Source organism: Prosopis cineraria, unplaced genomic scaffold, assembly GCF_029017545.1.
Source record: "Prosopis cineraria cultivar Desert tree isolate PC_DT_omini unplaced genomic scaffold, ASM2901754v1 PC14, whole genome shotgun sequence".
In the NCBI taxonomy this organism is placed as follows: domain Eukaryota; kingdom Viridiplantae; phylum Streptophyta; class Magnoliopsida; order Fabales; family Fabaceae; genus Prosopis; species Prosopis cineraria.
In genome coordinates this window covers 26,417,279-26,489,367 of record NW_026555345.1, presented here as the reverse complement: position 1 = coordinate 26,489,367, position 72,089 = coordinate 26,417,279, and the positions used below count along the sequence as shown (strand labels likewise).

Sequence of the window (72,089 nt, the reverse complement as noted above, 5' to 3'; positions counted from 1 at the left end):
ATAAAGACCCCATAGACATATCCACCAAATTCAACTTGGTAAGAGTCAAGCAAGATTTGATTGATGCATATGAGATGCAAGATCAAGAGATTGTTGAAGATGAAGATGGGAGAGGTGTACATAATATACAGTACTGTACTTATTTTGAAATATACTCATCAGAAACTAAATCATGGAAAAAATCAGACAAGACGTGCATTTATAACCATGAGGTATTGGAGAATGTCCCAGGTATTTACATTAAGGGTGTCTTACATTGGCAGGCTGATAATGGTCCCATTCTCACTTTTGACCTTGAGAAGGAGTCATGTTTGGTAATTCCACCACCCACTTCATTCTCAGGATTCAGAGTCACATGTATTGGGGAATGGGAAGGGATTTTTCACTATGTTATGATATCAAAACAGGGCATTTATGTGTGGTATCTTGAAGATTACATTAAAACTAAATGGAAACTGAAGGTTTTGAAATCCTTGGGAGATATTGGAAGCAAGAATCCCAAGTTCAATGGCAAATTGAAGAAACACATTTTGCAAGGAGCAGATTCAGGTGGGAACTTATGGGTGGGTCTTTCAAGCTTCAAGGATGGGGTGCTGTTGGTGAATTTGGATGATGTTTTCTACCTTTACAATATTGAGAAAAACATGGTAATTGAAGTTTGTAGTCATGGAGATCTCAGTCCTAAGCGTTTTCCTTGTTTAGTACTTCCACATTGTATAAGCTTGGTGCCTGTGAGATGATTCATCAGTAGTTTTTTCTTTTATAAATAAATGTATCAAATATTCAAATATATCAGAGTTACCTACCTTATTAGATGTTATCAATAGAATCAAATGTTCCTAGGGAAAAAGAATGTGACTCACCTCACTTATAGCTTTGGTGATATTTTATTTCAAAAGATTCTAAATATATGTCTAAATTTTGCAAAAACCAAATAATAATATTGTAATATTTTCATCCTATGAGTACAGAAAAAATGATTCATGTAAAAATGTATTTGCATCTACTTGTAACCTTTTCCTTACAATGTTTATGAGATCTGCTCATGAAATATAGTAACCATTCTCATCAAGAAAAAACAAGAGAACTTCGTTCCCTGTTTATCAAAGTTGGGAACTCTTGAAGCTTTTTTTTTTTGGGGGTAATAACTCTTGAAGCTTTTAAAAGAACAGCTTAGGTTATTATTTGGGCTGCTTATAGCAATCTCTCTCTCTCTCTCTCTCTCTCTCTCTCTCTCTGAGAAACCAACTATGAACTTATTTTAATTTAATAAATGAAGGTTAAAATCTAAAGTACAGTGTGTTGTGTTATAAGTAAAAAACAATCAGATGGTAAAATCTATAAAGAAGTTAATTAAGTCTTGTGTTGACGTTCCATCCTTGTTCTTACTTTAAATTGCCGATCTCTGCAAATTTAAATTTTTTAGAAAAAATAAAAAATTAACGACAGTAATTATTATCATACAAATATAGGAGTGAGTTAAAATTATATAAAAAACATACCCCATAATCCATCCGTTCAAAAATGTAAGACATTTTTTAAGGAATTGGATGTTAAAAAATATAAGAAACTTTTAGTCTTTCGAAATATAATTATTATTTTTATTTTTAAAAAATATTCATATTGATAATGACATTATATTTATTAAAACGTGTTTACTAGAGATAAATATAAAAAGATAGAATTAGTTGAAAATTAGGTAACTACTTTATTAGAGGGTAAAATTCAATTAAAAATGATTTAAATTTTTGAATGGAGGGAGTATCTACTAAGCTATACCATAAATTAATAGGGGACAAAATCTTCCCATAGAATTTCCTATCGCTCTTAGACAAAAATGATGCATGTGTTTAGTATTTTGTTAAATGACCAAAATAAAGAAAAATCAACTGTGGTTTTGACTAAAACCAACGAATTAACTCCACATGCCATAACGACTTGACAAGGTTCTTTTGATGGTATGGAAAAAGTGAAGACGTGTTTGTTTTGAAATAACACTCCGTCATCCATTCCATTCAAAATATAGAAATTAGTTGAGAGGCTTTTTTTGGTTTCAAAATTTATACTCCTATTGATTGCACATATCAGGGTGTCCTTAAACAAATATTTTCTCTAAATCACAATATAAATCACTTTCTAGAACCACATCTTGTTTTAAAATATAGGATATTTGATAAATTTTATTTTTTTTTCATTTATACCCTTATTTTTTTAATTCCTCATCCATAAATGCTACATATTTAAATATCACATGAATGTGTTACTAGGAAAATTCAAGGGTATAAATGTAAAAATATGAACATTTTTAGTAAAATAAGATTTCAATTAATATTTTTTGTAAAACATAAATTAGTCATCAATGACACTGAGTAACTTCCAATGTAAATAAACAATAAATTCAATGCATTTATTTAGTTTAGCGTTGGAACAGTAAAACAGACTCTACAGAAGGACATGATAAGGAAATAGACTCAACATTAATAGTTTCACTTCACCTAACATAATAATCTCAACATTTTAAGCTTTACCAAATGTAGCAAATTGTAGCCAGGTAAGGTGGTGATATGGATAGAAAAACACGACTTAACAATTCAAATTCTATAAACAAATTTCCTATGTGGCTACTGTGTGGTAGATAAATTACCAACTTCAGCAAATATTTCTGAATTCCTACAAGGATCTATGCAATAATTTTACCTCAATAATACAACTTAGGCAAACTCGTACTAGAATTTTCATAAATAAATAGTGTCAAGACTCTTATAAATGAAGTGAGGTTTATAAATTCAAAAGGCTTTTCCACCCAATAAACTAATCTTTTAGGATGAACTCTATTTTTAGACTTGTACTGGTGACAAGTAGCAAGAGAAAGAGGAGGAGAAGTTCCAGCCATTATTTCAAACTCAAAAAGTTAAAATACTGCTTAATAAGACAACCACCATGATTGACTGAAACATGAATGCAAAAATAAGTATATGTTCCTACCTATATTAATATTTTTCTTCTTTTTTCAATCTACTTATAGACAGCAAAAGCTTCAATCACTATTAAAACTCACTCTAGAGCATAAGAACAGCCAACTGAATTAACAACTAACCACAGATCACACAATCCAAAAAACACAGCTCTGTATTCACCCAATTCCCCCGGTCACATTACCCTCTCAAGTTCTCAGATCCAGTTTCACTATCATTATTCTTTTTCATTCGTTCTTGTGAACCAAATAGGCCCTTACTGATTTGAGATTTAGCAAATGTGAAAAGGGTACGTGATTCTTTATCTCATAATTTTTCTTGTCAGCCAAACAAAAACTTTGCCCTTGTGAGGTTTAAGCAAGTGGGAAAGGAAATGAAAGAAATAATTCACCATTAAGCTGCTCTAATATAATGCTCCTTCACTTTTTCACTCTCTCTTGTGAACCAAACAGACCTTTATATATATATATATATATATATATGTAAATCATGAAAGCTTTGAGGAATGGACACAATTCACAAGACCTCACACAAAAAAGCATTCAAGGGGAGACAAAGAAATGGAAAACCAAAATCAGGGAAGCCAGAAGAAAATGCTATTTAGAAGACCAAGGTCATTGAGGAATATTGACAGAGATAGAAATTTAAAATACACTACAAAAGCTTATGCACATATGTTACATTACAATATCTCAAATATGAAAAAAAAAATGGGAAAGTAAATTAAAACAATGAAAGAATTCACTCTTCATAAGCTCTCCCTTCCCTCAACGCTTTCAAAAAAAATTTGAAAGGGTACTATAGTTCAGCTGAAGGAAAAATTCGGTAGCCTTGGCATTCTTGTTAAGTCAAAATGGTAATACATGATAGATAATCACAACAGCTAAGCTTAAAAGTTGAGTATCTAAAGAAAAATGCAGAGCTGAGCTTTGATTGTTCATTTACCACAAAATCTAGAAGGAAGTTGAGCCAACTTAGACATGATAGTGCAATTCAATGAGCAAACTGAAATCAGACAACACAGCAAAGATTGTAGATGCAAGCATTATCCGAAATGGAAAAAAGAAAGGCGGCTTCTGGTTCAAAAGATAGATTATAATGATGGATTAAATCAAACATAGAGACAATATTCAGACCTAAAACTTTCGTAACAATAAGAACATCGAAGCACATGCCACGAAATCCGTCATATCCTAATCAAAGAAGTCATCGGAAAAGAGAATCAAAAGATTCCAAATTTCAACACTCACCGCGGAAGGTAAGAACTTCATATTGCTTCATTTGGCAGAGGTTTCCTAAGGCGTTTTGGCCACGATAGAGAGAGCATGCAATCCAAATTGAAGCTCATCGGAGGAAGTCGTAGACCATACGGTGCCGTTTCACAAGACTCTGGCCATCGAACTTGCGTGAGACGACCTTCAGGTTGAAATGGGTCTCTTCCCCGCAGGTTCCTTTTATGGCAGCGTGACCCGCATGCTGGTGCGACACTTCTTCTACCTCCAGAACCGTGGTTTCCAGTGCTGATTGTAACTTCGTTTTTATCCTATTGGACCCTTGATAGCACCATGTTCGCTCCCCTAGAAGCCATCACCTTTATGGAGAGAAGTCGAAAAGAGAAGAGAAGAATAAAAAATCATCGCGTATTTCGCACCCATTTTGCAAGGATAAAGAACAAAAACGAAGAGATGGGGAAATAAAGGTTACAGAGAGAGGGTGAGTCGGATTTGTGAAAATTAAAGCGAAAATCGAACGGTTGGGGAATGAAATCTACAAAAGGGGCAATTTAGATTCAGTTAGATCATGAAATTTAGAATAGGAAAAATAAAAATTTAAAATGCAGTGAAATAACTGTTAACATTTGTAGCATAATAAATGTTATTTAAAAATTAGCAAGACACCCTTATATTACAATATGAAAGTGATTTTTATACTGTAACGCGTGGAAGTGGCTTAGAAACTTAGGTTATTATATATACACACACACACACACATACATACACATATATAATCTTATACAAGTAAATGGGCTTGTTGGGTTGTTGACCATAATCTGTTTTTATAATAACTTAAAATAATATTTGATGAAATTCAACTAAACTGATTAATAATTCTGTAGGTTTAGAATTTTATTGCCCTTTAGGGCTATTTGGAAATGACCAAGATTTAAAGCCACATATATTGGAGAATCAGAGGGGATTTTTCACTGTGTTATGATAACAAAAGAAGGCATTCAGGTGTGATATCTTGAAGATTACATTGAAGCTAGATGGAAATAGAAGGTTTTGGAATTTGTGGAAGATATTTGATTTAGGAATTCCAAGTTCAATGGCAAAAAGAAAAGACATGTTTCGTAATAAGTAGATTCACGTGTGGACCTTTTAAGCTTTAAAGATGGGGTGGTGTTAGTGAATCTGGATAATGATGTCCACTTTTACAATTTTGAGAAAAACATGGAGGTTGAAGCTTTCAGTCATCGGGACCTAAGTCCTTAGCGTTTTTCTGGTTTCATTCTTTTACATTCCAAGAGCTAGGTGCCTTTGAGATGATTCATTGGTGGTTCTTTCTTTCTCTTTTTACACACAAATTTTGTGCTTTTAGTTTAGACTATTCTGTTTCAAAAGCCTGTCAATATATGTCAAGATTTTGCAAAATCAAGCAATAATGTTGCTATATTTTCAATGTATGAGAATAGTGCAAAACTAACAAAGGTTGGTTCAATTGATAAGAATGTGATTCGATTCACCTATAGCTTTGGAGACATGGTGTGCTTCTGGTAGGCTATGCAAGTTCGAGTAGACTCAAGAGGATGTAAGAATTTTCACATAAAACAAAATTAGGCCTACTAATTAATACATAATAAATATGGTTGAGGGTCATTGATGGCCGAAAATCGTAACAAATATGGTTGGTAGTTGAGGGTTATTAATGGCTAAAAATAGTAATAAATATGGTTGTTGGATTTGTGTTGAAGTCATTAATGGTAATTTAATGATTCATTTATAATAATGTGAGTTATTGAGACTTAGTAAACCCAATGATTTTGATGAGAAGTGGAGATTGTACTATCGTATGAGTTGAAGGATGAGTGGTGTTGGAAATTATTCAAATTAGAATATTAATTGTTACCTTTATGAATTAATTGTAGATTAATTATTGTGGCACCATTCAAGTTATTCGGAAAGTTTTGGAAGTAGTGTCTTGAGGAAAAACTTTTGACCTCTCAAAGGTTTGAGGTAATTGAAAAAAAATCTAGTTTGTATAGTTGTTTATTAATTAGTTATTTGTAAATTTAATAGTTTGGAACTTGCTTGGTGTTTTGAGTACCTATTGATACAAATTCAGCACTGTTTGAAGATATATTGAATTGTTTATGTGTGATTTATAATGATGATTGAGAATATGTTATTATGTGATATTGGAATGTGGAGTAGAGTGGAGAAAGAGAATAATATGAACAAGTTATAATGTGATTAATGTATATTGCATGGCATTCAACATGTTATAGTCGCATAGCATGATCATTGACGAGAGTTTCGCCTAGAAAAAAAAGTAGATTGGTAAATCTATTTGGTAATGAAGGCTTACTGTTAAAATTGAAAGCTTGCCTAGCACCAACCAATGTAATCGAGAGGTAACCATTACTCCATAATTAATTTGGGACTGTTTTACTTATTTTTCAAAGAACTCAAACCTAACTAGTCTCCACTAGTTTATAAGGCGGCTAGATTAGGGATACGACACCCCATGATTGTTAGTATTGAAAAAAACTACTATACACTAGTGAGTCAGTTAATTTGGGCCTGATAGCTCCTCACAACTGAAAGATTGGGTTGGTTCCAGTTATGAATGTAGCCATTGATAGTCATTGATTTTATGTCAGAGGTAACAAGAGAGTATAAAGTTGGTATTGATCATGTACGTTATTTTCGACCACATGGGTGTTATTCTTGTGGTTCGACATTTTAATCAAGGGGTGCATGGTTATTATTTTTGCTACCCTATGATATGTGTAACTGAGATATGTTTGATGATATACATTGTATGTTCCGTTATATAGTTGTTATTTTTGTGGCCGAGACTATATTTTGATATATGTGTATAGAATGATTTCCATGTGTCATTTGCATCCATAATTAATTGATATACATCTATATAGGCTAGGTTGACTTTAGTTATTGAGTTGTTGTATTTACCCCCTCATTATTCAATATTTCAAGGCTTAGTTTATCGGATTAGGATCGAAAAAAACAACCGGCGACATAAGATCTTAAGTAAATTCTAATTGTAGGCCTCTTAATTTTAATTATGTGTACTTAACATTATTACTTTGCCAACTAGAATTTCATTCCATTTTTTTGACTACTTGCATTATAGTTGAGAAAATCATGTGTATTTTGTCCCCTGAGCTATTGATATATGGTTGTAAAGTTTAAATAGGATCGAAATACTAGTATAAGTAAAGTACATTTAGATTGTTTTGGATGAATATTAATGATTTTATGTAAGTTATCTTCCCCTTCTTTTTTTGTGAATCAAGGGGTTGAGTGATGAGTTTGTGTAATATGTGTGTTGGAATAGCTGTGATGTGCTCCACAAGTCTAAAATAATCCATTAAGTGTGGTTTAAGAGTTAGTGTAGGCTTTTAGCACATGTATTGGAGCTTGAGCACCCTGATTGTGAGATTTTTGTGAAAAGGAGTGAGGATTATAAAGGGTGTCCAACTTTTTGTAGAAAAAAATGATTTGATTGTAAAACTTGTGCCATTAATTAGAGTTAAAAGGAAGCTCTCTGCAAACACTTAGATCACCTTAATTGGACATCTGATAGAGAAATGAGACATGTTGGAAGTTCATCTCAGGTACTATCTTATGATAGCAAAGTTTGCTATCAAAATTCATGCAATGTGCCGTGGCACACCCGTAGCAAGCCGCGACGCATGTGTTGCTTTTTGTATAGTTCACTATATTGAAGTTTATATACAAATGTTTTGATTCTTTCTTGATTCTCATGCTTGTGCATTTGTTTTAAACTTTAATTTGTAAATGTTGAAAGTGTATGTGAGTATTTTAAATATTGAAAACTTGGGATTTCATTTATATAATATGACAAATTTGATAATTACATTAATGTTTGGAGATTAAGGAGGATTAATAAAAGTAACCTTATTTGTCTAACTTGGCGATTTTACAAGTTGCTTCTTGTTCCTAACAAATGGTATTATAGCTAGGTTTTACCCAAAATTTGGAAGCCCGTTATTAACACACATTTGAAGTCCAAAATTAAACTATCCTTAATTGTAACAGGGACTTGTGTACATTATATTGGTGGCCTGATATTCATCCTATCTCACTTTTGATGACATCCTTACTTTTGAACTTGAGAAGGAGTCATCTTTGAAAATTCAACTAACAACTTCATTACTAGGATTCAACATCACATGTATTGGAGCATGGGAATTGATTCATCACTATGTTATTCAACTAACAACTTCATTACTAGGATTCAACATCACATGTATTGGAGTATGGGAATTGATTCATCACTATGTTATGATAACAAAAAGGGGCCGCCAGGTGTGGTATCTTGAAGATTACATTAAAGCTAATTGAAAATGGAAGGTTTTGAAATACTTAGAATATATTGGATTTAGGAATTGGAAGTTCAATGGCAAATTGAAGAGACACATTTTGCAAGGAATAGATTCAAGTGTAAACCTTTTAAGTGTCAAAGATGGGGTACTATTGGTGAATTTAGATGATGATGTCTACTTTTACAATATAGAGAAAAGCATGGAGGTTGATTGGGACCTGAGTCTTGAGTGTTTTCCTTGTTTCATTATTCCACATTCCACAAGCTTGTGTCTTTAAGATGATTTATTAGTGGTTCTTTCTTTCCATTTTTACAAATAGATATATCAAACATTCAAATACATTAGAGTTATGTAACATGTTAGATATTATCAATAGAATTGGAATATCACATGTCTCTAAGAAGAAAAAAATGTGATTCTTTTTATTTACAATGTTGACGACATTTTGTATTTTTCATTTAGACTATTTTATTTCAAAAGCCTCTCAATATATGTCAAGATTTTGAAAAAAAAAACAATAATGTTTAATATTTTCAATATATGAGAATAGTATAAAACCAACAAAGGTTGGTTCAGTTGATAAGAATATGACTCACTTCTCCTATAACTTTGATGACATTATATGCTTCTGTTGGATTGTGCAAGTGTGGGTGGACTTAAGATGATATAGGAAGTTCCATATTGAATAAAGTTAGATTACTAACTAATATATAATTAAAAGAAAGAACTCATAAATTTGAGTCTTGAGTTTTTGAGTTAGATGTGGCATCTTCCCTTGAATTAGATGTGGCGTTTTCCCTACTCTTGCTCGTTTCTCCTCTCCTCCTTTTTCCTAGCAACCACTCACCATTTCTAACAAGCGATATCAAAGTTAGGTGACAGTTGCTACTCATTCTAACAAGTGGTATCAAAGCTATGTTTCTCCTAGGATATAGAAGCCCTTATTACGCCCACATTTAAGGTCTAAAATGGAACTGACTTTGACTACAGCAGGGATTTTTGTGTGTTACATTGGCAGCATGATATTTGCTAGTAATTCCACCAACAATTTCATTACTAAGATTTAGAGTCACATGTATTGAAGAATGTGAGGGGATTCTTCACTATGTTATGATAACAAAAGACAATCTATAAGTGTGATATATTGAAGATTACACTGAAGCTAAATGGAAACGAAAGGTTTTGAAGTCTTCAGAAGATATTGGATGTAGGATTTCCACGTTCAATGCCAAATTAAAGAGACACATTTTGCAAGGTGTACATTCAGGTATGAATCTTTTAAGCTTAAAAGTTGGGATGTTGTTGGTGAATTTCGTTGATGATGTTTACTTTTACAATATTGAAAAAAAAAAACAAAGGTTGAAGCTTGTAGTCATTGAGACTTGAGTCTGGAGCATTTTCCTCATTTTCGTTCTTCCATATTCCACAAGCTTAGTGGCTTTTAGATGATTCATGGGTGGTTCTTTCTTTCTCTTTTTACAAATAGATGTATCAAATATTCAAATTATCCATTGGTGCCTTAGAGCGAATGTAGTGGATAAGAAAGAAAACTTCTATGGTGAACTTTTTCTAAGATGTATGGGAGTGTCTAGAGATATCAAAAAGTGTTGATTGATTGATGCAAGAATGAAGTTGACAAAAAACATGTTGGAGGACAAAAAATTCTACTAGTCCTTGAATATTGATATAGGCCAACTTGAATATTCGTAACAAGTAATATTGGAGTGAGCTTTGCCTGAAGCATGGAAGTTTATTATTCCACACATGTTTGAAGCTCGAAATAAGATAAGTCTTGGCTGTAGCAAGAATTTATATGCGCTATACTATTTCAAGCCATTAAAATTAGGCTAGCCATGATTGGAAGTATTTTACCATTTCTCTTTTTCCCTATTTTCAAGTGGTTGCTCCCCATTCCTAATAGTTTTTGTTTGGGACTATTTTGTTTGAAAAGCCTCTCAAATGTAAGGATTTTACCAAAGTTAGCCAATAATAGTATATTATTTTCATTGTATGATAATAGTACAGAAGAATTGATTCATGCAAATAAAAATGTGTTTGCATCTATCTATTTATGACCCAATCATCTCTATGAGTAAGTGTTAGTTACAGTCAAGAGAAGGATAAAGAAGAAATAATCAGTGTAGGACAAACTCACTTTTTAAAAGTGAAAAAAATAAAATAAAATTATGTGACAAAAAAAATACCTCAAATTATATAGAAGTTAATTGTGGGCAAAAATGTATAAATATGATGTAAAAACTACATGAATAGAATATAAAAAATTGTAAATTAAGTGGCAACTTGATCCTTACAATATCTAAAAGATCAGCTAATGAAATATAATGACAATTTTCATCGTGAACATATAAGAAAACGTGGATGTTCCACTTATAAAGAGTTATGAACTCTTGAAGTTGTTTAGAAAAGAAACTTAGCTTCGATCATGTGCTTATTTGAGCTGTTTATCGGGACCTACTGTTGAAGGGAAACCAACAATCAACTTACTTTCTTTGCCGTTAAAAAAGGGAGGGTGAATTCACCCAAAAAAAATCTAAAATGATTAATTAATTTAAATTAGATTTTAAGTGTTAAATTTTAAAAATTTGTAACTCAATTTTTTAATTTTACAATTACGTTGTGATAAATTTATAATTTATTTTTTAAATTTTAAAATGGTTGAAGAAGAAAAAATTATTTTTTTATTAAAATTTAAAATACAAGTTGCAAATTCACCACAAAAGGATTGCAAAATTAAAAAATTGAGTTATAAATTATTGAAATTTGATACTTTTGACTTAACTTGAATTAAATTGATCTTTTTAAAACCTCTCTATCATTCTCCAAAAAAAAACCCCCCGCCAACTTACTTTAATTAAGTTATTTTAATAAATTAAGGTTAAAATCTAAGCTAAAATTAATTGTGTATTATAATTTATAACACAAAAACAACAATAAGATTGTAAAATATATAAAGAAAGAAATTGATTTACTAATTTATTCTTCTAATAACGTTCATATTTTTTCTTCAAATTGACGATATAACAGCCCTCCTTGTGTATTACTCTTTCTATTAAAAAATATAAGACATTTTTAATAAAATCTCATTATCTAATAAAATAATTATTTATCTTCAAATTAACACTATCTTTTCATATTTACTTCCATTTAATAGGGTGTTTCATTCTAAAATAAATATAAAGTGATTTATTCATTATACACTTAAAAAAAAAACTTATTAAATTTAAGTATGGATATTTAATATGGATAGTTAATAGATTCAAAGCTAAAAATTTATTAAATTTTAAAATAAAATTAATGAGTTTTAAAAATTTTCTTGATACTGGTGAAACATATTTGAAGAAACTTATAAATAGGATCAAAAAAGTAACGATTACATCTTGAAACACTAAAAATACTTTATATTTTTCACAATCAAACTGTTCATTCCTTTTTCTTACTTCAAATTGACAATAATGAGAAATTTAATCTTTTTAGGAAAAATAAATAATTATTGACAATAACTATTACTATATGAGCGTGTGTTCAAATTATATTTAAAAAAAAAACACATATCTACTAAGTTATACCAGAACTTAACGGGGAGAAATTCTTCCTATAGAATTTCGTATTATTCTTAGACAAAAATTATGCATGGGTTTTATATTTTATTTGTTTTGGTCAATTTGACCAAAATAACATGAGACCAATTGTCGTTTGACTTATTTTTGATGGTATAAAAAAAAAAAAACCTAGTTGACATGTTTGTTTTTAAAATAATACTCCATTCAATTCTAAATATAAGAACTAGTTAAGAGATTTGATTTGATTCTAAACATAACACCTCAAAATATTTTTTCTCCAAAAATTATAACTTCTTGTCAAACATCCCCTATAGATTGCACATCAAGGGGATTTAGAATGGAGGAAATATTCATTAATTAATTCCATACAATAAGTTCAATGCATTTATTTCGTTTACAATTGAAAGTTTGGAACAATAGAGTATCCTCTACCAGAAGGAAGAAATCAGCCATAAGCCATTCACCTGAAATTATATAGTAAAGAAATAGATTCAACACTAATAGTTTCACTTTGCATAATCTCAACATTTTAAGCTTTACACATAATTTCATTTATAAAGAAAATGCCCAAGCCAAAAAATCAAATCAAAACAAAACAAAACAGTAGCCAGGGAAAAACAAAACTTAGTAGGATTTGAAACCATTAAGATAATGTTTGGATCAGTAAATTTGGATTTAAATTTAAGAGAACGATAGTTAGATTTCAAAATATTAAATCACTAACACTTAATTCCTTAACAAAATTTTATATAAAATAAATTATAAATGTCAATTCAAATAATTATAAATAAAATTTTTTGTTACAATCTAAAATTATATTTAATACTTAAATATTTATTTGCAATTGAAATTTTTAAATTTGTAATTATTTAAATCAATATCTTCAACTAATTTTTTCAAAAAAAAAATCATCATGAACTTGACTATAATTGATTTAATATTCTGAGACCTAACTGTCATTTTTCCTTTGAATTTTAAATTTAAAATTTTGCATTTCAAATCTAAATTCATGTATTTAAAATATTTTATTTGAATAACTTAAAAAAATTCAAATAAAGAAGAAAGATGAGTTGAGCTTCAAAATGAAAATGAAAAATTAAAAATGATGAGTTTACTTATATTCTCAATCAACGAGATACAATAAAAGATAAGAGAAAAATAGTCAAAACACAAAGGGAATGAATAGCTTGAAGTAACTAAAATTTTAAATGACTACTGACTAGTGTATAAAGAGAATTTAAAGTTATAAATGAAATATAATAAGAGATAATCAAATCCAAAGCCATAAGATTCTGTGTATACGAGCGAGGGATTTCTATCTCCAAACACATCATAAAATATATGGGGCAGCACCTTTTCATTACGATTAGCAAATTCGCTCAACTGAACAAACACAAGCAATCAATTTTGTGTAAATCCACATTCTATAAACAATTTTTGTTACGTGGCAACATTATGGAAGATAAAATACCAACTTCAGCAAACATTCCCTTATTCCAACCAGAATATATACGGAATAATTTCCCGTCAATAATACAACTTTGGTAAACTACACTCTTTGGTGGTGGCTCTTGTTAAGCAACTCGTACAAGTATTCTCAGAAATGAGCAGCAGATGGAGAAGCAGAAGAAGTTCCAGCCATTATTTCAAACTCAACAAGTCAAAATACTGCTTAATCAGTCAACCACCATGACTGACTGAAACATAAATGCAAAATACTGCTAAATAAATCTCTGTTCCTACCTATATTAATATTTTCTTCTTTTCTCAATCTACTTATGGACAGCCAAAGCTTCAATCACTATTAAAACCCACTCCAAAGCATAAGAACAGCCAACTGAACTAAAAACTAACCACAGATCGCACAAACCCAAGACACAGATCCATATTCACCCAATGCCCCCGTCACATTACCCCCTCAATCTTATCAATTTGAGATTCAGCAAATGTGAAAAGGGCAAGTGAATCTTTATCTTATAACTTTTCTTGTCAACCAAACAAAAACTTTTCCCTTTTGAGGTTCAAGCAACTAAGCAAGTGAGAAAGGTAATGAAGGAAATAATTCACTATTAAGCTGCTCTAATACAATGTTCCTTCAATTTTTCACTCTCTCTTGTGAACCAACCAAACCAAACAGACCTTTACATATTTTTAAATCATGAAAGCTTGGAGGAATGATCAAAACTCACAAGAGCTCACATAAAAAGCTTTCAAGGGGAGACAAAGAAATGGAAAACCAAAATCATGGAAGCTGGACGAAAATGCTGTTTAGAAAAACGGGTCATCGAGAAATATTGACAGAGACACAAATTTAAATTTAAAATACAACACAAAAGCTGAAGCACAAATGTTACATTACAATATCTCAGATATAAATAAAAATGGGAAAGTAAATTGTAAAATGAAAGAATTCACCCCTCATAGGTACTCCCTTCCCTCAATTCTTTCAAAAAAGATTTGATAGGGTGCCACACTGCCATATCAAACATCAATTGAAGGAAGAATTCGGTAGTTTGGGCATTCTTGTTTAAGTCAAAATGGTAACTGGATACATGATGGATAACCACAACAGCTAAGTTTAAGAGTTCCGTATAAAGAAAAAAGTAGAGCTGAGCTAACCTTTGATTGCTCATTTACCACAAAATCCAAAAGGAAGTTGAGCCAACTTAGACAAGATAGTCCATTTCAATGAGCAAATTGAAATCAGACAACACGGCAAAACGGCAAAAAGAAAGGCGGCTTCTTGTTCAAAAGACTTCAACATTTCCTTCTACTCTGAACAATGCTTCCCAAAATATTATAATGATACATTAAATCTAACACAGAGACAGTACTTAGGCCTAAAACTTTCGTAACAATAAGAACATCGAAGAAAATGCCACAAGATTGGTCATATCCTAATCAAAGAAGTCATGGAAAAAGAGAATTAGAAGATTCTAAATTTTAACACACACTTTGGAGAGTAAGAACTCATACTCGCTTCATTTGGCAGAGGTTTCCTGAGGTGTCTTGGCCACGATAGAGAGGGCGTGCAATCCAGATTGAAGCTCATCGGCGAGCAAGTCGTAGACCATACGATGCCGTTTCACGAGACTCTGGCCATCGAATTTGGGAGAGACGATCTTCAGGTTGAAATGGGTTTCTTCCCCAGAGGTTCCTTTCATGGCAGCGTGACCCGCGTGCTGGTACGACACGTCTTCTACCTCCAAAACCGTGGCTTCCAGCGCTGACTGTAACTTCGTCTTTATCCTATTGGCCCTCGATAGCACCATGTTCGCACCCCTAGAAGCCATCACCTTTATGGAGAGAAGTCGAAAAGAGAATAGGAGAATAAAAAATCAACGCATATTTCGCACAAATTTGCAAGGACAAAAGTGCAAAATCCAACAGAGATTGGAGAATGAAGATTAGAGAGGGAGGGTGAATCGGAAAAATCGAACAGCTGGGGAATGTAATCTGAGAAAGGGGCAATTTAGATTCGGCTAGATCAAGCAATCTAAAATTGGAGAAACAAAAGCGTGAATCGAACGCGCTACCTTCAGATCCTCATTTTGATACTTTACCAACTAAGACGTCCCCCGACGTCTAAATTTGCACTTCTAAGATTTTTTATCTTAAAGCTTGTTCCGCAAAATGCATTACCATTACTTTTCAAATTTGAATTTGAATATAAATCACATTTATTATTTAGATAATTAAAAATATATAAATTTAATTTTTACCCAAATTTAAATTCAATTATTACTTCAATATTTTTATAATTTTAAATCTTTTTAAACTTTTATTATTTTAAATTTCTATAGAAACCTTTCTTTTTTTTTGTTTGATTGTCAACTTTGCTACCTTCTCAACTTTAACACCCCACCTCCAATAGATTTTCATTGAGATTGAGCTGTCGAAATTGACTAGGATTGGATGGCCAACTTTGATAAGAACAAGATCGTCAATGTTGATCAAGACTTGATTGCCGATGGTGATAGGGATCGAATGGCAGGTGACAACTGGAATTAAAATGCCAGCGTCGACCAGGATGTAACAATTAACGATACCAAGGACCAAACTATGGATACCTATCGAGATTGGACTGCTAAAGTCAACTAGGATTAGATCATCGAAGTCAATTAGCACCGACCCACATGTAATGATTAGGACCAAAATGTTGGCGTCGATCAAACAGGATAGCTAGTGTTGATTAGGACCTAACAGCCAACTTCAACCAGGACTGGACCTCAGCATTGATCTTGGTTTAGGAATTTCAAATATCAATTTACTTTCAACCACCCTCCTTTTGACACCTAACGCCAGTTTGCTGCTATCGCTGCCATTCGATGCTAGTCTAGTGTTGTCATTTAGTGTCGATCCACTACCATTATGTGGTGATAGTTTGTCGCACCTAACCGATGCCGATCCGCCACTGTCGTCATTGTTCAAGACCTATTTGTGATTGTGATCACCATCTTTGATTCATTCGCTTTTTTCATATGATGCTAAATGTTGTGGTTAACAAGGAATGTTTTAATGTCATTATCTAGGTCCAATCTACAGCCTTCAGGCTACTATAATCATCCTGTGCCAATTTGTAGGCTTTGATTAGGATCAGACTACCAGTGCCAACTAGGATCAAACTATCATTGCCTATCGAGACTGGATCACTGTCATCGTTTGGATTTGGATAGCCAAAGTTGACCAAGACTAGGGTGCCATTGGGCCACTGACATCATCTAGGCTTGGACAGTCAGAGTTGACTAAGACTAAGGCATCGTTAGTCTTGATTTGAATTGAACTGCTAACTTTGAATAGGATCAGAACACAAAAGTCATCTAGTTGTCTTTAAATTAAAATATAAAATTTAAATTTTTATTTAAAAGCTAAACACATGATTTTAATATTATAATTTAAAATTTTTATATTATGCAAAAAAAAATTTATAATTTATGAATTTCAAATTCAAATTCTCAATTAAAATTCATTCATTCAAATACAACCTAAATGTAATTTTGTGATAATCAATTTTTTTTTGCCCTCATCCATTATTTAATTAAATATGTAAAAAAAATGGATCGTGATTTAAAGGTAGAGTATAAATTTTACTTTCGTTTGTTTAAAAACACATTTTTTGCCTTTTTTTTTCCAGCACAACTTTTGAACTATTATTTAAGAGAGTATCTTAGTTTTGTACCTAAAATTGCTTTGTCAAATATCAATTCAATATTTATGTAAATTCCCCAAGGAAAGATATTTATAGAAAACGGTTCTTATCAAGCAGTTTGGACATTTTCATTACTCCTATTAGCCTTCACATTTTTACACCTCAGATCAAATTAAGATATTCATAAACACTAGAAAAATTATTTCTACCCTTTCTCTTACTCCTGGAAGAAAATTCTTATTAATAGATTATAAGGGTGGGTTTCCCATACAATACTCTTTTCTTTTTTCTTTTTTTAACCTGAAATGCAATAGTAGTTATTCATAATAAAGGTTAATCATATGGTACTTAGTTTATCTTAAATACAAGTTACATGAGTGAAGGACTAATTTTTATCTTCATGTTTTTTAATAATTTTCAAATATCACGCAAAGCTTGACAGTTTTTTTCGGGACAAAAAGCTTGACCGGTTTTTATTGCAGAGATTATATTCATTACAAACTCTTTTCAATCTCATCATCATTTCTTTCAAGCAATGACTGAAGAAAACATTTTGACATTAAAATAATAAATTGTTTTGATAAAGGCTTAATCATTATTTTAATATTTTTATGAAATAAAAAATTTAATTTTATAATAATGTAAAATAATATTTGAGGAAATTCAACTAAAATGATTAATAAATTCAATCAGGGCATCTTAAATTCTTAATTAACCATATATATATAATCCTAGCCCTAAAATGAAATTAAAATTCTGATATTTTTCCTCACAGTCACGCCACTGCTACAGTCCACTAATACACTGTACGTACTGGCCGAAAACAAAAATTCACAGCACGTCGATCTGGATTCTACAGTCCACGTTGTTATTCCACACTCACTGTCCTCCCACTAACGCTCTGCGATTCGGATCGTAGTGACAGTGTTGTGGCGAGCCGAAGGTAACAAACTATGAAACTAACAACGCCTTTTGGATTTCTCGTTCTTTGCTTTATTTTTTTCACCTTACTTTGAACGCTATCTCTTCCAATGAGCTGATGAGCATTAATTCTTCATCGTTGATTTTATGGTGTTTATATATGCAAAAATCAGTCAGTTTGCTTCGCAGGAAAATGTGAGTAAAAGTGAATTCATGTAATGTAAGTCTCAGTCTGTGTGATTTTTTTTTTTTTAAGTACTTTTGAGCGGAATCTCAGGAAGGCAAGGAGGCAACAAAAACAGCAGGTTCGATCACTCTCTATCCCTTTCACCTTGGTCATCAATATTTTCTGATGTGTCCGAACTTTTGGTGACCCCTGTTTGTGAATATCTCTCATATTGCTGTGTTTTGGTTTTCCGTTTCTTTGCCTTTTCTTCAAATTCTTTTAGCGCAAGCTCTTGTAATTCTTCCTTTAAGTTTTTATGCTCTTCAAATCGATACAGTTCTGTCTGGTTTGTGTGAAGAGTTACAGGTATTAGAGCAGCTAAATGGTGAACTATTTCTTTTATATTTCTTTTCTCATTTGGCTGACGCGAAAGGTTATAAGAGAAAGAATCGCTTGCGTTTTTCTCTTTTAATTTACTAAATCTCTAATCGATATCCGTTTGGTTCGCCAGAAAGAGTGAAAAAAAAAAAGGAATAATAGTAGCATTATTTTGATTCTCTGTTTCCTTGCATCGGGTCTGTACAATGGAGGAATTGGTAAATACGGAGCTGTTTTTCCGGTTTGTGTGATCTGTGATTAGTTGTTCGTAGGCCTATTAAAAACTAAATAGAAGTAAAACCAAAATATAGGTAAGAACAGAGATGTATTTTTGCATTGATGCTTCATAGATCCTTGATGGAATTAGGAAATGTTTGCCGTAACATTACGTAAATAAAAATTGTTCTTACAAATTGAATTTAAGCAAATTTATTGATGCAACTCAGTGGTGAAAGGAAGTTGGATCCTTATATCTTGTTCTTTCTAGTTTTTCCTATTATAAAGTCCTCTCCTTTTTCTGATTTTAGTAATCCTTTTTCTTTGATAATCTAGGCAACGAGATATGTAAAATGAATTTGAATTGAACCAGCTTCAATTTTCTTTGCTGTTGTAGGAAATGAAGAAGCTTCATGGATTATTGGACATTGACAGCCTCTTTGATGTTTTATCTCGTATTCCAGTAAAGAACTTGCTTGGTTTCAAGTGCATTTCGGAGGAATGGCGCAACATTATCTCTAATAATCGTTTCTTCATCAAAGTTCATCTGGAAAAGACTGAGCCAATCTTATCAGGCTTTATTTTTCAAGAGAAGTTCATGTGGAGCAATGAAGACATCAAAAGTATCAGTTATATGAACATTCCGTCTCTTGATGATAATCAGAACACAATATCAAAATCCATAATTCACCGCAAAATCTTCAGTTTCCTTCCTGAAGATGTTGTTGTGTTGTCTTCGTGCAATGGTCTAGTCTGCTGTCGCAGTTGCTGTTTCTTGTCTTCTCTCACAAAGACGACTCTTTATATTTGCAACCCCACAAACAGAGAATGGATTTCTTTGGATTGGCTTGATTATAACAAACATGACAGCATAGTATTGACTTTTGACCCGTATAAAGACCCCATAGACATCTCTACCAAGTTCAACCTTGTAAGGGTGAGGCAGGTTGAGGTTGAGCACAAGAATGAGAACGAAGAAGATGAAGATGATGGAGAAGAATTATCACACTACTTCACATTTGAGCTATACTCATCAGAAACAAAATCATGGAAGAAATCAAATGAGATATGCCATTGCAACGATGGTTCAATCAAGAAACAAGGAATTTATATTGGGAATGTCTTACATTGGCTCACTGATGCGGATCATATTCTCACTTTTGATCCAGAGAAAGAATTATCCCTTGTAATTTCAACGCCAATCCCATCCAGAGAATTCAAAGCCATACCTGAAGCTTGTATTGGAGAATGCAGAGGGATTCTATGTTATGTCATGATAACAGAAAGTGGTCTTTATGTGTGGAATCTTGCAGATTACTATGAGGCTAAATGGGAACTCAAGTTTTGGAAATCATTGGAAGATATTGAAATGGAGAATTCCAAGTTCTTCTGCAATTTGCAGAACCATGTTTTGCGAAGAGCAGATTTGAACCAGAACCCATGGATGGATCCTCTGAGCTTCAAGGACGGAGTTTTGTTGATGAAGGTGTGCGTGAGAGTCTACTTTTATGACATTGAGAAGAATTTGATGGTAGAAGCTTGCAATCTTCAAGACCTGAGTGCTAATTCCTTGCCTTGTCCCACTGTGCTACCTTATTCCATGAGTTTGGTGCCTTTGTAAACCAAGCAAAGGAATGTTTCTTTTGCCTCTTACAGCATTCATTGTCGTTCTTATTATAAATCTGATCGTCTTCTTTTTCATATATAATATCCGTAGAGTATATAATGAAAGTAATATCAAGTTAATTTTTTTTACCATCATATCTAGTTAAATTTAGTCATTTAGATGTATAGATTTAATCATTATTATAAGGTTTTTAATATGATAATGAAATTTTAAATATTTTTTTCCAGAGTTTTGAAATAATACTGAATGAAATTCAACAAAAATTCCGCATAACATGAAATAAGAATTACAACAAATTAATAAATTAAAGAATCAAACTAATAGCTGACGCGTTATAACACAACTATACAAACAAGCAGCTAGGCACAACTATACAAACAAGCAGTTACGTCTGGTTGAAATTCTTTAAATTTAAGGCTTCCATTCATCCAAAACAATGATACACACGCAAATCAATCAAATAAAAATTCCAATTCTTAGTTATTGATATTTGGAAAATTCAAAATTCCAAACTTATGACTTTTTGGCACAAACCTTAATAAACTAATTATTTTAATATATAAAACCATATTTGATTCCTATCATCATTCTTTTTCTCCTTTTTTTTTCCTCCCCATCCCATTCTCATTTTGAATTAAAAATTCGATGATTGAGATTTAATCAAATTCATTTATTTATTTTAATTCGAGTCTATAGTCCGTTTATAGTTGTGAACTACTCCTATTAAGCTTTAACAGTTTAGATCTATTTATTTTTTTATTTTTTTTTATTATAATAATTTTTTAAAACATTAAATCTTAACTCTTCATTTTTTTGTCCAAGGATGAGGAGAAGAAAAGGAGAAAAAAGAAAATGAGAAAAACCAAATCCAAACTTGTTATATATACTTTCATATTTAAATTTAATGAGTGGCCTGTGTCTACTTATTCACTTAATATTTTAATTATAATTATTAGATTTTATTTTATTAATAGTTGAAAATTATCAAGATAATTTTTTTTAAAAAAAATTCAAAACAACCTCACGATCAGAACACTCATAACATATTATCCTTTTTAAAAATTTAATATTTAATGATTTTTAAGTATTATATATTAAAATTTTAAACAATCATTCAAGTAAGTCAAATGGCTGGTATCATATTATATGAAACACTCATTAGATAAGTGAATTTATGCCATTCATTGTATCTAAATCTGACTTATACATAAGTAAAATATTTGTTTCACCCGGCTAAAAAAAAAAAAAAGTTAAGTTATCTCCCTTAGTCTTAGTTATATTTGAGATTGTCTCCCCCCACCCCGACCAAAAATGCTCCTGTCAGTAATAATGGTTATTTATTGTAATAATTTCATTCATCTTTTTTTTTTAATTTTGAATGCTGGCACAATTATTAAAAACTAAGTGCCTAAAAAAAATTCTTGTGCTTAAAAAATATAAACTAAGTTTTTAAAAACTTAAGTGTATGATAAGTTCATTGATATACAATAAGTTTTTCATTGATATATAAAAAATTTATTATTAAAAATTTAAAAAATTATAAGAGATTTATCATTAATACACAACATTATATTGTTGACCAATATAGTAAACCAACTATATTGTAAAATATAATAAATATTAGGTTGTTTATTTTATTTAGTCTTATAATATTGACTATATATGCAAAAGTATCAAAAATTAATTACAACTTGATCACAATTCAACTAGTGAATAATGAACTCAATTTCTTAAGATTATATCCCCTATATTTTTAATTTACTTTTTTTTAATCATTAATCATTATTTGTTACACATGGACCATAATGAGATTATATTTTTTCATATTCTGTCTCTATTAGAATTAATAAATTTTCAAAACATTAAAAAAAAAGAGTATATTGTAAAATGTGAGCCATCGAGAGCCACTGTAAAAGCAGCAGCAGCGAACCATTTCCGATTTTGATACATTCACTATTTCTTACATGTATTACGCCTCTCGTCTGGCTGCGCTCTCCCACTTAAGTCGTTAGGCATTCTCGTCTGCCATTCTGAATGTAGTATTGTGGCCAGCCAAAAAGTAAGGACTTATTTGAAAATTTGTTCTAAAACAGTTTTTTATTTTTTAAAATAAAATAATAAAAAAATTTGTTTGATAATGTGTTTTCAAAAAATATTTTAAAAAACAAAAAAATAAAATATTGTTCTGAAAAATAAAAAAATGAAAACAACTTTTAAATGTTCTGTGATTATTGTTCTGAAGAATAAGTGAAAATAAAAAAAACACATATTTTTATTATTTTTTTTATTTTCAAAACATGTTTTATAAAACACCAATTTTTAAAACAATAAAATAAAAACAGTTTTAAATAGCCCCTAATTAACTAACAATTCATGTTGGATTTCTTTATTTCTTTCCTCCTCTTCTTTTTACCCTTTCAATGCTCTTTTCACGATCTTTATTGGTGATTTTATCACTGTTTTGAAAACCGGACCCGACCGGCCGGTCGGACTGGTCGGACCGTCGACCGGTCTGGTTTTCGGTCTGGTTCAAAGGAAAAAACCGTTTTCAGAGTTGAGCCGGGTTGAGCCGTTTTGAACCGGCGGTCGGACCGGGAACCGGCGGTCAGACCGGGAACGGGATCCGGTTTTCAAAAACCGGACTGTTCAAAAAAAAACTTTTTTTTTATTTTTTATCAAATTTTTTTAAAAAAATGACTAATTTTTTTAATCATTTGATATTATAGTGTATCATATAGCTTGTTAAGTCGTGATAAACTTAAAATATTTAAGTTTTTTAAGTTAAATAGCAATTTTATATGTATTTCTTATATTTAAATTATTATATACATATATAATTTTTTTTAATTTAATTATTACGTCACCGGTTGGACCATGGTCCAACCGGTTGAACCATGCGAACCGTGAACCGCTGACTTTTCCGGTTCAATGTCCGGTCCGGTTCTGAAAACACTGGATTTTATGTTGTTTGTATGCATATAAGTCTGTTTGGTTAGCAAGAAACAGCGAGAAAATAAAAAGGAATGTAAGTCAAGGCCTGATTTGTGGAATTGTGTTCTTTGGAAGGAAAATCAATCTTTGTTTGACTGGCAAGAAATATAAAGAAAATTTGAGGTTGTAGATAGTACTAACACCAGCTGCAGCAGGTTCGTGTCTCTGACTCTTCTAACTTGTTCACCATCATTTTCTCAGGGTTTCGAACTTTTGATGACCTCCGTTTTTTATACTACCTTTTTCATCTTGCGGGAGCTCTTACAATCCTTCGTTTGAGTTTTCATGAGTTTCAAATCTGTAAAGATCTGTTTGGCTGGCAAGAAAGAGTGGAAAAGTATATGAATATTGTATTAGAGCAGCTGAAAATAGTGAACTATTTCTTTCATTTCCTTTCTTGTACGCTAAATCTTAGAAGCGCATAGACTTCGTGTAGTTGACGAGAAAGGTCATGAGAAAAAAAATAAAATAAAATTCTGTTTCTTCTTATTTTAAAAAAGAAAATGTAATCTGGTTTTGGATCTTCAATTAAGAACATTTCACCACGCTCTGCTTTGGTTTGTGGAAGATAATGAAGAAAACCAGTAGCCGAGAAAATTTGCATGGCTTGCTTTTGATATTCAGTTCACAATGACACTAGTTCGGCACATGTATCTTCTTTTCGTTATTTCATTTGTGGAGTGGAGCCATCATGATGAAACTTTGAATCCATGAAACTCTATGTTCTGTTCACATGTTTAATACTTTGAGCCAATAGCACTGATGGAAGTGCTCAATGTTTTTGCGCTGTTATTTGTTCTGGTGCCACTAAACCCTAAAATCCGGATTGCCTAGCATTATACTTTAAAAAGTGACAGTAGTAGTCAATAGTCATTACAAAAAAGGTTGCAATCCCTGATGAGATGATGGCATGATGTTCTATATTTTTCCTTCAAGCTTATGTATTAATACATAACATGTTAATCATCTTCCTCTTTACATTTTTAATTTGATTTATGATCTTTTTTCTTCGCTTCACATTTTGCTGTTATAAAATTGTCTATCCTTTTCCTCACCGTAGTAATCTTCCTTCCATAGAGTTGAAAACTCCCACTTATTTCGTTAATCTAGGCAGTAGCATTATTTTCTTTAAATACCACCACTTGCAACTTTTGTATGCAGTGTAAAATGAATTTGAACTAAATCTGTAACTAATTTCGTTTCTACTTTAGGAAATGGAGAAGCTTAACGAGTTTCTGGACAGGAAGAACCTTTATAGTGTTCTATCACGTATTTCAACAAAGATCCTGCTTGGATTTAAGTGTATTTCTAAGAAATGGCATAGCTTTATCTCCCACGATCGTTCCTTCATCAGAGCTCAGCTGGAGAAGACAGAGGCAATGCTATCAGGCTTCATTGTTCAAGAGTCATTCATGTGGCTCATCGAAAACGTCAGAAGCACCCATTATATAAACATCACTCTTCTTGATACAATGATAATCACAACACAAGATCGAAATCCTTAGTTCATAATGACGTTCGATTTCCTTCCTGAAAATGTTATTGTGCTGTCTTCATGCAATGGTCTGATCTGTTGTCTGAACTACAGTGGGATGTCTTTTTCTTCAACGAAAACAACTCTTTATATCTGTAACCCCACAAACAAACAATGGATTTCTTTGGATTGTCCTCATTATGACAAAACTGACAACATATTATTGGCTTCTCACTTGGTAAAAGTCAAGCAACTTGAGATTGGGAATGAGGCGGAAAGAGATGACGATGAACCATTTCACTACTTCACATTTGGAATATACTCATCATAAACAAAATCATGGAAAATATCAAATGAGATTTGTTGCTGTGATGACGATTTTAATCCAAGGAATTGACATTGGAGATGTCATATACTGGCTAGCTGATTCTAATGACATTCTCACTTTTGATCTTGAGAAGAAGCCATCTTTGGTAATTTCAACACCAGTTCCATCCACAAAATTGAGTGTCATACCTTGCATTGGAGAATGGAAAGGGATGCTTCACTATGTCAGGAAGGTATACTTCGAAAGCCATGGACGGATCCTTTAAGTTTCAAGGATGGAGTATTGTTGATGAAGGCGGGTGATAATGTCTGGTTTTATGACATTGAGAAGAACACCGTGGTTGAATCTTGCAATCTTCATGACCGGACTAATTCCTTACCTTGTCCTAGGCCTAGTGTTTTTCCTTATTTCCATGAGTTTGGTACCTTTAGAATAATCATAGGAGGCGTCTTTTTTTTCCCCCCTCTCCATTAGCTTTCTAAAGAGTCAGATGGTACAAATATATCAAATATGCTCACAATGATGCAACAGATTATCTGTTAGGAACAGTTGCGTGGGCATATTTTTGGCTATCTATGGCGGTTCCAATGTTTTGACTCAATATAATGTTTTCAAGAAGAGTTGTTAATATTTTTCTCAATCCACATTAGTCATTTCAGGTAGTTTCTTTTTGTGGCCTTGTTTTTCTATTGTAGATTAATTTGTTTGGAAAATTCTCAAAGAAGATTGCATATTCTAGAATATTTGGTGGGGTCGAATGGGAGCGAGAATATTGATACTTTTATGTTAGAATCCATTTAAGATTCCAACCATTTAATGTACAACAACCTCATGTTTTAAAAGAAATAGGGATAATAAAGAAAATGATAGTACATTTGTTAAAACGATAATTTTATTTATTAATTTGTTAATATTTACTTGTTAGAATTCTTTATCAACTATTAAATTCTTTTAAAGACTATTCGTTAATATTCTCCCAAAGAAATAATGCTGAGTATGAATGTCAATAAAAAGATGTTTCATTGTATGTATAGAAACTGGATTGTAGAAAGAGTATACAAGTATATATTGTAAAAATAACTCATGAATTAAATATAGCGTTGCACAAAAATATGAATTAAATGTGATTTTTACCTCTTAATTATTCGCTCAAAAACATTTCATAAAAAATATGTACACATGGTGCAATTTTTCCTTTCAATTTTTAAAAATAATACATTAGATACCTTGTCATTGAAAAAGTTAACTTTGACTATTAGTGAATTAAATTATAAAAAAAGAGCTCAAAAATAACAAATAAGTATCAAAATTAAATATTTTTGTGTACTTATATATAATTTTTAGATTATTTTCTGTAATTTTTGATATTTTTTTCTATAATTTTTAAGTCAACTAACTATCAAAATTAATTTTTTTTAATGACACAGTGTCTAATGTACCATTTTAAAAATTTTAAAGGGAGAAATTGCATCATGTATAAGTTTAAGATATTCCTAACATCAATAACAAATATGAAGTTAGTAGCAATTGCAATTGAATTTGTTGATCTAGAACCTGCACTCTCAATGGCAATATAAGCAGAGGTGGTAACAGGAGCAACGTGAAAGGTGGCTAGTTAGCTAAATGCATTTGAACCGAACCTATTTACTCACCAACATTCGTTTAAGCAGCACAATTTGCACCACCATCACCAATAGCGGGATAGGCAATTGAAGAGAAAGTAGCAACATTGTATCACATGCTAAACTCCTACTAAATGAAGAGCAAAAATATTCTTTAACTCTAAAAATATATATAGTGCTATCTTCACTTATATGCTTGAATATAAGAAATACTTAGGTCCCCAAAATAACCCATGGGATTTTTTAATGTTATAGAATAACAGTTATATTGGAGAAACAAAGAGAACCACAAAACTAGTGAAGTTTTGTTAATGTTGTACTTTGTAGGAATGTACCAAAACCGATATTAAATTATTCAAAGTACTAATTTAAAAAAATGGTTAAAATTGTGGGTTGGTTAGATTGATTATGAACAAAATATGTTATTGAACTAGTGATGATATTAATTTAATAAACACCATTCAACTAGTCAGGTTAATCTAGTTTTCAACAGTATTCTTTTTACATTATACTTATTCCATCCTTCTTTTCTTACCCTACTTTTTATCAAAACTTACTCTTTGTTATGTATATTGTTTGTCTCTTAAGGGAAACCTGTGCTTTCTGAATATAATGAAATAATGTAAAACTTTTGATATGCTGTTACTTTAATTAGTTGATGTAATGTTATATAAAAATATTTTACAATTTGATAATAGTAATTCTTATACTTTCACTAACAATAATTTCTTTCCATGCATTTCGAGCTATTATATTTTTTGAATGATTATGATATGAAAATGATTGTGTTTTCTTTATTTATCCTTACAATATTTACACGAATTCCGAGCATATACAAGATTATGCTCTTACGTAATTTAAAGTAAAGGGTTGATATTGATATAAAAATAATATTAATATACCTTCCATATTGAATTAAATGTACTTCTAAATTTAGAGAGAAAGGCAAAATTATTTCTTTTTTATTTTCCATAATATCTTATAGTCGGCAATCTTAAAATTAATCTTTAAAAAATATAAATCATTTAAAAAATTTCTTTTTTTTATACTCTCCATGCATTCTTCAAAATTAAATTCTAAACAATATTTAAGAGATTCAGATAGCTATCTTCCTTGTCAAATGCCTACATGCAACAAAAATATTGTTAGTGAAGTAATTTCAAAACTTGTAAATATTTTATTTTAATAAAATAAAAAATTGGGAGGAAAATAGTCCACACTCATTAAAGGTCAGAGGTCCACCCTCTTTGAATACTTTTTTGTAGCAAATACCTTGCTTAAAAGCACCCCCATTATCTATGATATTTTTCTTAGGGGTAACGCTTGGGCAAATATGTATCCTCTCTTCAATAATAATAATAATAATAATAATAATAGCAGCAGTAACAGGAAAAAAGAAAAAGTAACAAGCATTTCCCTGTACAAGTTGTAAAGTATCATTCACCGATGACTTGAAGCTCGTACTTGTGCATCTTCAAAGCTGTCAACAAATTGTAATATGATGGAAAGCTCTAGAAAAAAAAAAAAAATCTGTGCAACGATAATGATTGACGGGAGATGAAAATGTGAGAAGGTTTGACGAATTTCAAATTATTAACCAATACAAATATAAGGAAAAATTGACAAAATGATAACCGAGGAGTTTTCAAGAATATTAATTATATTTTAAATACTATTTTTCTATTTTTTAGTATTCACCTTTAATTTTTTGAGCCGGTGAGTCTTTAATTTTAAAAACACTACATAAAGTTGGTTATAAAAGACAATTGTTTTCCACCATTTACTGTCCTCTATTGAAAAAATACATATAAGATGATTATGAACAAGCCATTTTATATTAAATTTTAGATTCTACCAAATCTAAAATCTCCGAGGTCGTATAGGACAATAATATCTATAATCGTCCTATATGTTTTATAAAGAACTTCTTTTGCCCTTTTTATTTTTTAAACAAGGGGACTTTTGTTAGCCAAGTTTCTTTTAATAAGGTGTTCCTTCTTCTCTCTCTCTCTCTCCCCCCCCCCATAATTAGAACTATACTACTCATAATTCAAAAATATATTATTCACAATTTAATTATTATTCACAACTTAAAATTAATCATTTTAAACCCTTTACAATTGAACTAAACTGCATTCATAAAACATCTAAACTGTTTACAATTGAATTAAAGTATTCAAAATTAACTTATTATATATTATTGCCCTATATTGCTTGTCACCCCTTGTCATATGTAAATTCACTCCACTTTTAGAGGACTTCATTAATGTGCAGGTACTCAAAATGGAATAGAGCACAATCTAGATAGTACTGTGACATACATGACAACGAAGTTAATTAGTTGATAATTAAATTAAAATTCATTATAATATGAAAATTTATACTGAATGATATATACCTTGGGATATTACAAGTTGCTCGTGAGTAACGATGTCTTTCATATGTCTCATCACACAACAGCCACAATCATGGCTGTTGTCGAGTTGTTGGGTATTGCATAAATAAAACGATATATATATGTCTGTATGTATGTATGTGTTGTTGATGTAAAAAAGTGAAAAATAATTGAATAATTGGTGATAAATATACATATATTATATTTCATTTAATGACATCCTTATATTTCTTGAATAACCTCTTGTAAGGAAATTGACTTTATGCAATGTAGCACTACTGTGCTAACATAAGGAAGACAAAAATGTTAAAGGTGAAATTTTGAAAAAGAAAATCTTAGTTACTAAATATACTTACATATTGAGTAACTCTATCATTTTTGGTCAATTAGTTGGATCCCTATTATGAGGAACCAAATCCAAATAGTACACATTTAAAGTTTTACGAGATTTCATCTTGATCACAATAAGCATCTAGTATTCTTTAGGAGAATTGCATAATGCATATTACAATAAGATGATTATAAGGACAATAAATTGCACAAATTTCATTAAAAAATAAAGTAATTCACCATGTCATATAATGAATAAAAAAATATCCCTTTCAAAGCCAGTCTTTTATGAAAATACATAGGTAGTACCTTAAATTGTTGTTATAGATGCTGATCTTTTTAACTGCCTTTATAACTTGAGAACTCATGAGGGCTAACAAATGCAAACTTTGAACCTAGGTCACCAAAGATGATGAAGGTTTCATACAAGTACCTAAATGAAAAAATTAATAGAAGTAAATATGAATAAAAATAAGAACTAAAATTAATTATTAACTTAATGAATTACTTATGAGCTACTTGTAAAAACATCTAATACCATTCTAAAGGGAGCAATCAAATCAAGGAAACTTGGTGGAGAACTTAGAGAGACCCTTTATTCAAATGTCAAGAAGACATGGTGAGGTGAAATTCATCAAGGTAATAAACATGTCTCACAACCACTAATAAGCCCCAATTTTCATTGAAGAGTACTAACTAGTTGTTAATGTACTTAGACGAAAATTCAATAGCATAATAGCTTAAAGTTGAGATTTTCTTAGGCACTTAGTGCTCTTTTCATACTTAATTTCATCCTATGCAATATAATCAAACATAATTCATCCCAAAACAATCTCAACAACAACAACACCCATAATCAACATGAAAATGGCAAAGTTTGCAAAACTTTGTGGTAGAGAAAGTAGCCATACAGTTGTCTAATATGTGATGATTTTTGTTTAAGAATACTAAATAGTCGTTAATACTTTTAAATGAAAATTTAAAAGCATAATTGCTTAAAGTTGAAACGGTCCTGAGCACTTAGCCCTCCCTTCATACTTAATTTCTTCATGTAAAATACAATCAAGCCTAATCAGCCTAAATCAATCACAACAACAACTATATCCAAATCAAGTGAGTTACAATATCACAACACATCACATAGTGAAAAGGAAAAAATAGTAGCAATGAAGCAAGTCATCTTCCTTGCGGGATTTAATTTGAATATTATGAGTGTTTCAATTTCCTTTGAAAAGATCTATCTATGAATCACAAAGAAGATTACTTAGTAAAGGTATGGCAAGTACAAGTGGAGTGGGGATGAACTTGATGACCATGGTCCTTCAAGTGGTAAAATTAGTTTGACAACTTAGAGACTTTATATTTAATTTGCTCACCACTCAACCCTTGAGGTCCCTATGGATTTTCAAGTTGAAGCATCATAATCATAGGATAATTGGCTATCACTTAAATTCCTGAACTAAGCTCAAGCCCAAAATAGCAAATGAAGGAATTCAATGGAGCCAATCCCACTTGTTATTAATAGAACCACAATTACCTAGAAAACCAATCCTCAAAGCTCACCCCATTAGAACCTAGAATAGTCACTTTACATAATAGAAAGATAGAGACAAGAACAAGAAATTTAGATGCTAATGAGAGGCACAATAATAATCAAGGCAAATTAAAACAAATGCTTAGGTCAAGAGCATGAAGGCAATAAAGAGCATGAACAAGCAAGTGCGTCAATAAAAAATCCAAGAGTTTGAGCTAAGAGTACGAATGAAGAAATCAAACAACACGAACAAAAAAAAAAGTAAAATGTAGAAATTAAACATAAAAAGAGGGAGACAAAGGCACATAAAAAAAAATACCTAAGAGAATGAGAGCGTGGTAAAGGAGAATGAGAGCAATGATGGTGGAAATGGAAGAAGAAAACGACAATGGCGGTTATTGTGAAAAGAAAGTGAAGGGGGCAGATTAAGGATTTAATGGCTATATAGGATGATTCAACGTAAGAATCATCCTATATGCTTCCACATATATGATGATTCAAAAATAAAATTGTCCTGTATAAGTTTAATTTTTATAAAAAAATTTAAAATCCTGAAACACATATAAAACTATTATAATGTGAATTGTCCTATGTTATTATATAGGATGGTTCACCATCTTATATGTGTTCAAATATCATTTTGTGTGTACTTTTGTCTCCTCGTATAGGACAGTTGCGCATTAATAGTTTAGTAGTAGTGAAAAGAAAATGAAAAGAAGTTTTAAAAAAAAAATTGCAGTAAAATGTTAAAAACGTACTTGCACCCATCCAAAACATAAGTCCTGTTTAATTAATTTATAAGATTAAAAAAGGTAGTTTAAAATGTGTTAAAAAATTAAAGATGTAAAAAATTACAGTATTTTTTGCTATTATTCTTATTAAAATTATATTAATTGCATAATTTTCATATTATTAATTCATTTTCCTACATTTAATTACAAATAGAGGTAAATTAAAAATAATAACAATCTAGATATTATATTAAATAAGACTTACATTCTAGATCAGAAAAAAGACTTACATTAAAAACAAGCAACGATTTAGGATAAAATAAAGATGTTTATTATAATTTATGATTTTCTATAATATTTAATTATCTTATATTAAAGATCAAGAGTTATTCTAGAAGACGTAAAATAAGAGACAGGGGGAAATGCATTGATTCCATTCTATTGAAGTCTGATCCTATTTATAAATTATTTCTACCAACCTCATCAATACCAATACAATAAAAGCATAAGGAATAAAAGTAAGTAAAATTTCAAACATACCTCTATATAATAAATTTAAAAAGTAATGTTCTGTTACCTTTATTTCTCATGAAGGTAATTTTAAAAATATCTTTTAAATATTATCTAAAAAGACGCATCATAATTTATAAATGGAACTAAATAAACCTTCTAAAATACGACTTATATATGGGACCGGAGGGAATAGAGTATAAAACTTGCATATTGACTCTTCCTGTTTTCATGATCTCATGAACAATATTGTTAAGGAGATTAGAGATTTGGTCATACGGCACTAATTCATCTTCTTTCACAATTCCTATATGGAAGAAAATACACGCACAAGCCATAGAAGCCAATAACTATGGCGTGTTTGAGCACACCAACCCTTGAGTTTTCATGCCGTCTCTTTGCTTTTGTCCTACACTCATATTGGTTTGTTTGCATTCCTCTCAAGTAGGTGATGTGAGAAAACCCACTTTCATTCCTTAACACTTATTGTTGTAGTTATTATGTGAATGTGTTAAAAGAAGAAGTATCACATTATCCACATGAGGAAAGCTCCAAATATACATATGCTAAGGAGTGAAAGTGAGTGAATAAATGATAGTTAGAAGAGAAGTGGGTTCACGTGTATAAAACTGACAACATGGGGCATTATTATTGAAAATAATTGATTTGTCCCTTGTGTTCTTTTTACTGAAATTATTTTTTGTAAAAAATAAATATTAATTTATTTAATTTTGCTTTTTTGTAAACCTTGGTTCTGGTTATTTGAATTTTGAACTTGAAGGGTTTTAACAATGATGGTTGGTTTAATTATCTTTATATGGGCTTAATTGTTCTTTTGATTCTTAAATGGTCCTTAAAGGTTTTTTCACTACACCAACGTTTAGTGGTTGAGATTTTATGGGCTTTGATTTTTTTTTTTTGAAACCGGTGAGTTAACACGAGTTAATGGTTGCACGATGTTCATCTAGGTCCGTCCCTATATATATGAAGAGTGCTATGAGTCTAATGCCAGGCTATTAAGTTTTTGAGTAACTTTTTTCCACCTCCACTGTTTTGTGTTGTGCCTAAGTATATTTTGTTACTCTTTATTGTTTTGTGCTCCTATTAATTTTGTAAGACAAGTCTATTTGATCATAGAGAGTTGTTGTGCGATCAATGTAGTGTAATAAAATAGTTTTTAAAAACACTGTTCTTGACATAACTCAACTTTAAAATCTATCCATTAATTGCAATGCTTATATTCGTCACTCTTTTGAAGTAGGCAATGTGAGATTTATTCTTTTGACACAAGAATTGTATGATTTTAGACAATCTTCATCAGTATAGCAATTTCTTAATAAATGATTTTATTATTATTTTTTTTTTTGGCATCAAGCCACGAATTACTTTTTTCTTTTCACATGGAGCAATTCCATAGCCTTTTTTTTTTTTGTATTTAAAAGAAAAGGATAATGCTGCAGCCACATCAGAGGAAGGGCTCATGAGTGAGGTGGAAGATGATAAGAGTTGCGATAATGGAAGATTTATTTTTGGGTATAATGATGAATCGATTGATTATATTTTGAATGAGAAGATTTCTTGTCTTACAATTTTGCTAAATTTCATGAAACTTCTCACAATTTTAAGGTCCCCGTTGGAAGAATTTTTTCTCCAACTTTGGAAGATACCACAGACGTGTGTGAAAAGGAATCTATTTCCAATCGTATAACATATATTTTGGAAAAAAATGTTTTGGAATCTTCCATTTAAATAGTTTTAATGGAACATGTGTCTTTATAAAATATGTGCTTCATACAAAAAATTTGATAAACTGTATTATTCATAATACTTTTAAGTTCATCTAAATTATTAATTTAATTTTTTAAATTTTATTTTTATCGATTTGATCTTTTAAATTTATTTCAATTATTAATTTAATTCTTATTATTTGAATAGAAGATAATACAGTTAAAATCTACAAATATGTATAATGGAATATTAAATTGACAGCTATGTGGAGTAATAAAAAGCAGTGTAATTATTTATGTAAAAAAAATAACAAAACACAATATAGAGTAAGTTGACAAAAATTAAATTGACTTTGAGGGTTAAATTATTTTCATTTAACTATATATATACATCAAGTCATCACTAATATATTTTACACACATTAGATTAATTTGAGGTGAATTCATAACTTAAAAGACTAATGTAATAACTTAATATTTTAGTAAAAAATATAATAACTTAATATAATAGAAGTGATTAAATTAATGAAAATTAAATTTTAAAAATTAAGTCAATAATTAAGGTAAATTCAAGGGATTATAACTTTTGTTATTGATTATATATATATATATATATATTATGTTTAGTATGAGGTTCATGTGACACGTCTGAAGATATTAAAATATAAAATAATTTTTCATTATTTCAAAATGTCTGTCTAAATAATGTATTAACAGAAAGCTAATCAAAATTGATTTAGATGGTGGGGAGTTAACTTACATGCCTTAAAAAATGAGTTCAAATCCATATCTGATAAGGATATATATTTTCAGATGATGGCAAAATATCGTTATTGGATATATCTACTCCATATTTTTATACATCCCCAGGTACACATATTGATTTAGTTTTATCGTCATCGTGTGCATCAATTTAACTTTATTATTATTGTTATTATATATATATATATATATATATATGCGTTTGATGTGAATATCTGAAGGTAGCTTATAATTTTTATATTTGTGTATAAAGACCTTTGAAATAGAGAATCAAATAGTTTCTTTAATACTTTGAGTAACATATTTGAAGTACAAAATGGTGACTTAATACTGCTATAGTTCTAGTTAATAACTCAACACCACAAGACATTAATTTCAGAAAATATAATCATATTTATTTAGTATTTACTAATCACTGCAGAGTGTAGCGTGTCGACAGTCGAGACTTTAGATGGAAAAAGTGGAATTGTCAAATGAACAAGTCACCGCCTAGTCGCGCACATAAAAAGTAACAAGTAGCTATAGCGGCGCGTGAAAATCGGCGCGTGCGACCAGTTAACCATCCCTCCACCACCCACCGTTGGTTTTTATGGTCACATTCTACAACCAGGCTACTCCTATCTTACGCTTCGGTCTTCCTCGCTTTCATCTTTCTCCCTCTCTCTCCACGGTTAATATGTCTTCTGCCGGTGGCGACGGCGGCGGCGGCGTCATCTCCAGCGGTTCTTCTCAACTCTATTTCTGCCACCAGTGCAACGCTACCGTGTCCATTACGACCTCTTCTTCTGCGGATCTCGCTTGTCCCGATTGCAACGGTGGCTTCATTGAGGAAGTCGATAATCCAAGCCCTAATTTTACTAATCCCTTCTTTTCGTTTACATCAGAGTTTGGCGGCGGCGGCGGCGGCAGTGCCGGTTTTCCTCTAGTATTCTCTACCACTTCGGCTGGCGGCGGCGGTGCTGGTGGACCGATATTCGACGATCTCTCTACTCTTTTTGGTGGTGGACCTAATCGATCGTCTCCGTTCGGAGAAACTGACGCGTTCAACCCATTTGCGTTTCTTCAGAACTATCTTCAAACCCTGAGAGCTAGCGGTGCTAATGTTCAATTTGTGATTGACAGCTCTGGAGATCCAAGTGGAACCTTCCGTTTGCCCACGAATCTTAATTTTGGTGATTATTTTTTTGGACCTGGCCTCGAGCAATTGATTCAACAGCTTGCGGAGAACGATCCTAACCGACATGGGACGCCCCCAGCTTCGAAATCTGCCATTGAGGTCTCCCTGCTATTAAGATCTCCGAAGAGTTGCTGGCTTCGGATTCATCGCAGTGTGCCGTTTGTAAAGATACATTTGAGCTCGGGGAAGAGGTGAAGCAGATGCCATGTAAACATATCTATCATTCAGATTGCATCGTGCCTTGGTTGGAATTGCATAATTCTTGCCCTGTTTGCCGGTACGAGTTGCCAACGGATGATCCTGACTACGAGCAACGAACTCGTGGGACTTCTACCCAGGTGGATCGAAATCAGTCTGCTGGGGAAGGTGGGTCCACTAATTCTTCTGAAGGCGGTAATGGTGGCAGTGGTGGTGCAGCATCTGGAGATGACACACCGAGAGAACGCAGGTTTAGGGTTTCTTTGCCTTGGCCTCTTAGGCAGTCGCCTTCTATAGCCGAGACTAGCAATACTGGGAATGCCAACGTCAGCGGAAATAATAGGGGGGAATCAAATTCTGGAAGAAGTGGAAACCAGAATTTTGAGTCGGAGACCAGACAAGAAGATCTCGATTAAGACCTGCTAGTGATTTTCTGTGAGTTTGAAACCTACTGTTGTTCTTTTAGTTGAATTCGATTTGTTTTTTCCTCGTTTGATTGGGGTCGAAACTTATGCTTGTATGTTTTGCAATGCACTGCGATCTTTGTTTTGGTGTCACAACTCACAACTGATATGATCAAAGAAGCACTGAGGTGCTCCTGTGAATTTAATTTTGGAATCTGGCAGTTATTATCCTTGCCTTCCATATTGTGCTCTCTGTTTGATTGTTCTTTAGCAACTGGAGCCTCGTGATCAGAATAGCAAGCTGACTAGCTGTGTTTGGTTAGGAACTTATTGGCTGTCGTTGTTTACTTAGCTAGAAGTTATGAGCATCAGGGAACTCACTTTTAAGAGATAATTGATCTTTTTGGTTGGAGACATCTTAATAAGGGAGTAGTCAGTTCCTGAGCATGCCGCCTCCATTGATGATGTGAAAGAGACAGCTGTAGTGTTGAAATGCGTCATTTTGTCTTCTTTGATGCTTTTATTGGCAATAGAGGGTTGATCATGGTGATTATTTTTGGGTGGAGAAACGCATTAATCGAAGTAGAAGGAAAATTTTTGGCATGTGTAATCAGATGTTTGCATGGATAGTGTTTTTCATCCGATGTTAACGAAAAAAATATCAGTTCAACTGGAGCAGCTGCTTGCTTCGTCATTTTTTTGGCTTCTGTTGCATCTAACTAATCAAAGGATGTGTGTTCGGTAGGTTTTACTCAACATGCATAGCCCACAAGAAGATGAAGATGAATGCAAAAGGAGTTTATATTGATGCTATGGGCTTTGAGTTTGATGAATAGCAATATTTTCAGTGGCACATGGTGGCAAGCCCCACAAACTGCCCAACCATCTTACCAGTGACTATATTGACGATGAGTTTACTGCAAATGCAGCAAGCTTGAATTTTTTTTTCCCTTAGTATCTTATCATGTTTAGAACCCCTGTAAAGTTGGGTTGCTAACTTTGCATCTGACTGCAACTTTGATGGGCCCTTAACCAATGGGTCGTGAGATGTGAGAGAGAGTGTGGCATATATTGGTGGCCATAGGGGGTTGAGGGACAGAAGGAAGAGAAGATAGCAGCGAGTGAGTGAATATGTTCAGAGACCCTAGCCTCTCAAATGCTAGGAATATTGTCTTCATCATGTGGGGCTTTCTTACATTTTTATTGCTGTTTGTACCTTAATCCATTGGAGGTAACTCTGGCTAGATTTTACTCTGTTGAATAATTAAATTGGGAAAATTGCATTTAGGTCCCACATAAGGAAATTTATTACCAAGAGGTCTTATGAAATTCACAAAATTTTTTCAAGTTCCAAATCCTGCTCATTTACAACTTGACTAAGAGTATTTTCTGTTGTCAATACTTTTAGTCAAGTTGCAAATGGACAGGATTTGAGATTTGGGAGTATTTTGTAAATTTCATGTGATCTCTTGATAATAAATTGCCTTATGTGAGACCTAGATGTAATTTTCCCTAATAAATTTCTAAAGCTGATCCCATCATTAGGTATCATAGCAGTGAAACAAAATTGGGGGGGTGTTCTGCTTGAAGAACTTGAAAGAAGAATTACAATGTGATTGGAGAGGAAGCTGGAAAACTGTCCAACACATTCAGACAATATAATAGAGAAGATGAAGCATGTGGAAGAAACGATCAAGGAAATGCAAGAACAAATCAAAGATATAAAAAGTTGGGAAGAGAGAAAGCAGAACAGTAAACTGAGGAAGAAAAAGAACAAGAGCTCGATCAAGAATCAGTTGAATTAAAAAACTGGGGAGAACAATTACCTTAGGTGATTTGAGTGTAAGAAAAAGAGGCAAGAAAGACTTGCGAGAAACCTACTGGATCGAAGTCTGAACCTGGTATAAATTCTGAGGAGGTCTTTGAGAGTAATCCTGAGGAGAAGTGCTAGGAGCATGTGTGCTTTGTTTTCTTCTTATTTTCCAGAAACCTGTTGCTAATTCAGCTTAGACTTAATACTCTGGCTGTATTTTACTGTTTTGGATAATTCATTCCTGGAGCTGATCCCGTCAAACTTAATTTGGGGAGTCATAATGTGTGATAGAACATAGAGTTCTACAGTGAACTTTAACAGCTCTCTTTTTTTATCAATCCATGTGCTTTGTGAAACAAAGTTTATGGCATGAGGTGCGTGACTTGGCACAGTCAGAATCAATCAAGAACTGGCTATGTGTGATGTTTGAAGCTGATGAGCTATCAATCATAGGTCCAGCTAAGATTCTTTAAAAGATTTTTAATCTCACTTTATTCTTGAGCCCTATAAAGAGAGGTAGAGAAAGATCAAAGAGAACACTTGTGGAAGTTGTTGAATGAGACCTCTTAACTAACAATATTCCTAAAAGCTTAGTTGATTATAGAATACGATGGTAGCGTTATGTCATCCATATAGCCAACCCCACCTAGTAGGATAAGGCTTATTGTTGTTGTATTACTTATGTTTATTTCAACTCAAAGATGTGCAGAATTAGTTATAGATGCTACTATCTTTTTCCTATTTGCATTTTTTCTTTTAGCTTTTATAGAAGTATTTTCACTCTTATGCTATAAATCTCAAATAAGAAGAGAATTTGATGATTTGGAAGGAACATTAGCTCTGGTATTTTCCTTGACAACCTCAATGTATCCAAATTTTTTATTAACTACTGGCATGTAAATATATTTACTTATATTGATGGTAATTTTGATGGATACACAAGCTGAGCACATAACCTAACCTGCTTCATTGTGCTTGGACGAGTTCTTTATCACCTCCATGCTAGTTCTTGTGAACTATTTTTGCATTTGTTTTTATTCACAGGATGGTAAATTTTATAGATATGTTGTCTTCCACCCAGGATAATATTATAAAACTGCAGTGGGTCCTTGCAACTATACAGAGCAAAGATAAGTTGTATTATTCATGGCTTATGAACAATGTGATTTTTTATGATTCTTATAAATATGTTGGTGATATGTTGTAGGTGGAACTTTTTAGTTTTTACCTATATATTCTATTTCATTATAGAAGCCATCATGGTAATCCCCATGTTTCTAGCCAAGACTTATGTTGCCAAATTATATTTCAAGCATATTATTTGTAAATGCGCTGAAATTTATGGTGGCAGGACTCAGGTGCTGAAGAAGAATGCTCTCCAGCACTTTTTAACTTCCCTTCATTTTTGAACTCCTAGATATAAATTTACATAAGAACATGAAAAGCTCACCTATTGTCTGGATAAATCTAATGATAGTCCTCAGAGATTACTTGGATTTCCAGAATAAATCTGGGGGGGTTAACCTAGCTCTTTGGGTTGTCATGTTTTATCTTATATTAATGTGCTCGCAACCGATAATTTTATCTTGAGTACTGGATTACAAGGCATGAACTTCAAAATAAAGCACCATTTTTTTTTTTTTGGGTTAAATCTGCAATCTGCGATCTGTTTAGGCCTATATCTAACCCTTGCAGGAGGAATGCAATGAGAGGTTTGACTTTGTAACCAAACTGTACACCGCTGGAATCTTTTCAATAGAGGAAGCAATCCCCTTAGGAACCATGAATAGGACTTTTATTCCTTTTGATCATAGCTGAGTCAAATAACTTTGATAAAGTTTCAGACGAAGACGATTGTATTGACATTAAGCTGCACCGTGGCATATAATTGATTTTTTTTTTTTGGGGGGGGGTTTTTTATTTATGCATGTTTGAAAAAGTAAGTTGCTTTGTTAGTTGTGACCCAGGCTGTTATTCTTTATATATTCTTGGTTGGTAAGGTAGCCACTAAACTTAAAGGGAAGTTTTATTGAACTGTTGTAAGGCTAACAATATTATATGATAGTGAATGTTGGGCTTTAAGATGATATCAAGAGCATAAAATTGGAGTAGCAAAGTTGAGAATGTTGAGATGAATGTGCCGACATGCGCATAAAAGATAAAATCTAAAATGAGTGGATACGGGAAAAAGTGGGCGTCATACATATTGAAAGAAAATTAGTAGAAAATCATTTGGAATGGTTTGGATGTATACAAAGAAGACCACGGGAGGTATTTGTAAGGAGACTAGAATAGATAACTTTAAACCTTGTTAAGAGGGGTAGAAGAAGGTAAAAAAAAAAAAAAAAAACTCTAGGAAGTTGTTGAGCGAGACCTTTTAGTGAACAATATTTCTAAAAGTTTGATAAATAATAAAGTATAATGATGTCGTACAATTCATGTAGCCAGCCTCATCTAGCGAAATAAGGCTTGTCATTGTTGTATTGTTGGTTGGTAGATTGTTGCTTCAATTTCCCTCTACGAATTATTTCATTCACAGTGATACCTATGTTTCCCAGTTTTCTGTATTATTAGCCCATTCTAATATTTACATATTTCATCACTGGTGGTATCGCTTCCTAGTGTTTTTCTAACTTCTACGTGAATGATCATGTAAATATCAAATATCAAAGACAAATAATATGACTCATCTTTTCAACATTGAACTCTACAGAAATCACGTGCCCACTATTTTCAGCCTGTTTTCCTCCCTGTTTCTGTGGACCTTTTGATGTATATCAGCTATACAGTGAATATATATTTTATGATATAACTGCTCAGGCCATGATCTCGAGAAGATTTTCACTTGGTTCTTCTCTTGGCAGGTGTGAAGAGTGTTTCAAATCTGCAGCATTGTTTAATAGGAAGGATGTTAAATATCAATTGCTAGTGGTTAGTGAGAGTTGCAAACGTTATATTTATTCATAATAAACATAGGTAGGTTCCCATCATCATTTTGACAGGTAGAATTATTTATAAATTCAACTTTTTTATGTGCAATATTGGATGGAATATTCTGAAACTTTGATTTTCTGGGATTTCTTTCATTTAGTTCATTTGATCTTGTCTTGTCCTTCGTGGCAATATGCTATTTTGCTCATGTTGGTGGTGAAGCGGAAGCCTATGTCTCCACTGGGTCATATTCCAATACAACAAATAGTCTATATGAATATTTATTTGTTTAAATGTTTTCATTAATATTTTTTGTGTGTTAATGATGTTAAAATTTCTACCAGTATTTTTCTTCGCGGTAATATACAGGACCGGGTATGTAATTCTCTTATCAATTAGGTTTCATGCTTTTCGATTAAGTTGTGACTTGGAGAACGGTTGTTTTTACATAATTACATTTTATTCAAAAAACTGGAAACTGTCACGTCCCAATTATTCATATAAATCAGAGCATTACTGAAAATCTAAGTTTCCAGCCATTGTCATGTTAGAATTAATTTTTTTAAAATTAATTGTGTGCGAGTCTCTGTTCTATTATTGTTATTTTTTTAACTCGTTATTCATGCAGCTTGATTTTTTTCGCCCGTGTTATTGCGGATGTTAACTCGGGTCACAAATAGCTTGATTTTTTATCCCACGTGCTATTGAGGATGTTAACTCAGGTCGCAACTTCTTTTTTAGGCAGGATGTGTTGATTTTAAGAATGAAAATGGTGACTTAATAATTATTGTAAAGAAATTTAACTGTTAATTAATGCTGTTGAGTTAAGCTGATATAAGTATATGAATGATCTGACGAGTTTATTTTCCCATTAGGAGTCTCTCTGAAACACAGTAGTTATTTCCCTTGAACGGAATCTTGCGTAAGAGTGTTCAAAATTAATTCAAATCAATGACGCCAAACTGAATTAAGCTGAATGGATCAAAATTGATTGTCGATAAAATTTGATTTAGTTTTTTTTTTTTTTTTTTGACAAAATTAATTGCTTTAATTTGATTTAATTGTTTGTTTCTTAAAACTTGAATCAAATTGAATCGAGTTTTATTATAATGATTTTAAGTTAAATTGTACAGTATCCTTTTAAACTTTGAATCACAAGTATATAATTTTTTTAATCTTTAAAACTTTACAGTGAATTTCTTTCGGCTCTTATATTCATACAAATAATTTTATATGATTAATTTTATATATTAATTATTTATTTGTAATTTAAAATTTATCCATTTAGAAGGTTATCAGTATATCAATTAAAGTTTGAAAGTTTAAATGCACACAAATAATAAATTATGAAGTTGTATATAATTAATAGTTGGGGTTACTTATATAAATATGAAAGTTTAATGGGTTTATTATTAAGTGTTAAATGGTTAAGGTGATTATTTGTATGTTATTCAAAATTTAGGGGGTTTAGTATAATTTAGCCTTTGTTTCATATATTTTTATAAATTTGTCTATTTTTTTCTTTCCTAAATTTAGTTGTCGATAAATTAGTGGTTAAAAATATGTTACAATTAGTTAAATATTGTCTATAATTTTTATGATGTTTTTTAAGGACACTTATCTATAATTAATTAAATACTGTTTATAATTAGAAAAAATGCTGATATATGTATTTATATATTTGATAATAAAATATTATTATTAGTATTTTTCTGCAAATTAGAGTAACTAACTTTGTTTTATATCTTTTTTGTAAAAATTAACGCTCATATGTCATCATAAATTTATAATAAACATACTTTGATCAGTTTCATCAATTTTTAATAATTAATTTTTTAATAATTATATAAAGATGAGTATAGTTTCATCAGTTTTTAATAATTAATAATTTTGAAGATGCATATATGATCACTTTGTTGTTAGTATTTTCAAGCTGTTAAAAAAATTTAGAGGAAAACAAAAAAAAAATTCTATCAACCGGCTGTATAAATATATATTTTTAGTTAACTTGTTATTTAATTTTGATTTTGTCATTAGAAACAAAAACGTATGCCAATATGTTCATTGCTGTACATGTACAAACGAGGAAGTAACAAATTAATCCAGAATAACGAATCATACTTTTGACTGTTTCATGGATGCTTCTAGAATGATGTACGAAGAAAGTGTCACTTCCCATGGAATATTATTATACGGAAGAATCTTGAAACGCGCGAGCTGACCTCACCGGAGGGCAAAGCAAACAAACTTGCCATTTTTGTTTTTTTAAAAAAATCAAACTTGCCTCATTATACACGTTATCTCCAAGGTTTTATATGAATCAACACACGTTAACCTTAATAGTATACTTAAATTTAATTATGCTAATAACAAAATATAATAAAATTTATATGAATATACTAAGCTTTAAAAAAAGTTATTTGCGATAGTTCTTCTAAATGATTTTTCTTAATTAAACTGGGTCATTGCAGTGTGAAATAAAGCGGGAACAGTATAGAGTGTTTTCTAAAATATATTTTATACGTGCATTATCGCAAGATATACATTAAGCACTGTATCTGGCAAAGGATGGTTGAATCTAAAGTCTAAACTATTTAAAGATTTTCTTTTGCTTTTGGTTGTTAAATTTACTTTTGTATTCGTCGAGTTTCTTTGTTTAAAGAAGTCACTGTAGAGAAAAAAAATGAGTGATTTAATTTTAAATAAGAAATCATTTTAGAAGCTTTTATATTTTGATATATATTGCGGATGATCGAATACTCTGGAAATTTGTATTTAGCTGAAATATTCATAATTAAAGATTTACTGAAAATTTCTGCTTAAAAAAAAAAGACTTGCTCAGAAAATGAAAAAGAAAATACAACTATTAGACTTATAGTTTAACGTGTTTTGGTATGGTTCTTGTTTTTTTTTTTTTTGGTTTTGGGTCTCTCTAGTTGATCTTGAATGTAACATTAGCTTCTCTATTTTTTTTTTTAATATGTCTAGAAGAATGAGGAGGTGATGTTAATGATGTTAAATATTATTTTTCAATAGATTGAAACCTAAAACATGAAATAGAACATGGTGGATAATGTTGCTAATATGCTAAATCATAATTTCTATCTGCACAAATTAATAATGTTAGTTACATGTCAATGTATTTAACATTGTTAGTGTTATCTCATTATCATTTTGGGCATATTAAAAAAATAGAGAAGCTAATGTTATACAAAAGATAAACTAAAGAGACTTAAAGTAATGGGAAAAAATACTATAAGAATTATTTGTACCCAAATTATGAATTTGAAAGCTTGGGTTCAATTCAACTTAATCGGCTTTAAAATAATTAAAAAATAAATATTTATAAAATTTTATTTACTAAGTCAAGATTGGGTCTAGGCCATTATCTCCACATTCCACCTATGATAAGTGATCACGATGGAGGAAATGCTTCCTAAATTTAAAAAAAGTGGCAATCATAGAACTTGGGCACTAAGTCAGGATTATCTATAAATAGAGGAGCTCTCTCTCAACAAGAATGATCATCGACATCAATAAATTACCAATCAAATTCTTAGACTTCACGTTGCTACTTTATTTTATTTTTCATTTTATCATGTAGTTTTAGTCTTTATTTTTTTATTGTACGGTCGACGTAGCCTGTCATCTCTTTCTTTAATTAATGTATCTCTATTTTCCTACATCTATATTAATTTTCTTTACTTCGCATTATCGCATCCAGGTGAACTGTGATAAAAGAGCCCAGGTTCCCTGCGTTTGATTAGAAGTTAGGTTTTTTCAATCCTTTTGAGACCCCTTATTTTTAGCATGCCTCCCGACACTCCTTTTATTTTTGTTGAACAATTTTTGGCACACTTGGTGGAACTTGTGTGAACAAAATGCTTGTGACACATAAGGATCAATATGTTGTTGGAAAGAATGGACCCAGGTCTTATGACTTAGAGAATGTGGCTGCACACACAGAACATGAAGTACAAGCTTCTCATACTATAATGATCGTGAGAGACAAGCAATACCTCCTTAAGGAACGCCTTGCCTACTAGCTCGGGATGAGAGTATGAAATCCTCTCGCCCAGGTAAAGATCTTATTAGTGTGTCTAATAATGTTGCAGCTTTGTCTTTAACCATGATACATGATCGTATCAATAAACAAACAATAACCTCACAAGCACTGGTAGAGGAACTTAAGAGACAACATCTAAAAAAGTAGCATAAGCAAGCCAAAGCTTGGGAGAAGTTGGAATGCTAAGCTAACGAGAGGCAAAGATTTCTATTGCAAACCCTGAAGGATGAGCTAAGGAACATCTCTGTCATTCTGTTTAGACTATGGCAAGAGCAAGCTCTAATTAGCTTGCACATTCAGAGAATAGACGGACTCGAGGGGCAATCTCTCAACGTGCCCTTTAACTAGAAGATCAACAACAAAGATCACTATAACATCCTTCAAAGGATAAATGGCGCATCAAACTTAATGGCAAGCCATTTTGATCACTGGGGAAGACAATGGCTAGTGCCACAAGGGCCAGCATCACATGGGACAGTGCCACAGGGGCCAGCACCATAAGGGCCGGAGCCGTAGGAGCCACAATTAGAAAGGCGAGCTCTGCAAGGGCCTTCTTCATAGAAGCTCTCCCCAAGGGCTCTCTCCATAGGGACAAAAGTCACAAAGTTGAGCCCCACAGCAATTAGATTTTACAAAACTAGTCTTTAAGGTCCAAAAACTTGAAGAACCAATTCCAAAACCAGCTCTTAAGGTCCCAAATCTTGAGAAACTTAATCCTAAGCTAGACCACATGGCCCCTAATCCTCAAACACAAGAGTGCCCGTCAAGAAAAGCACTAGATCAACCATCAATTAGAACGATATCAAGTCAGTCCTCCAAGATATACTACTCACGCAACGCTTGGAAGTGAGACCAGTGAAAATATTCATACAAAATTGGCCTATGAAAGCTCTAGTTAATTTGTATGCAGGGGGCATTGTTTGCACAATTTGGAGGCCTGGGCTCAACTCAACTTAATTATCTTTAACATAATTAAAAAATAAATATTTATGAAGCCTTAGCCACTAAGTCAAGACCAAGTCTAAGTCATTATCTCTACATTCCAACCATGACATGCGACCATAATAGAGGAAGTACTTTTTAAATTTAAAAAAAGTGGTGATCATGGAGCTTGGACACCAAGCCAGGATTATTTATAAATAGAGGAGCCTTCTCTGAACAAGAATGATCATCAGTATTAATAAATTACCATTCAAATTTCCAAATTCCTCGTCTGCTACTTTATTTTATTTTTTTCTTTTATCATATAGTTTTAGTCTTTATTTTTTTCATTGTACGGTCGGCATAACCTACTACCTAATTAATGTATCTCTGCTTTCCTATATCTATATTAATTTTTTTTACTTCGCATTATCGCATCTGGGTGAATTGTGGTAAGGAAGCCCGAGTTTTTCATGTTTGATTATAAGTCAAGTTTCATTCATTGTTTTGAGACCCCGAGTTTCTGACACTTCTCGCGACACCCCTTTTGTTGTTTTTGCCAAACAAGAACCTATACTAATGCACTCAGATTAAGGGGTTGATAATTATATTTTCTCATATGAAAAAAAATAAGACAAGACTGATGAAAACTAAAAAATGGATGTACGTATCATGGTCTTCTTCACTTGGCAATGATATCTCAACTGATTCAAGTCCATAGCATGATCCTTAATTTATTCGTAGAAAAATTTTTATGAATTTTAACATGATTTAATTTTGTCTCTTTATATAATTTTTGTGACTTTACACGAAAAAAAATTCAAGCATATTTTGTCTCTTTATACAATTTTTTGTGACTATGTAGTTAAAAAACAAAACCAAGCATAATGCTAGCACATGGGAAAGAGACAAAGCACGGTTAATTTATTTTGATGTTTTGCACCTTTCTTTTGGGGGGTTAATGTATGATTTGCACGTGAGCACATTTCTGGCCAGTTTCCATAAACAGCGACTTTCTCTATCATTAAATTAAAAATTTTTAACTAAACTGAGAACATTAATTAAATCAAATTTATTCACCGTGAAGTTTGTTTCCTACCCGGTAAACTGATTAGAGTTGGTGGGCCCATAAATTTGAGGGACGCAGGTTTAGTGAGGCACTATGTCGGTGCAGTGGACCAGTCATGGTCTCTCTCCGCGTTAACCCTATTTTTAATTAATTTAATTAAGCTCTGGCCCAACCCGTACCCTTTACAGCTGCAGGGAAAAAATAGTACATATTTTTTGTTTTTTAAAAATAAAAAATTAAGGGAAATAACAAAAGAAGACACATGAGCCCATAATTGTGGCCGAATCCTGTTGGGAAAAAGAATCCTCACACTCCTCAATGTGTCTGCCCAATCCATTTGACTTTTATCCCCAGTTCCACCATTTTTATATATTCATTAATTAATATAGGACTATTTATAATATATAATATGATAAAGTAAAGTAAAATAATATAAACTCACAACTCCGAAGACTACGAGCATTGCACCTTAATTCTAATGCAATGATTTAAATTTCTAATTTTTTAATTTTTTTCATTAATGCTGAACAGAAACACTCCATCTTTAAATATAAGAAAATTTTGTACCCATTGGTGTTGTTTAAAATGTAAAATACTCTGAAAAAAGTCAATAACATCAAATTTTTATTTTTCATAATTACTTCTATGAATCGCATTGTGCAGAGATTATATAAGAAAAAAAAAGTTAAAAGTAAATACTAGTAAAATATATTAATTTTAATTGCAGGACAACAATGAGGAGCAATGATAATCATTTATCATTTTAATAATACAAACTACATTTAATTATTTCTCTTAATCATTATGAAGTAGTTAAAAGTATTATATATTTGAGATTGAAGAGAGTATTACATCTACTGACAGATATAATTTTGTTTTGGAAAACAATAAGATAAAAATGCTCAAGGGAGATTAACATGAATAGCCTGAATCTAAGAGATCATTGTCAATATTACTGTTCCTTCCTGAAAATCATCGGCTTCGACTAATTCAATTCAGATTGAGTTAAGTTGTATCTTTTTGGACGAAAGCTCTGTCACACAATGTAGTCGCATTTTCAGGTTCAAGACCAAGAACATGTTGGCATGTCAGCGGTATTTCAATGGAGATGAAATTTATACTCTTACCACTTTTTTTTTTTTAATAATAATCTATGTGGGGATTGAATCCCACTTACAAGAATGGTGGAGCATAGTCACGCGATTATCACTTCTATAATTGTTTAACATGAAAATTATGCAAAATTAGACCTATGTCTATATATCTATTACTTTTTAATATGAGCATGGTATGAATATTAAATTTTAAGAAAAATAATTCACACAATTTCAATATCAATATATTAATTTAATGGACCATTCTCCACTGCATCGCATAAACATCCATATAGTTAAATTATAAAGATGAAATATTTGTTTACAAAATTTAATGATTTTTTTATCGTTTCTTGATAAATTATTAATTAATGCTGAATGTATAGAATTTTACTTAATTTTATCGGCAAATGGTTTTTTTTTTTTGGACGTAATTGAAAATACATTTGGTGCCTTAAATATTATAAGATTTATTGTTATATTTTTTTTCTTTACAGGGAAAACGCGCAGGAGCAAGAAGAATCCAACGCAATGCATATAATTGAAGTAGAAGACGAAGGGAATGGTTGCACAATAAAGCCAAATTCTTGTTGAAGCTTTACAGAAGAAGACTCTCTTTTCCTTCACCAAAATCTCACACTGGCGTTGCATTCATTCATTCATTCGTCTTTTTTGCTTCATTTTAGCTCTCTCTGTCAAAACTAAATCTTTCCCTGCCCTAATTTCTGTATTCGAACAAATTTTCCTCCCTGGTGTTGTGCCCGATTCGTGTCTCTTTCCCTCACCGGTTAATTTGCGCGATTGTGCATGTGAGATTCCCAGTTTCTTATCGCAGATCTTGGTGTCGGTGTCTGTGGTAGAGGTAACGGCAGTTGGGATTCTGCGAAAGAAGGGTTAGGTGACGGTCGATCGGCGAACATGTCTCCGTCTAATTATTTGCAGAATGGAAGTGGATGCGGAGGTAACGGACGCAATTGGATTGAGCATCCGGTTTCCAAATTGGACACTCTCGCCGGCGTGGCCATCAAGTACGGTGTCGAGGTACGAATCGTTTTACATATTCTCTTTTGAGTATTCGCTTGACGATTCTTGAAGCATCTTGTAATTAATTTTCTTAGTCTCTGTTGAAGAGGGTGTGATTTTTTTTCCTTCAAAGGTTGCAACTAGTGAATGTTCAAAGCCTTTCTTGAAAACGAGGAGAAATATTCTGTGTATATTATAATATTAATATTAAAAAAATGAAATGCTTGTTTTTAATCTAACTTTGTGGAACGATTGAGGTTATGTGGTTTGGTTGTTTTCTCATGAGCTGATATGGATTAACCGCTCTAGTTCTGCCACTTGCTCCCAGTACTTGATGAAGCTGATAGAGAAAGACAGTAAAAGGTCGACATGGGTCTTGAATATTTGAGTGAAATCAACTAATTATTTGTCCTCATGTGCTGTTGTCCACTTCTATTACACACTTGGTAATGGATGCAACCGGTTATGGATGGGAAACTGAAAATAGGAAAGATCCTGTTCATCTTGAATACATGCTGTCTCTGACATTTTTTTTTTTGGTTTGTAACAGTCAAAATTTAATTGTATATGCTTGATTTACCCGTTCGTTAGTATAGAGTGATGCTTCCCTTTCAGGTACGATATAGGATGGAGATGATCATACATTAATGTGGAAAGTCTGAAAATCACTTGCGCACTTTTACTGATGTCAGCATCTTATTTTTACTAGTATTCAGAATACTTTCCTAGTGTTGTTTGGGGCAAGAATAGTTATGTATTTTTAAATGGACATATGCATTAACTAGCATATTTGATTACTAAATGTCATTACTTCAGGAGAATACGCACACATGCATGTCTTTCTTATAATTATAAATGTTGATGTTATGGTAGGTTAGGTACTTTGCCTTTTCCTTTATTATCAGATTGACAGTGATTATTTTAACAGTTGGCGGTCCTCATAAATTTGATGTGTCTAATGAGTGAGGTTTGCAGTTGCTTTCTAGGTTGATAATCTGATAATGATTTATCTTCCTTTTGATGGCAACTCCTTGTAATAATATAGGTGGCTGATATCAAAAGGATGAATGGACTAGCCACAGATCTTCAAATGTTTGCACTGAAGACTCTGCGGATACCACTGCCAGGAAGACATCCACCCTCTCATAGTCCTCCCAATGGAGCTGCCAATTCTGGGTACAAATATACTTTGATTCCTTCACTGTTTCCTGTGATCTGCAATAGACTATCTACCCATTATAACCTACTCCTTTAAGAATTTTTGAGGAAAATCCTTTCTTGCTTTATATTTAATTCTTTTAAAAGAGGTTTTAAAATTAATTTATATTTTTACAGTTCAGGGATCATATTGGCATTTTACCAGCCGGATTTTCTTTGGACTTTGGACTGTAATTAATATCACCATTGCTGCTAAACTGCTTAGTGTAGTGTAGAAAAAAGGGTGGGCCATCATGCCTTCCCTGGTGGTATAATGAAGATCAGGAACTAGAAAGGAATTTTGGCATGCCTTTCTGCAAGCTCGTTCTTTGCTTACTGGACTCCTGAACAATATTAAATTAGTCTAAGATTCTAGCCATAGTTTAGTTTGATTGACTTTAGGTGTAATTTGATACGCTTATACAAATTTTATTTATGATTTACTATTTGCTCTTCATACTCTAGAATGTGGAAAAATTGATTGTCTTCCTGAATTTTCCTTATGGTAATGTAATAGTTCATCAGATAGCCTTGTGCATTTCTTTGGTTTCAGATAGCACAACATTAATTATCAATTATCTGGACTGAAATCTATGCTGAACTGTATAAATTCATTTTACTGTTTTTTTGGGTCAAAATTTTACTGAAATTTTAATGCAGAGACTACAGTCCTGAAAAGAGACGTCCACATTCAGTTCAATCTAGTACACAGGAGCCTTTCCAGTCCTTAAGACTGAAAGCAACCCGGGAGAAGACTTCTTCGGCTATGGCTAATCTACAAGCATACTATGGACTCAAGTCTTCAAATCCAAGGAGCCAAAATGTAGAAACCGAAATGGTTGTTTATAGATCTGCTAGTGGAGATGAGCTCAGAGATGATTGGCTCCCCAAAGCCTCTCCAGTTTCAGAGATGCCATCAAACCAAAATCACAAGTCAAGAAATTTTGAATATGATTTGCTGATTGGGGATCGAGGAGCGACTCAGTATCATGTAGAGATTGAGGATGGGGGAGGTGACAAGTCTGATGAGAAATCTGTCCGTAGACGTCAAAAGGCTGAAGTTGATAGTGGTTCTGATACTCCTGACATGCTTTTAAAACGAGAAAGCAGTGCCTTCTCTTCAACAGGAAAGGGTCAGGCCATGAAGCCAAAATCAGCCAGCCGGGCGGTGTTGTTTCCTGAGACTGAGTCAGGATGGTTAGATTCTATTCCAATGGGTCTGGGAGAATCTATAATAACTGATGTGCTTTCTGGGGTGCGTAAATCGTTAAGTGCGTCAAGCCTCAAAGATCAGGAAAAGAGTGACTCAGCCACGGTCTGGCCAACTGGAAGATGGAATTTGAAATCAGACTTGCAAGCTCTTTCAAGTGCAGCCATTGCCAATCCTATTTTCAATGGCTTACCTATCCCAATATCTGGACGCAGGAACAAAGCAGCCCGTGATTAGGACAACTCGAATCCATTCTTGTATGCAATCTACTTTTTGACATCACAAACGTTAATAGCTTACAGATTAAATGTTCTGGGCGAGTAAGCCTGAGCAGAAAGGAAAGAGAAAAGCAAAGTATACAGTTAGGATATTTATTTCAAGCGCAGAAGAACAAGGTGCCAATGACCACCCAGAAAGTGATGCTGCAGAGGCTGCTGCTGGGGCAAATGTGCTTGGCAAATAAAGGACTCTTAGTTCAAGTGTACAATTGTATAATGGTAGCTCCACCTTGGGTTAGGAGTTCACTTACTGGTTGAAGAGTTTCACATTGTCTAGTTCTTGTCTCACTGCGGCATTCTTGTTGAATTGTTCCCTATGTATTATGATTTTATTTCTTTAAGAGACCCATTTTATCAGCATTGCACGTTATGATGATTGGGCCGTAACATTCTGATATATATACACACATACACAAAGACCCTGTTTCATGGGCATTAATTTATGTTATAATATGTGCCTTGTATTACCCAAGTGTGTCGGACTAATTATTCCACTTGCATTGGTCATTTTACTTGTGAGCGATGAATGCAGGTTTGAATCAGAAAACAACACATTTAGTTGGATTTTTTTTTTTTTTGGTTGAAAAGATAAGGTCGATTGATCAATTATAGGAAACGTAGGTATGATTTGAACACGATGCATGGGCAGCAAGGGATCAGGTTTTGACATCAATTTGGAGGGCTACTGTAAGATCATTCTTCAAATAACATAAAATTAAGGGTTATTTTTTTCTCTCAACTATATGTAAAAAGTTATTAAAAATTCTAAACTCAATTGAGATCAATTTTATCCATTAATCTCAATTTTGCTCTTTGTACCCTTAACGTTAATTTTCTGCCAGTAGGACTCATTCTATATTTTTTTTATTATTATTTTTTTTACACCTCCCCTACCCTCTCTCTCATCCACTTCTCTCCTCCACACTTTCTCAACGTCAAAGTCTCAAAGATGCTCTGCTCATCCTCCTTCCACTTTTGATCTCTTTGCCACTTCCACGCGTGACTCCCCTGTTTCTCCCATCCACCAAATCATCGAACACCACCTTAATCACGACTCTTGGAACCACCACCATCACTCCCACACCAAGGTTCCCATCTTGTTTGCAAGCATTTACGAGCTTCCTGACTAAACCTGGGCTGCTGGATGCATCGCACAAGGACTTGAGAAGAGCAAGGGCAACGACAACATAGGGCCAACGAGTACGGCAGTAGCAAAGGCGGTGTTGCTGGTGCTGCCAAAGCTGAAGGGGAAGTTGAGCAGAATGGCATTGAGGGAGCCGACGCCGAACGTATTGGTGCTGGACCTGATGGTGAAGTGGAGAAGGGCGTGACGGCCGAAGATGTGAACGAGCCTTCACTCACTCACCATGCTGCTGCAGCAAAGTGAAGCACAGGACGTGGGGATCCATGAAAGGTCGGAACCAAGAGGATCGGCTAAGGAAGCTGAACATAAGCCAATGCACAACACTCACGCCCTCGGCAATTCAGGCAGTGTGTGAGTCATTCCCAGCTCTGCACACATGCTTCAGCAGGCATTCCCTCATCATGAGTGGCCGTCTCAGCAGACGTCAGCGCACTGTGCTTGTGTCGGCCAGGCACGTTGTGCCGTCAACGCTTTTCCTCATCCGCATGCTTCTAGGAAGTGCCTTTTAGGGTACGGAGAAGTAGAACCAACCATTCTCCTTGTGCAGCTCTCTGTGTGACACTCGGTTTGCTTATACATTACGTTGTCGCCGCCCTCGCTCTTCTCAAGTCCCTCAGCATGTTCAAGGGGACGGAGCTCAGAGAGAGAGAGGAGATGGAGAGAGGGTGGAGAGGAGAGAGAGGAGTGAGGAAAATAATAATAATAATAATAATAATAAGGTAAGTCCCACTATTATATTATATTATTAAAAAAATGCATGTAACCCATACTAATGGATAATTATTGACGGAGGCACGGAAGAAGCAAGGTTGATAGATAAAATTAATCCCTATAAGAGTTTAAAATTTTCAATAACCTTGCACATATAGTCAAGAGATAAAAATAACTTTTAATCTAATAGTACTGTTAGATTTGCTTCATGATTCCACCACTAGAGTATTGTCAAGCTTCATGGACATGGAGGCCAGCTCCCTATGGAGTTGTGTACTAGGGACTTCGGCGCTTAATGTAATATGGAGTAAATTGAGAATATACAAATTCTTTTTAATTAATAAAATACAATTTGGAATATTTTAACACAGTTTTATGTATTGGCTTAAACACAGTTAAAGTTCGTAATCCGACTAACCCATTATGAGCTAAGATAACCAACACGCAGAAATTGTGTTTTCGGCAAAATCTTGTGTCAGAACCCCCTAATCCTATTGCCAAAGCTCAAAAGAAATGTGCTTTCAAGGAACACACTCATTCACGCATCTCAATACACTGATACAGGTTCGACCTAAATCTTCTATCTTTGACAAACAAAAATACTATATTTAAAAAAAAAGATAAAAATAGATGTTATACTCCTTCCTAAATCCCAATACATAGCAAGACCATACGGTTGTGGCAGCTGTCGGGCTCTCCAAGGCCTCCGCCACTAGCTAGACATTTTCATGAATTATTGTGAAGATTCTCAATATTTTTTTTAGTATATAAATTTATAGATACTTCGATTTAGACTATATTCTCAATAAAATCTAGATCCAGGACTGGGGAGACAAGGGCTCCAATTTTTTTGTTAGTGAATGAATTAAAGGGATCATATTCCATCTGGGGATCCTGCTCAATGATACCATGTAAAATCCCTATGAAAGAATTTATTTAATATGCATTATACATACAAAGTCGCTGAGCTGTATAACATATATTTATTTGTTTTCAAGAGAAACTAGTTTTAGCCGCTCATTTACTCAAAGGTACATTGAAATTTTTTTGCCTAAGATTGCCCTTGTGGAACCAAATAAACTAAATTGTGAAAATGAAAGACGCTATCAGGGGGGAAATTAAAGAAATGGTTCCAGAAAATTAATAATAAAAGAGAACTGAATTCTACACAAGCATGAAAGAAAATGTGAAGTTAGAATTCCGCAACATTACCTAGACTGAATTCTACAAATGCAAACAAAAAAACAAAAAAGGTCTATGATCTATAAACAGCCAAGCAGTTTTTGGGCTCTCAGGCTAACTAAAATGCTACAAGTTCCCGCAGAGAAAACTACATTTGACTTTTTTGATTTTTTGTTTTTCCTGGAATCGTAGGCAAGACTTACCACCTGTTTTTAGGTGGTTTTACTTTATAAATACGAACTATCCAATTCTGTGTAGTGAATGCCTCTTCCAAATACTCCAGCTTTATGTCTTTGTTCCCAATTTCCACTCCTCTTGCACGATCATACCTGCCAATCCAAGAGGTATAAATATAAAACAGGATTTACACAACCCTTGAGCACGCCACGCCATGAAGAACGCTTGAGCTGAAAAGGTCTTATAAAGAACAATTTTACGGGCAGGGATTATATGGCATTGTTCCAACATGCACGAAGTTATGAAATCTCAGATAGTTCAATATTAAAGGCTTGAGCTAGACTACACTCAACAATACTTAATCTAACTCCCAAGTCCCAACTACCCGCAATGCAATACATTTGTGCCCAAGAAAACGTGTGTAGATCTTTTTTTTTTTTTTTTGCCAGAAAAACGTGTGTAGATCTGATAATGAATTATCCTGCATCATTTATCCCTATCAGAAATTAGTAGTCCATTACAACTAAGTTATACGCAATCATGCTCGATGCTCAATTATCAAGGACCTGAAATTTATGAAGGGTCAGATATTAAAATAGTAACAGTGATAAAGGAGGTATAGCACTTACCCAGGTGGTTTGCCATATTCTGTTGTCAGCTCCCCAAACCTATAATAACACAGCTTGTACCTGACCAAGAGACCAATTTGGTTATATATGAATTTATTTTTGAAAAATCATTCCAGCACAGATTAGACTGGCATGCATCCAGACTCACTGAAATTGATAGATATATAAAGTCAAGATCACGTGGCAGTGCTAAGAAACTTACATTAGACAGTTCAACATCTTTGGAGCTGCCCCTTTATCTACACGATACTCTCCATTGACAAGGTAATCAGGTTCCTTTATTACAGGGAAAACACCACCACCAATCCTCACCATCCACAGAAATCTACACAAAATTATGAATTATGAGTATCATATATAAATTGTCGGAAGCAATGTAACTAGGAAGGAAAAATATGAACTCAAATGAAATCAACCAAAAAAAGAACTCAATGGGAAACAACATTTTGATACCATGAATAAAAGTAATAAAGCATAATTGCATAATAGGGCAAGACTTATATACTTACCTTTATATACTTAATATACTTTCATCCAATCAAATCAAAACATGTGAATTTTAATATGTTAATAACATTAATAATAAGAATTTATTATAGAATAAATAATCTATCATAAGTACACATATCTTGATTTAATTGAAGACAAGCACCTTAAGTATATAAAGCTAAATATATAAGTTCTTCCCTATTTATCAACGAAGGAAAGCAATTGATATGTTTAAAAATCATTATTCAGTTTCAGCACAAGTTAGCCATTAGACAACCGACATATAATTGTGCATGCTTTAAAGAAACAACCACCTGAAGAACCAAGTGCTACAAAAACCATACCACAAAGTGCAAGAGGTATTCGTATTTTCTTTTTTAATATAACTAACTGAATATGTACAAGCTTAGTGATGGAAGGCCTCCAAAAATTTAGAGTATAAAAAGTGTGAAGCCCAGCAGTCATAACAAGTTTCTGAGGAGGCTAAAAAGCATGACAAGAGAATGAGGAAATTCAGAAAAAGTCACATAAACTCCTGATGTTGGAATGATAACAGACATTGAGATCAAGTCATGCAACTTAAATAACTCTTAGATTCACATCTGGATACAAGTGGCTCCATCTGAGATCAGGTTGCACAACTTAAATTTTATGCCAAACTCAAATGAAGCCACCTGTACCATTGTTGAATGTTGAGTCTGCAAGAGTACTCTAAGAAGAATTTTGCATGAAGAAATTGCTGCATCTACATGCATGAAGTAGTATATATAAAATAGAAGAAGATCCAAATATAAAGCATTTTATCAGAAGGTCTTACTTATTTATATCATCAGAAGAATAACCAGTAACTCCGCCAAAGACAACTAAAACATAATCCACATCAAGTGATCGCATTATCTCATATGCCTCATCCTCATAAGAAGACATTGCGCGCCCAACAGTTGCTATGTGTGTATTGTTCCAGGTGTTGTTGTCAACAATGACTGTTCTATTTCCCATGGCAGTAATTTGGTAACCATAATCCCACCATGACATCACCTTAGCATCTGGGGGAGTATTCTGACGAAGCCAAAAGTATGCCTCACGATAATCATCAAATATAACCCTGTTACCATGAGCACCCCTTGCAGCCAAGACAATTGAGGGAGATGAGTAAGCCTCAGAGGTGACCCAGGTACAGTGAGTAGCATATCTACTGAGCAGATAGAAGGCACCAAGAAGTAACACAATGGCACCATTTCTTTGGAAAGGCTGGGAGTGATCAACCAAACCCTGTTTTTAAGGAATTGTAAATATTTGATTTTGTCACATCATCACATCAACTTAAAAAGAAAATGTCACCAAAAAAAAAAAAAATGTTCATACCACAGTTTTAAGATACAGAGTCACCATTATATCAGTAACCTCTGTAATGCCAGTTGTCTAAATATAATGTTCAATGATATCAGTTTTTCTTTTAAAAAAAGTGCAACCAGATTATAGTTAAACAATAAGAAAAACAGTTTTTAGGGGGAAGGACAAAAAGAATAACTGTGCATTAATGATTGCATCTATTTGGTGCAACAATCAACAACACAGCTCAAAACAGATCCCTTATCCACACTGATAAATCTTTTTCATGACCATGAGAAAGGAGCAAGCACTGATAGGTTGGGAAGAGATGATGCGAAGCAATATTGAACAACAGCATTAATCCTAACCAAATACCTCAAGAAAATGTTATCAAGAACTGCGCTAGCCTGTTCTCATCAAACTAATATGCACTTCAAACATATGCAAACTTAGGTTAGTAAATTTGGGGGGGGGGGACGGAAAAGGATAAAAACATTGGAATACAATTTGTTTTAAAACCCATGGTTCTAACAGTTACTATGACGTATCTTACCTTGGAAGAACCTTTTATGGTACTAGTTCCTTTGCTAGAACCACTCTGAACAGCTTTGCTTTTGGCCCTTACGAGCTGAGCCAAATTCTTCACAGTGGCAGAAACTGCAATAGCACTAATAAGGCATACTGCAGGCGTAGCAACAAGAATTAATCGAACCATCACACCAGCAAAATACATGCTTGTAAGACCATACATAACTATAAAAATTGTAGCATCTGATAGCCGCTTGAAGCAAAAGTAGAGCCCAGCAGGGAAGAAAAACAGCAGGATGTGGAAGTCAAACATAAAAGAAGACCAAGCAGTTGGCTGATGCTCAGAGACAGATGCAATGATTGGAATATGATCCTTAGCGTAGGTTGGATCAAGCAAGGAGTAGAATCTTCCTGTCCATGGAGAAATATAACCAGATGCTGTGCCTACTCCCAAAGCAACGGCACCAATACTAACTGCAGTAGTTACAGTGATCCTTAGGAAGGCCTGAAACAATTTTGCATCAGCAAGAGAATGCCTTACCCAATCCAAGAAGTAAAATACCTGCAAAGACAATTCATATTAGAGACTTAGAGCTCAAAATTCCACATCCTAAAACAATTACGTAAATCTACAGACGTAAATCTCTAAAACCATCATTTGCTAATACATTTTAACTTTGTAAATGCTAAACACATATTAACGAAATTCTTTACCATGCCACAAATAATTCAACGAGGCAATGATAAAGTAAAAAGGAACAAAAGGAAACCTGAATCAGGAAAAACACGCCCATCGCAGCCATATGCTCTCCAGATTGAACGTGCTGGAATCCAACAAACCGAATTTGCATTGCAAGCAACATTCCCAAAATATACATGCAGTTATAAGCAACATACAGCCTCATGGAATACCTTCCCGTGACTAAAAGGACCAGCACATAAAGTGGAATCAGATTAATGATAAACACGTAACCACCCCAAGCAGAAACCATGTAGAAGTACCCAAAAGCGGAAGCTAAAGACCATGCAAGCGATCCTGTATTCACCGCCTTCACGAACAAGTAAAATGTCAACAACAAGGCGAAAATTGCAACACCCTCATTATCATATGATCCAGCCACCGACCTAGAAATGTACCCAGGACAAATAGCGATCAATGCCGCGGCAACAAGACCAGCACCTGAATCCCAAATCTCTTTACCAAAGAAATAAGCAACCAATGTAGTGTTCGATGCGAAAAATGGTGCTGTTAACACACAGACCTCACGGATGTGAACCGCAAACCTCAGAAATCGCAAACCCCAGTAAATTAAAGCGGCAGTGACCATGAGACCCGGGTAAAGAGTGCCCCCAATGATACGACCCAGAGGATACCAACTCTCAGAATCAAACCAATTCCAGAACTCATAGAAACCTTTCTCGGTCAAGAAAAGTGTGGTCCGATAATTGAAGTAAGGATCGAACTCATGGATCATGGACTCGTATCGCAGAACACTGAAAAGCCGAGTGATGAAAGCCAAGACATAGACGAGTAATAGTATGGAAACCCGGATCAGCAGCTCCTGCTGCTTGGTTTTCAGTTTAAAGCTCTTCAAAGAAAGGATCTTCGACAGATCGGTCTTCAATGCCGACGCCTGCATTGCTGCTTGACCGCTCTCGTTTGATCCAGATTTTACAGTCCCGTTCAAGGGTTCAGCTTTCCCGGCCATAAGAAAACAAGGATCTATGTTAATTTGAGATGTGGGATTACTATCGAGGATTTTCCATGAAAACTTTCTCGGAAAAATGGTGAGTCAACAGTGAGATGGGTTGTGGATGTAAACTAGTGGCGCAAAACCCTAGAACTAACAGGGATTAGATTAAAGTCCAGTTTTTTGCTGGTTGAACTCGAAAGAGAGACCCAAATATGCGATGATCCATAGACGGCTCTTCCACCAATTACAGAAAGTCAATCCCTTCGTACCTATTAGCTTTAAGAAAAAAAATTTATTTATTCTATATGTAGTTTGATTGAGCTGTAATTCAATCTCCAATATGTAACTCACTGTGATTCCATCTTTATAATTTCGATTGAATTTGACGTGTTTGGCTATTTATTTTGAAAACACTTTTTTATTCTTTAAAATAAAAAAAGTAAATAAATTTATTTACTAACGTGTTTTTTAAAAATATTTTAAACAATTAAAAAAATAAAATATTATTTTAAAAAATTTAAAAAGAAAAATATTTTTTAAGTGTTTTCATATTATTGTTGTGAAGAAGAAAAAAGAATGAAAAAACACTCATTTTTTTTAAAACATGTTTTAAAAAATATCAATTCTTAAAATAATAAAACAATAAAACAAAAATAATTATAAATAAACTCTCAATATTTGAATTTTGATACGTTATAATTTAATTTGTTTGATTTAAACTATTAATTCTTATATCTTAAAAACAAAATTCTAAAAATTTAAAATTATATTGACATTTCGATGCTGATATTTTAAATTATTAAAAATTTTAATTTAATAAAGATTATAAAAATTAAAATTTTAAAATGATGTTAATATTTTTAATCAAAATTTAAAAATAATTAAATTAAAATTAAAGGGTCAAATGATTTTTTTTGGCCAAATATTAGCCATCCCTTCTCCCTCCACCTTCATTGATGGTTGCCGCAGCTTCTCCTTGCCACCATCATGGACTTCTCCTTCCACCTTTATCAACTTCGCGTACTCCACCTTCATTGACAACCCATTCTAGTTTGAATTTAATAATATTGTCGTTCACGTCGTTGCCGTCGCGTCATTGCTCCCTCAAAGCCCCTATGCCACAACATGATGAGTTACACGACCTCGACGCCACCTAGCGACAAAAACTCAGGCGGGTTAACATGATGTGGTTTGGTCGCGTTTCGTGACCTTTGATATGATTGTGCTATATCTTGACTCAACCAATAAAAAGAAGGTTTCATGACTGAGAATAGAGCGATAAGGATGTTAGGCAAGTGAGGCCGAAGAAATGGTGGGTTTAATCAAGCCCGTGGGCAAGATTAGTGGGGATTTGCATCTGAAAAACTCAAGCGGAGCGAACCCATTTAAACCCATATAATAATAGGAGCAAGCTGATAAATATGATATTAAAATGGTAAATCAGGTTTCAACAAGCCGATCTTTAAGGGGCGAGGGCCAACCCGTTTAAGCAGACATGTACAATTTTTTTAATATTAATTCTTATGATTTTGACTCTTTTTAAATTTAAAAAGAAATTAAATTAAATCTTACGCCACATTAGCCCATATTTGCTAAAGAAAGAAGGTAATAAAAAAAATACAAACCTAAGCCCCCTAATTCATTGAGATCTCTCAGTCCCATATCTCAATCCCTCAATCTCATCTAATTTAAATTGGACATTTGTTAATTTAGCTGATCCATTGCTTGTTGTCTTGTTGTCATTTTGTTTGTGTTTTTAGTTTATTTACATGTGGTTTAATTAGTTTTTTCATTGCTTTCTTGATTGAGTATTATATTGGAATGAAGTAATTTTGTGTTTGATAAAAAAATTTAAAAAAATAAAAATAGTTAAAAAGGCCTAAAATCTGTGGGGCTAGCCTTGAGCCTGCTGTGTCGAGGGTTTGGCCTTTCATTTTAGGGTCACAGAGAGAATTTAAATTTAAACAGGTTGGTCTTTTTAAGCTAAAGCTCTCATAAGCTAGCCAGGCCAGCCTGTTTTCCTAGCTCTTGAGTAAGCCAAGACGAGAGATCAATGAAGCTGGGATTCAAATGATTTTGAAGACGATTGGAAGATTCACGCCTTGAACATAATCATACACAAGATAAATGGAATTATCGGAGATTGATGCCTTGAGAAGTGTGATCAAGCTACTATGTGGCTTTCGCAAATGACACAAAACCAATCATAAAGCTCCGACAAGTCCACGGGATGATGAAACTCGCGCTGGAAAACCAAAACATCCTTGTGCAGTTATGGAATGTTGGTTGTGAAGTTGATGACAGGGCAAAGAGAATTGAACACAGGGAAGGAATGCTTGGTTTAATGGGGAAGGAGGGCGATGGCTTATGGAAGAAATAAGCTAATTGGAGGAGGAAATCTTGAAGAACTATGGGTTCTCAAAAGGTATAGGGAGATGCTGGGTGAGAAAATCTCGAGAAGGGCAAACGACGAGGGAGGATGCTAGGTTGGTGAGGTTTATGTTAATTCACGTGGAGTTCTATTGAGTGCAAAAGATTTGCAAACTATATCATCTTTAATTTTTATTAAAATTTTATTAGTTGAACATTGGTCAAAGGTAAAAAAAAAAAGCAACATTGCTCACTTTTAATACTTTTAAGATAACCTTACTTTTTTTAAAAGGTAATGGTATCTAGTATTCTTTTAAAATAAAATTGCAAATGTTTGTTTATGACAAGCTAAAAATTTAAGTTCCCGTGATATGCTTTCATTGAATAAGTCAATAATATCCAAAAAAACAAAAAAAGTAACACCTTTTTTCAACACTTTATCACAATTGACTGACGAGACTATTTTTTTTCCACACATTTTTTGATTTTTTGAATTATTATCTATAATCATCAATATCATTATAAAATATAAAATTTATCTATAAATAATTACAGTAAGCCAGTACCATTTTTTGTCAATAATACAACTCATTTTTTTAAAAATTATATAATGCCTGAAAACTCATGTTAAATTATTTTCAAAATGACAATAATTGTTGTTAGAAGTAACAATTCTCCATCCATCTCCCTCGGCTATGCTGTAGCATTTCATCATGGTTTTGAATTTATATATAAATTTTGGCCAAAATAGAAGATTTTTTTTTTTAAATTGTCTTTTTCATTATCTATCTGTTTTACCACATTAAATTAAATTTTTATTTATTCCATGTATTGCACACAGTTCTGTACACCTAAATAATACCCACTTGAATTATAATTTTTTTATTTTTTATTTTTGAAGTTTAAAAGACTGAGCAATCGTTACAGCAAAAGCAATTGGAAAGTCTGAAGTTCACATCAGTGTGAATCAGTGAAACGTTCATTTTTTTTTTTCACTGTTTCAGTGTTTTCAAAACAGTCACAAAAGAAATACAATAAGAATCTTGAATTGCTTTCATTTTACTTCAATGAACTCGTCTCCAAAAGAAAGTGGATGAGTGATCCAATACTTTGTCAACAGAAATAAAATGTTCTCAGCTCTTTGACACAGAAAGCCAACTATGAGAAGTCTTGAACTAGTGATAAAATTGGATGAGGTCAAATTTCTGAAACTATCCCACCGAGGTCCTCAAGCAAGAATCAAGAATGGCAGATCCAATTTTAGCAGGCGACTCAACTACTCTGACCCCAGCTTCCCTCAGAGTCTTAATTTTGTCCTGAGCAGTGCCCTTGCCACCTGACACAATGGCTGCACCAGCAAAACCAATTAACATTGAGAATGTCCAATTAATATAATCACGGTACACGAAGAAAGCAAAAATGAAGGTCTCCACAGAGTTGTTTCTCTTTTAATTTTGAACATCACCAGTTTCCTTTCTAAATAATGTCAATGACCCACAAATAATTTGCTATCCAGCAACCAATTTGAATGTATTGCATGTACAAAAGTAGATACACATATATGATGTATTTAAAGACGGATAGAGGAAAAAAGAGATTATGGATGTAAATATTATGTAAAGTACATCCTACACAAAGTTATATTTTTGTGTTACTCTCTGTGTTTGTGTGTTCCTCTGTGCGCATGCATGTAAATACATAAATGTAAAAAATCCAATTTGATTCAATAACCATAATAATAACGAGAACATGTATTCCACATTAGTTAGTATTTGACAGGCATAACTGCGGAGCTGCTTTCAAAAACGAGCTTTTGCATGTAAGAGCATCTTTGGCCTCACGCAACTTTTTCATAAACTTATTTCATTTTTCATACTTGTATATAAATTAATACTGACATATTTAATCATAATAAATCTCTCTATCTCTGGCATTTCATGACCTCGAATTTTTGTATTCTGTGTCATGATTTTATTTGCATATTGTTGTTTTATAGCTTGATGCAACCAAAGAATTAATAATAAATAATTATTAGTCAAACATGGGCCACTAAAAACTTGATTATCCCTTGTGTTAGTGTCCACTTGGGCCAGGAAAACAATTTGATGTGGACACAAAAACAGGAAGTAAATAAATCCGCCGAAGAAGCTCTCCCCCCCCCCCCACACCCCCCCCCAAAAAAAAAAAAAAAACCTTTATTTATCATGACAATTAACAACCTAAAATAGTTTGTTTCTATCTAATGCCGTCAGATTCAAAACTTGCTAAGAGATCTCACCTCCAGCATGACCCATGCGACGGCCAGGGGGAGCTGTTAATCCAGCAATAAATGCGACGATAGGCTTCTGAGTCCCACTTTCCTGTAAGTAATTCAAAATCTTCGAAGTTATTCAGAACCCATGGACACAGTCAACAAAGAACATGGTAAATAAGTGAAAATATGAATTCATTCCTAATCTGAAGAATAAAGGTATCAAGCATGCATAGTGTCAAATAACACCAAATAGGCATTTGACATTTTTATACATTGATAAAGAAGGAGGATTTACATTCACGATATATTTCATATTTTGTTGGCTGTTTGTCAACTACAACCCTTTATGCAGCTTGGCAATTGGCATCAGTTCTGCTACAATAAGCACTTACAAAATAAAATTGCATTAAAAACTATATTTCATGTCATGAGTGAACAAATAGATGGAATCTAAGAATTTTAACTTTAATGAAAAGAGGAAAAGAAAAAAAATCCATTTCAAAATGCCCTAAGCCAAAGGCAGGGCTTTGAAGTTGAAACCTTTAGAAAGTGCATTTGAATAGCTCCATAAGTGAGTCACATGCAATTTATGCAATTCGTCCATCATTTTGCCAATGTGTACGGCTTTAGCCATCCAACCATATTTTTAAATGTCTAAAAGACTTTGATTTCCCATATTTAACATTTGCTACATTAAATATAACATATATTAATTAAATTAGCACTTCACCTTGGTGAATCTCAGTGAAAAGTATCAGATCTCAAAATACAATGATGGTGTGTGTCAAAGTAACCATTGCTCAACATCAACAAACCAATATATATATATTATATATGAAAAAAGGCAAAAGGAAAAAGGAAACCATGCATAAACAAGAGGATTAAAGAAAAATACATAGTTTATGGGTTGGAAAACATGTAAGGAACATCATGAAGAAGTAAAATTAATTGATTTTAAAACAGAAGAAAAATCAGTGATGTACGATTTAATTTAAGTAAAATAGAATAATAACACCACAAGAAATACCCAGAGTCCCAGATCCAGGTAATGTTTAGTTGAGGCCTCTGTCAGCCAACAAAGTATAAAGTAAAACCTTTCTCCAGACACATTAGGTAATACAAATCATAAACTTATGTTCCTTTCCACAGAACAGGGAAACAAATTTTAATTTTGCAAATGCTCATAAGAATTTAAACAGAAATCCATGCAGAGGACAAAAAGACATGGAAAGCAAACCTTAATTAGTGCAGCAGCATCTTCTTCAGCAGTTCCCCCTATCTCTCCTATGAGAACTATGCCTAAATTGCATAAAGAAAAAAATAAGCATCAATAAAGTACATGCATGATGAACAAAAAAGCAAACATAATACAAACAACTTATAGTAATATCATGGATTACGAAATCCCATTCAATGAAAAGACAAAACAACATAGAACTACTCTTCAAAAAGCACCACCATCTAACACCACCATCCTACCTTGAAAGAAATCCAGTGCGATGGATAGGGCACTATATCGCTGGACAAAACTGATTCTCCCCACTTCCTCTTTCCCCAGCTCCCACGTGGTCAACACTCAACTTTCAGGCATCCTATCTTTCTGTCAACTTTTGACATCACTGTCAAATTTTCATCCAATACCTGATGACCCCTTGGCCATTCACCTCAAAGAGTAAGTAATGTTCCAGGCATCTAAATTTTGTTTATCTTGTTTGGAACAAGAGCTTTGGTAAGAATCTACAAATTGTATACAGCGCCAAGGTTCTGACTTCTGACTCTCCCAAAAAGGACAGGGTACCACAATGCAAAGTGACCAAGATACCAATACAGATAGGAGGATAGAAGTACCTCACAATGTTACACATCCAATTAAGGTACCCTACTTTGCATTTCCCCCCATCTTACCCATAGCTTTCTCTGCTTCACCATAACTCCTTTTGCTTGTCCAATTTTCTGCATTTCTATGCTATGGAATGATGTTAGTGCATTCCCAAAACTGAGCTTTTTCATTGCAGTTACTATGGAAACGGTTGGCATTCTACTGTATGCTTATCACCAATTTCTTCTAATGGAAATTTTCGGAGATGTACTCTCCATGAAATACCTTTGAGATAATTTATCAAACTGAATGATATCCTATTACACCACTGTTTCAGTTTCCCTTTTGAAATTGAAAAACTATATATGCAAATGCTAAAGAAAGGATGTCATTGAAAGCTAATCTCATGCAGGGTTGCCTCTCCCAAATCCGAACTTGAATAAGAATGCATTACCACTACAGCAGTCCAAGCTCCTCTGCCAAGTCAATCGCATCTTTCTCACTTGAACGTTAAAAGCTTTAAAATGCCCATACCCAGGCCAAATACCCAAATAATTATTCATCACAATTTTATTGCAGAAGGAATTTTGTAATTTTTTAAAAAAATTATGCTTGCATTAGGTAAATAAATGGAAAAGGCCACCATACCATACACCTAAATAATAAAACATTAAACTCCATCAAACCCTCACATAGATTTTGATCAAATTGATACCTTGCTAGCTTGATTATTTGCTCAAGCCTGATTGTTTTGAAAACTATAATCCCTCTATTTGTTCACCTTGGCCCAAAGAAAGATCAAAGTATTACTAATGAGCCCAACATCCAAGTGGGCCATGTTTATGAGAGAAAGAGGGCCACTAAGCTACCCAAGGAGCAAGGTACAGAAATAGGCACTAATGCTGGCCCAAGGCCAAATGTGGACAAGGGTGAGACTGTTATCTAGGGTTGTGTGCCCTAAGGAAAGGATTCAGGCTTTTTGGTTGGCTCATGGGAGAGTCTTGACCTCTTGAACATCAGGGGAGAAGCTTGTCACTTCCATTTTCCTCCTTGTTCATTTACATTTCTGCTGCTATTTTCCAGTTTTATTCACTGTAACAGCTCTAGTTAGTTGCAATATCCCTTTTTTCCTCTTCCTTTCCCTATAGAAGAGGCTGTAACTAACCTGGTATAGTGATTTCTAAAAGAAGATTTCCTCCGTTCTATCACTTTCTCTATAATAATTAAAATGGGGCAATGACCTCGAGGATTTCATTTCTTTTGGATTAGAAATGGGCATTAGTGTGCCAATGAGATCATAGCTCAAAATCACATAGCACCAGCCCCAGACTGTTTAGATTATGGAGCACTTCATCTCCAGGGTTGGATGTCTACTCCTTTCCCCATTCCGTACTTCTCAAGCTTAAAGCATTTCACAAAAGGAAAAAATATATAGGTTTTGTTTTTCTTTCTTTGGACAGAGGGGAAATGAGTTCATTTTTAAATCAGAGATCAAGGAGCCTAAACCATGAAGTCAATTTACATGACAGGCACAAAATAAGATGTGAAGTACCTTTAGTCTGTGGATCTGCTAGGAATCGCTCCACACAATCAACAAAGTTCGTTCCGTTAAAAGGATCTCCACCTATGCCCACACAAGTGGATTGTCCAAGTCCAACAACACTTGTTTGGAAAACCTGAATAAGTATATTGATTTCATTGTTATATAAATTGATTTTATCAGCATCATAGTAGTCTTCAAGACTTCAAAATTAGAGCTCACCGCTTCATATGTCAAGGTGCCAGAACGAGAAACAATTCCTATACAACCAGGTTTATGAATGTAACTTGGCATGATTCCAATTTTACATTCACCAGGCTTGATGATACCAGGGCAGTTTGGTCCAATCAGACGAGTCTTAGACTGTCTATTAAGAGCAGCTTTCACTCGTACCTGAAAATTGAAAATATTAACTTCAAGTTTGTTCAAATGCAACAGAAAGGTGAATTGCGCTACAGCTTTCAATGGCTTTATTATATATTTCCTCAATATCTCCAATGACATATTTGTTCAAGCTATGCAATGGCGATCTAATTTTCCATGAATAGATTGACTAATAAACAAAATAATACACAACTAATGGAATCATCCAAATGAAAAATTATGGATTCCAAATAGGATAGGATAAAAGTACCTTACAGGAATATGAAAATGAATGACAAATTATTCAATATTTTACATAAGTAGAGTGGTTCTACATAATCTAGCAAAAAGAGTTGAACATTTAGTTGCAAGTTACCGAGTTGCAATGCCATGAAAACTACAAACCCGAACATATTATGCAGTACAAGTTGAATTACCATATCATGCTGAGGAATCCCTTCAGTGATACAGACAACAAGATCCAACTCAGCTTCCACTGCCTCCAAAATGGCAGCAGCAGCAAATGGTGGAGGAACATATATGACTGAAGCATTTGCCTTTGTTTCAGCTTTTGCTTCAGCAACAGTGTTAAACACAGGAAGTCCCAGGTGTTCAGTCCCACCCTTCTTTGGTGTTACACCGCCCACCTATTTGAACAAAATAAAATTAAAATGAAAATACCCCATGCCCAACAATCAAACAAAAAGAGGCACTTAAATAGACACACTAGGGAAGTATCGAACAGAAAACATAAAATATGCACACATCAATTATGAATCCATGTGAAACGACAGTTGTTAGCACATGAAATACATGTACATGAACCTAAATTCTGTGCAGAAATGGCCTCAAGTCTTATAACAACAGAATCTACGCAGAAATCCTTTCAATATGATAAAAATTCTTCCAGATACGGTCTGATAGCAATGAAACCATATGCTTCTTTCCTTATCAGAAAAAGTCGTTCCCATATCACCTGTTTTGCTCTCCTAGCATGCTAGCATTCTAAGAAACAAAACGAATTTTTTTATCAGTTGGTAGAATATGACCTTCAAAATAACGGAAAAGCCAATGGTTAAGTAATAAAATTCAGGTGGGCTCCACCCACATGAGAGTAATATCCAATCCGAGAGGTTCAAAATTTTAAACTCAGAAGTAAAGCGCATTTGCTATGTTGTAATGGGATAGCTCAAAAAGGCCCCAAAATATCAGTTATCAAGTCCATCCATGTACTCTCTCCGGTATTTATTGCAAGATACTTTCAACCGTTTCACGCATCTTAAAAAAGTTAGTTTTTTTAATATCATAAAAAATTGATATATATTTTCATTTTTACCCTTAACTTTAAATAATAATACATCTATATTAAATACCTTCACATTCACACTAATCAGAAAATACCTTCACATTCACACTAATCAGAAAAGGATAAAATTAGAAAAAGTAATTTAATTATTACACGTGTCCTACATTTTGAACAAAAATTACTTCTGGTGTCTTACAAATAGGACGGGGGGAGGCGTATACTTAACGATCAGCTTTCATGCCCGGAATCACAGCTCGCTACAAAAGGTTATCCCAATTGATATAAATGTATATTCAATCAAAGCCCAATCTATAAAACTGTCTAGAAAAGGGTGCCTTCAATTTCAATCAGAGTTCATTCCTTTGGCAGGTTGTTTTTCTCAAGTTAAGCAATAGCACGTAAGCTAAGTGATAAATAGTAGAGCAATTGAATCTTAAATACATGTATATCATCAAATGTCCCATAGAATTCAACGGCTTGCTGAGCAGACACGACCGAGAGGCAACATATCGTTTACTGAATTAAATCCCAGCGAAAGAAATAGATACAGTTGACCAGAACAGGCAAACAGGAAATATAGATCCCAGAAAAGGTACCATCTTGGTTCCGTATTCGATGGCTTGCTCAGTGTGGAAAGTGCCATTCTTGCCGGTGATGCCTTGGCAGATGACGCGTGTGGTCTTGTCAACGAAAACGGCTGGAGAGGTTGGCGCTGACGTGAAATGGCGGATCTGAGTGGAAGAAGAAGGAAGTGACGGCGATGAAGATGATTCGGCACGTGATACAATCGAGCTGATCAACTTCACTACAGCTCGGCGACCATGATCCACCCTGATATGCTGTGCTCTTTGCTCTGTTCTCCGGTTCACGCTCTTCGCTTGCTGGCTATACACCCTGGTCACGATCATGAAGGCATTCCTCGCTCTTTTTTGAAAAAAAAAAATAATAATAATAATTACCAAATTTTTTAAAAAAAAAATTAATTAATTAAAAAAAATTTGATGATTACAATTATACTCCTATTAGAAACCATTTTATTTGAAAGCATTAAATATAAACGTCTCCTTTTGATTCAAACCATTGTAAGACACTAACTACTTTCATTAGGTCCCAATCTTCTTTAACTCTTTCCTTTTAAAACATAGAGATTTTAAAGTTGTAAAAAGGAGACTAAAAATACAATTAGTTAATGCGTTAAAATATTAATCATACTGCTAAATTTGTTCTTAATATATACATCAACAAATTTCACTTTACTCATAAATAATGGTATCATAGAAAAATTGTTAATAAATATTGTTTTGATATAAAATAAAACAAAATTTCATCCTCTTTTTTTTTTATGAAGTAAGGTTAGAGTTATATTGTGAAAGAATGGAGTATTAATCTTCTTCTTTTTTTTCCTTTAACTTTCTTTGAGAATGAAGTTGTCACGCCTTGAAATTTGAGAATGACCAATACGTGATAAGTGTATAAAACATATATCCCTTAAATCTTGTCAATAAAATTTCTTATTTTTTAAAAAGTTATAATTGTATTTGTATTAGATTTAGGGCATCCTCAATACTTTTCCTTTAAACATGCCTTAATATTTTTACAAAAATTTTGAAAAAATGTATCAAAAATTCTACAACATAAATTTTCAAACAAAAATCACAACAATTAGGAGCTTTGCTCCTTCTAGTAACAGACCAAAGTATATAACAAAAGTAATAGGAGATCTTTTTGTGGAATATCTATCATATTTTCAAAAGATAATACATAATTTTATAATTACATTAAAAAGAAATATTTACAAACAAAATCTCCACTCAACTCAATGAAAAATCCTTCGATAATTAATAGGACATTTAATGTCAGTACACTATTTAAAACCAAACTAAATACTTTTCAATAAATAACATCCAAATCACAAAATTTGTAGGATTTAAAATAAATAATTACAACAATTATAAAATTATAGAGAAAGCCATTCAATATAATAAAATTAGTGAACACAAAAATCCACAGAGTGAATAACTAAATGCAACTTGTGCCATTAAGATAAATGTGAACACATAATTTATAAGAATAAGTAATCAAATACAGCTTGAGCTACAAAATAAACGTGGACACCCCAATCTATGAAGGTAATACTAACTAAACATAACTTGAAATAATAAA

The 72,089-nt window shown here is 33.0% G+C and overlaps 4 protein-coding genes, 1 long non-coding RNA gene and 1 pseudogene across 6 annotated transcripts in view; 2 read left to right on the top strand and 4 right to left on the bottom strand.

The window, feature by feature from the left end:
- The window catches only part of LOC129293045 (uncharacterized), a 5,338-nt gene extending 602 nt beyond the window's left edge, over nt 1-4,736 (bottom strand). The window contains exons 1-2 of the long non-coding RNA XR_008589102.1: nt 4,226-4,736; nt 1-3,980 (exon numbers count right to left, since the gene is read on the bottom strand). The exon at nt 1-3,980 is cut by the window's left edge and continues 602 nt beyond it. This is a non-coding gene — a long non-coding RNA (uncharacterized LOC129293045). The remainder of the gene's footprint in view (nt 3,981-4,225) is intronic.
- Nucleotides 4,737-12,477: 7,741 nt separating this feature from the next.
- On the bottom strand, nt 12,478-15,770 carry LOC129292572 (protein BOLA1, chloroplastic). 2 transcript variants are annotated; one of them, XM_054930143.1, is made up of 3 exons: nt 15,683-15,770; nt 15,123-15,442; nt 12,478-12,610 (listed from the first exon to the last, which is right to left on the bottom strand). In XM_054930143.1, exon 2 carries the CDS (start codon nt 15,437-15,439, stop codon nt 15,128-15,130), a length of 312 nt encoding a protein of 103 aa, XP_054786118.1. In that variant the 5' UTR covers nt 15,440-15,442; nt 15,683-15,770; the 3' UTR covers nt 12,478-12,610; nt 15,123-15,127. The 2 variants fall into 2 exon arrangements, with proteins under 2 accessions (XP_054786118.1, XP_054786116.1); XM_054930141.1 differs by lacking the exon at nt 15,683-15,770 and having other exon boundaries at nt 15,123-15,676.
- Nucleotides 15,771-35,516: 19,746 nt separating this feature from the next.
- LOC129292854 (E3 ubiquitin-protein ligase RING1-like) lies at nt 35,517-41,694 on the top strand (annotated as a pseudogene).
- Nucleotides 41,695-49,224: 7,530 nt separating this feature from the next.
- Nucleotides 49,225-52,839, top strand: LOC129292228 (uncharacterized). Its single transcript, XM_054929790.1, has 3 exons — nt 49,225-49,721; nt 50,749-50,879; nt 51,561-52,839. Exons 1-3 carry the CDS (start codon nt 49,599-49,601, stop codon nt 52,345-52,347), a joined length of 1,041 nt encoding a protein of 346 aa, XP_054785765.1. The 5' UTR covers nt 49,225-49,598; the 3' UTR covers nt 52,348-52,839.
- Nucleotides 52,840-55,361: 2,522 nt separating this feature from the next.
- LOC129293609 (dolichyl-diphosphooligosaccharide--protein glycosyltransferase subunit STT3B-like) lies at nt 55,362-60,514 on the bottom strand. Its single transcript, XM_054931662.1, has 6 exons — nt 59,351-60,514; nt 58,606-59,142; nt 57,538-57,992; nt 56,434-56,556; nt 56,232-56,291; nt 55,362-55,754 (listed from the first exon to the last, which is right to left on the bottom strand). Exons 1-6 carry the CDS (start codon nt 60,287-60,289, stop codon nt 55,625-55,627), a joined length of 2,244 nt encoding a protein of 747 aa, XP_054787637.1. The 5' UTR covers nt 60,290-60,514; the 3' UTR covers nt 55,362-55,624.
- Nucleotides 60,515-63,674: 3,160 nt separating this feature from the next.
- LOC129292418 (succinate--CoA ligase [ADP-forming] subunit alpha, mitochondrial-like) lies at nt 63,675-70,834 on the bottom strand. The gene is made up of 7 exons (XM_054929973.1): nt 70,523-70,834; nt 69,058-69,267; nt 68,480-68,650; nt 68,270-68,393; nt 66,136-66,197; nt 64,923-65,004; nt 63,675-63,992 (listed from the first exon to the last, which is right to left on the bottom strand). Exons 1-7 carry the CDS (start codon nt 70,832-70,834, stop codon nt 63,856-63,858), a joined length of 1,098 nt encoding a protein of 365 aa, XP_054785948.1. The 3' UTR covers nt 63,675-63,855.
- Between the last annotated feature and the right edge of the window lie 1,255 nt (nt 70,835-72,089).

Coding starts and splice junctions, on each gene's coding strand:
- LOC129292572 (XM_054930143.1), bottom strand. CDS start 15,439: ATGGCTTCTAGGGGTGCGAACATGGTGCTATCGAGGGCCAATAGGATA.
- LOC129292228 (XM_054929790.1), top strand. CDS start 49,599: ATGTCTCCGTCTAATTATTTGCAGAATGGAAGTGGATGCGGAGGTAAC. Junction 49,722..50,748: donor CCATCAAGTACGGTGTCGAG/GTACGAATCGTT, acceptor GTAATAATATAG/GTGGCTGATATCAAAAGGAT. Junction 50,880..51,560: donor AATGGAGCTGCCAATTCTGG/GTACAAATATAC, acceptor ATTTTAATGCAG/AGACTACAGTCCTGAAAAGA.
- LOC129293609 (XM_054931662.1), bottom strand. CDS start 60,289: ATGGCCGGGAAAGCTGAACCCTTGAACGGGACTGTAAAATCTGGATCA. Junction 59,143..59,350: donor GCGTGTTTTTCCTGATTCAG/GTTTCCTTTTGT, acceptor TTGTCTTTGCAG/GTATTTTACTTCTTGGATTG. Junction 56,292..56,433: donor AAGATGTTGAACTGTCTAAT/GTAAGTTTCTTA, acceptor TCTCTTGGTCAG/GTACAAGCTGTGTTATTATA.
- LOC129292418 (XM_054929973.1), bottom strand. CDS start 70,834: ATGATCGTGACCAGGGTGTATAGCCAGCAAGCGAAGAGCGTGAACCGG. Junction 69,268..70,522: donor TCGAATACGGAACCAAGATG/GTACCTTTTCTG, acceptor TTGTTCAAATAG/GTGGGCGGTGTAACACCAAA. Junction 63,993..64,922: donor TCGCATGGGTCATGCTGGAG/GTGAGATCTCTT, acceptor TTGCTGGTGCAG/CCATTGTGTCAGGTGGCAAG.